This window comes from Ctenopharyngodon idella, chromosome 15 (assembly GCF_019924925.1).
Source record: "Ctenopharyngodon idella isolate HZGC_01 chromosome 15, HZGC01, whole genome shotgun sequence".
In the NCBI taxonomy this organism is placed as follows: domain Eukaryota; kingdom Metazoa; phylum Chordata; class Actinopteri; order Cypriniformes; family Xenocyprididae; genus Ctenopharyngodon; species Ctenopharyngodon idella.
Genome location: NC_067234.1, coordinates 8,573,088 through 8,645,176, shown reverse-complemented (window position 1 = coordinate 8,645,176; position 72,089 = coordinate 8,573,088). Strand labels below are relative to the sequence as shown.

Below are 72,089 nucleotides of genomic sequence, written 5' to 3'. Positions count from 1 at the left end.
AGCAGGGGGTGACAGAGTCCAACCCTTGAACAGCACAAAACAAGTGCAGGTCATTACAAACTTCAGAGCCCCGCACATGAAATGTGCACAGAAAATACATCTTGTGGCCATGAATTAAGATTTTATTCCCTCGTTTTAGTTAAATTGTGGCCACAAATTAAGATTTTGTTTCCTTGCTTTACTAAATTGTGGCTATGTAATATTTTGTTCCTTTGTTTCGGTTAAATCAAAACAAGGAAACGAATTAGTACAATGTTGCCACAGTTTAGTAAAACAAGGGAACAAATTCTTAATTTGTGGCCACAAAGTATATATTTTTGTCCGTATGTAGCAAACCACGCCACTGCAGAGGCATCCATAAAATCATCAAATACGCTGATGACTTGGTTTTAATCTCTTGCCAAACAGACACAAATAGTTTAAATTATTTTGAGTATATTGAAAGTCTTGTAAAGTGGTTTGAAAACAGTCATCTACAACTGAACATTGAGAAGACAAAGGAACTATGTTGTGGGAATAAAATGTGTGTTCCATGTGTTTTATTATGTGATATGTGAATGTATTGTCTGTTAAGATGTATCTTCTATGCCAGTGTCAAAGATGAATTTCTGTTCAGGAAATCTATACAGACAATAAAGTTAAACTAAATTAAACTAAACTAAACTAATGGACAATATTCGCCTCATAAACCTGACAAGCAGGAAACTAATCCTAACTACTGAAAATCACTAAGTGAGGACAGAGACTGACTTTGTAAGTTAACTGTTGTAATCAGACAACAGTTTTCTACCTGCCAGGCCTCCAGTTCCTGTGACAGCTCAAGTTTACGCTGAATGGCTTCCAGGAGTTGATTGTTTAAACACATCATATCTTGCTTAGTCCTCAGAAGCTCTGCTTCCATCGCTGTCTTCCTGCATGAGAGGAAACCAACACTTTCTTAAAAACTTTTTTATTTATATTATGTATATTTACTTTCTCATAAACATTTAAGTGCCAAGTAAATGTTCAATATTTACTTTGCGATGGCATCATCACGGTCCTTTATTGCCTGCTGAACTACTTCCTCGTCCATAAGCCGCAGCTTGAGTTTGGCGTTTTCTGCTATGAGACGCTCATTCTGAGAGAGGATGCCAACAAATTATGGTTAATATGTTAAATGATTTTGCAAGCTTAAACTCAATGATCAAAATGTTTTTAAAGGCATGAGAAACATTTTAAATATTTTTATTCGACTTGTTACAGCGAGTTGTTTAGAAACAGACAAGCATTCTTAAACTCTCGTTCCACATCCATAAGACCTTTTTTCATCTTCGGAAATGAAGAGATTTTTGATGAAATCCGAGTTTTTTTTTTATCCCCCATAGAAAGCAACGTAATTATCACATTCAAGATCCAGAAAAGTAGTAAAAACATTGTTAAAATAGTCAGTGTGACTACAATGGTTTAAACTTAATGTTATGAAGCAATGAGAATACTTTTTATGCACAAAAACAAAACAAAAATAACAACTTTATTCAACAATATCTTCTTTTCTGTGTCATTCTCCTACGCTGTTTACATTCAGCGCTTCCAGGTTCTAAGTACGAACGCCAGCTCAGTATTGGCCGACGCTGTACACGTGAGCAGCACGACACATGTGTGTGATGCTGATGCAGGAGCTGGCCAATAATAATGAGTCGCTGTTCTGATGAAGAACCTGGACATTGCTTATTTTGCTTTCTATGGAGGATAAAAAAAAACTCTTGGATTTCATCAAAAATATCTTCATTTGTGTTCCGAATATGAACGAAGGACTTACGGGATTGGAACGACATGAGGGTGAGTACTTAATGACAGAAATTTCATTTTTGGGTGAACTAACCCTTTAAACTAAGATTGTGCCTCATTAAATATTGATGAGCTTTTAGTTGCAGAAACTTTAATACATTGTGTTTTTTTCAGCATCTGTTAAAAATGTTGATCAATGACAACAATCATAAACAGATACTTCAACCAATTTAAATTAGTAGTGTGGTTGTCAAGTTGCATATCTTGAAAACTGCTGACCCAGGACAGACATTAATCCCAGGGCAAAGTATGAAGAGTGTAAAACATAGAACAAGATAAGACAGGATTATGTTAATGGTGGGTTTAAAGGTGAAGCGTGTCATTTAGATGGGGTGAAAGTGTTTGAAAACTATTATTTATGTAAATGATAATTTTTGCCAGAAATGACACGTTTCACCTTTAGCCATGTAAAGTGTGAAAAGCACAAATGAGAGTCAGTGAGGACTAGTTTAACATATCTTGCCATGTAATATTCTTTTTTTTCTGAAAACAAATATATTGGAGACTCACAACAAATTCACCTATTGACTGCATTTGTTAAATATCTTAATTCAGCTGAGAATCCAAGTAAGAAAAGCAGTGAATCTTTGTACAAAAATTCCTCAGGCTTTGCCAGGCCCTCCAAACAATGGACCCTTTTTTAAGAAACTGACCCCAGGTCAGTGACAGTGGTATTGGGCTGTTATTGGTTGTGGCTGAAAGCTTGAATGCATGAATAAATGTTACCTGATCCTGTAGCTCCTGTATCCAGATGACATTCTCACAAGGATCGCTCACTGGTTCCACAATGGGCTTCCTCATCTCCTGCGGCACAAATGATAGAGGAGGGTTCAGCACTGCACGGTGGTTAGCCTGGGAGAATTTGTGAAGTGTTGTCTTTGTGAGGCCTTGATGGCAGGGTGTATCTCTACAGGATCAGTATCATGTAACGTACATAAACGGCCCTCTGTTCCATCTGTCCCTCTTTTTCTCTCTCTCCATTTCTACCTCTGGCTACATTTGTGGCTTCATTGATGCCCACTGAACACACCCCAATCTGGACAACAAAACTCTGACGCAATTCCCACTTCAATGCACATACCAACACTCAACCAATGTCAGCTGGCCCAAACTAACAATATAATGCATCAATAGCATAGTGGAAAGTTTTGCCCATTAATAAAATAGCACATTTCAGCAATTACTGATGCAAACTGACAATAAAAAATATATATTCTGATCCCCCCTCCATTTGTAATGGGCAAATCTAACAAAAACAGGTCCAGGTGACATTTGACCTCCAAATAATAAAAAAAAGAAAGAAAGAAAGAAATGTTTTGCATAAAGCAAATGGAGTCTGTTTTATATTACCATAACATTTCTAGCATTATTTTCATAAACTAGTTCATTTTCTGTCTATTTTCTGTAATGCATCTGAATATTTGAGTTTGAGTAATTCTCTTTATACTGATGCTAAATCAATTATTAAATAGATCAATAATAATAATAGATCAGTAATACATTTTTAGTAAAAAAAAAAAAAAAAAAAAAAACTGTAATAGAATACTATTCTATTCTAATCTATATTTATTCTTATCATCAAAGCATCTGATCACATTTTTGCTTGCTTTTCTTGCCATAACATACACAGTTAGAGCAACCAGAAAAAAACAAATGTTAAAAAGTTGAGTCAAACTGCCTAAGAACTTCTGAAGACATATGACAGAAATAAAGTCAAACTGGTTACTAATAAGTGAAGCTGGTAATGCTGTTTTTTTCGGAGTTGATTAATCAGATCTCGAGAGATGTAACGTCTTCTTTTATCTTCAACTGATTTCATTTAAGGCTGAGGCTGGAAGCTGTAGATTCTGCTCTTGTTGTTCCTCTTTCCTTCACTGATTTTGCTTTTCATGATCAGCTATCTTACTCAGTCATCACTCAATTAATCACTTATTTATCTCATTAACTCCAACACGTTTCAGTGTTACATTTAACACCCTGTAGTGTGCACACTGAGCAGTGTTCATTTCATCTGGGCTAACCCATGTGGGGCCTACATGGAAAACTGGCTGGGCCCCATTTAGATAGCCCAGGTGACACCCATTTGGACCCCACATTAGTGTGCTGGCTGGGAATTGTAGGGTCGTTAAAAACAAACATCCCCTCTGGACCACTTTTGCCCACTACTATATCCATGTGAATGTGAATTATTGTTACTGAAATGTGAGACAGTACGAGATGTCAAAATACTCCAGGGAAGACGATATGTTATATGCAGCACATCGCATGTCAGTTTCTGTTACGCTTGTGTCACTGTGTGTTCCATATGAAACAACTTTACCTGTAGTGTGTCACTCTGTGCTATCCATTGTGCTGCATGTTTCAATTGTCCCAGCATGCTCTGCAGGCTGTCATCTGAGTTCTGTTCAATCTCTGATCTGTAGGCTACAGGTCGAAGAAATTCCAGGATGTAGTGCACCTCCTGAGAGACCTGTTGGGCAAGGGTAGATAGATGCTCTGGTTGTGCCCAAATATCAAATTAATAGGCATAAATGTTACATATCTAGGTACATATCTTATGTGTATTAAGCATTGTTCTAAAAGCAGGTGAGCTGTCTTGCTGTCTACTGCCTACAAAAGAATCTTCCTTCTAATGCAGCATCTTGATCGAGAACCTCACAAGAGACTGGGGATTTCGAATGCTTTACATATAGGCAGCAACTGAAATGTGCTGAACCGATTCTTTTCCGGTGTGTGAGCAGCTTTAGAGGCAGACAATACAGACTACATGGAATAGTTTTTACCCTGTTGGACTAATTATGTGAAATAGTGACGGCAAAATCTAATTAAATGTAGCCAAAAGATGACCATAGAAATGGTGACCTGTTACACTATCCCTTGTACGTGTATTAATTTTAACCCAGCCCACGCAAAATTCACAATCAGGCATTATCAGGTTACAGTGAGTTCAGTGTATCACCTGTTCTTTGTCCAGGCTCCATTTTGCGGTGTCCAGATTGTTTTCAAGCTCAGACAGTAAAGATGTGTCGTTGTGACTTTTCTTCTGGAGGGCCACTTCCTCCTGGAGCTCCTCTACCTGAGACTGCAGCTCATGTGCCCAGGAACGAACCCCATCCACTTCTCGCCAGGCCTCTGCCAGCTGAGACAGAGAAAAAAATGTATTATTACTCTTGTAGGTTATGTACAAATGTGTGCACATTATTTTGAGAAAGAGCCAATATGTGACCCTGAATTCTGCATTTTTTTACATTTATGAGGGCATATATTTTTTTTCCTAAATGTATAAAACAAAATAAAACAAACATTTTGCCTCAAGCCCTGTTTGATTTCTGGTGCACACACAGACATCTTATACTAACACAATGGCAGAACATCAGCATTCGAGAATGTTTGTCATCTCTGGATCATGTGACTACACTTTTACCTATCATTTTGCCTAACAAGAACTGTACTGAAATTTTAAGACAGAAATCCTGAACCACCAGATTACAGTTCCACATAATCTAAAGGCCAACATTTTCCTGCCTTATTAGTTAGCATTAAGCATTCTGCTCAATTGAGCAACCAAACCTGTTGTATGTGTGTGTGACTCTGTTGTTCCTGTAAATCCAGGCGTTTGTGTAGTGAGGACACACTGTCTTTGAGTTCCTCATTCTCGTGACAAGTCATCTTCAAGCGCTGTTCAAGTGTTTGCTCCCGTTGCGTGAGCCGTGCTACCTGAACACACACACACACACACACACACACACACACACAATTACCACAACTTTCCCGCTACATTATTCTATCTACACTTTAAAGTCAGCAAATTCTATAATTGTTCACACTACAGATGCTGTCACTTTATCATGTGGAAAGCACTCTTTGAACGTCGCTCAGCCAATCAAATTTGAGGTCCAGAATGAACTGTTATATAATATTTAATAAACAAGCATGCATGGAAAGCTGCAGAATCAGTGTTGGACTATTATTTGAGTATATTTTCATCATATATAACACCATACAGATATCTGAGTGTGCAAGTATGGAATTGTTTCTCACCTGTTCTCTAAGAGCATTGATGATTTCTTCATCCTGGGGTCTGGCATGCCCCCTTTCTCTCATTTCCTGTTTTAGTCTTTGAAGCTCGCTGGTCATGGTTCGCTCCACTTCCATACCCTAAAAATACACAACACAGCTCACTTATCAAAAACCACTGTGTGTCTGAACCGCAAAACTCTTTTTCAGCTTCCAAATACATGCAGTGTGTTCACAAATCGAATGGGCTGATATTCCAGAGAGTCACAATTAAGAAGAGAAAGCAACTATAACAAAAAGACGTGTTTTTCCACTAAGGAATGTGTCCCATTTTCATAATGAAAAGGAGTTAAGTTCGCTTGATAAGAGCTAAACAAAAGCCTGCACTGGGTGTTCGGAGGCCTGCGGTGACAAACCTGAATCAGCAGATAACTGGACAGCTGTCAGCGTTCATCACACACGCTCAGAACCAGATCAAAGAGCCACATGACAGATGCAGCTTGGCATCTTGGTCTTGGCAGTGGCATCATCATCATCCTAGATAGTCACTGTGAGTGTGTATGGGGGCAGGGAATGACCCCACGCTCAACAGCATATGGAGGGGTGGCAAGAGGTCCTGGTTCAATGAGACTCAACTACCAACCACCACAAGGTTAGTGGTCCCTTGAGCTAAAGGCTATTCAGGACGGGAGATAAAGCTAATGTGCTATTATGTTAACTAGTGCAAGTCTAGCCCCTGTAGCATTCAATAGCGATCCTGCCAGCTGATGTCCCAAGCCATGGCATTCTTGGCATATATATATTTTACATGTCACAAATGCTGTCAAAAGAGTGAATTTGCTTTAAGAACAAACAAACAAACAAAAAAAAAGAGTGAATTTGCTTCAAGAACAAACAAACAAAAAACAAAAAAACCTAAATGTTGCACACAACTCTGGAAGCAACTTTATATACATTGTTAAATTCTGTGCATGAATTTGGAGGCTTCCAACTTATAGGAGCAGTAAGCAATTTCTGGTAAAAACTGTTGATATTTGAAATCACCAAATACCCCTACCCTAAACGATCACACCCCTATCTTGATGCCTCCGTCCCCACATTCACGTACATGCTATGCAACACAAGCAACAACTATGGCTAAATCTGCTGCCGCCGAGGGTATGATGCAATCAATAAGTGAAAGCAATTTGTGTTACTATGATAATTCAGGCTGAATGACTAATTGGTATCTAGCTCCTCTACTCCTTTGATGGCAAAGTCATCCCAGCTTTCATGAACAGCTCCATAAAAAAACACAATAGTCCAAGTAACTAATATATTAGAAATGTGACTAGATTAAGGGGATATAGTGATCACTAAAAGGGGAACCAAAAGAAAAAACATATATTGCAAGCATGTTTTCTCACTTTTCAGACACAGTTTGGGAGTCGATGGTTAAAACGGGCAGTGGAAGAGGTTTAGACAATCCGGGCTTATAATAATAATGCAAATGAACAAACAGTGAAGATGACACAAAAGTATATTCAAGCAAAAGACTGCATATCTTCGTTCTGTGAAACACAGGTTGTGAAAACCAATGACACTCACGTATTGAGAAGAAATAAAGTAACCTCGGCGTCTGTTTCCAGGCCTTCCCGCTCCTTAAGGTCTCTCCAACAATGGAAAGCTTCTCCAATATTAATGCGGGTCCTAACTCTTGCCTGATTGTAACCCTTCTTTTTAAAGTTATATTCCCTTGGCCTTTTCCTCTTTTGTATTTTCTCTGCCATCTCCCTCGTTCTGCTAATGTCTGTCTTGTGCACTGAGCTCTCTCTCCTCCCCCATCATGACTGTACAGGTGCTGGTCATATAATTAGAATATCATCAAAAAGTTGATTTATTTCACTAATTCCATTCAAAAAGTGAAACTTGTATATTATATTCATTCATTACACACAGACTGATATATTTCAAATGTTTATTTCTTTTAATTTTGATGATTATAACTGACAACTAAGGAAAATCCCAAATTCAGTATCTCAGAAAATTAGAATATTGTGAAAAGGTTCAATATTGAAGACACCTGGTGCCACACTCTAATCAGCTAATTAACTCAAAACACCTGCAAAGGCCTTTTAATAGTCTCTGAGTCTAGTTCTGTAGGCTACACAATCATGGGGAAGACTGCTGACTTGACAGTTGTCCAAAAGACGACCATTGGCACCTTGCACAAGGAGGGCAAGACACAAAAGGTCATTGCAAAAGAGGCTGGCTGTTCACAGAGCTCTGTGTCCAAGCACATTAATAGAGAGGCGAAGGGAAGGAAAAGATGTGGTAGAAAAAAGTGTACAAGCAATAGGGATAACCGCACCCTGGAGAGGATTGTGAAACAAAACCCATTCAAAAATGTGGGGGAGATTCACAAAGAGTGGACTGCAGCTGGAGTCAGTGATTCAAGAACCACTACGCACAGACGTATGCAAGAAATGGGTTTCAGCTGTCCCATTCCTTGTGTCAAGCCACTCTTGAACAACAGACAGCGTCAGAAGCGTCTCGCCTGGGCTAAAGACAAAAAGGACTGGACTGCTGCTGAGTGGTCCAAAGTTATGTTCTCTGATGAAAGTAAATTTTGCATTTCCTTTGGAAATCAGGGTCCCAGAGTCTGGAGGAAGAAAGGAGAGGCACACAATCCACGTTGCTTGAGGTCCAGTGTAAAGTTTCCACAGTCAGTGATGGTTTGGGGTGCCATGTCATCTGCTGGTGTTGGTCCACTGTGTTTTCTGAGGTCCAAGGTCAATGCAGCCTTATACCAGGAAGTTTTAGAGCACTTTATGCTTCCTGCTGCTGACCAACTTTATGGAGATGCAGATTTCATTTTCCAACAGGACTTGGCACCTGCACACAGTGCCAAAGCTACCAGTACCTGGTTTAAGGACCATGGTATCCCTGTTCTTAATTGGCCAGCAAACTCGCCTGACCTTAACCCCATAGAAAATCTATGGGGTATTGTGAAGAGGAAGATGCGATATGCCAGACCCAACAATGCAGAAGAGCTGAAGGCCATTATCAGAGCAACCTGGGCTCTTATAACACCTGAGCAGTGCCACAGACTGATCGACTCCATGCCACGCTGCATTGCTGCAGTAATTCAGGCAAAAGGAGCCCCAACAAAGTATTGAGTGCTGTACATGCTCATACTTTTCATGTTTATACTTTTCAGTTGGCCAAGATTTCTAAAAATCCTTTCTTTGTATTGGTCTTAAGTAATATTCTAATTTTCTGAGATACTGAATTTGGGATTTTCCTTAGTTGTCAGTTATAATCATCAAAATTAAAAGAAATAAACATTTGAAATATATCAGTTTGTGTGTAATGAATGAATATAATATACAAGTTTCACTTTTTGAATGGAATTAGTGAAATAAATCAACTTTTTGATGATATTCTAATTATATGACCAGCACCTGTATATGCCCCTTACTGCTGATTGGCTACAAGTGTGTTTTGGTGCTCGGTCCGTTTCAACTTTTCAAGTGTTTTTTCAAAAATTGCTTACTGCACCTTTAAGACTTATTTATTAGAGAAGAATATTTGTTTCTTAACCTTGTCAGAACGTTGCACATAACCAATTTATTTCCATTGATGGTGTTTCTATGGTGGGATGCATCACTATTGCTGTTGCTCATATAGGTATTAAACTTGTGTAGCGAATCTGTACAGGTATTTAATTAATTTATGGGTGAAATATATGAATATAATAAATCATAAAGCTTTATGATTAATTATAATACATATACCGACCCGAGAGGGAATTATACATATATTGTGAATTAATTACAACGAATTATAATCAATTACATATATGATTAGTTCTGACTTGATAATAATTTAGAGAAACTAGTTTGTCCAGCAAACCGTTAGCTCTTCATAGCCGATTATAAAAGGAAGGTTTTTCTCTGGCCACGAGAAAGACTTCCTATTCTAGCATCAATGCGTAAAGCAAGGATACTGGATCGAAACGTTAAAGTGACCTGGGTTTGTTGCATGAGCAAAAAAAACAATCGAGCATGAATATAATGTATTTAATATATGAAACTACGGATACAGAGACTATACTACTAAACATACACAAACAATACACATATATAGAAAGCGAAAGTAAAGTCAAGAAAACAGAGGTGATCAAAGGAATGGCAACTTACTAACAGTTAAAACCTTTGAGAGCCAGCAAGGAAACTCAGCTTACACATCGAGCTTAAAACGCTTTGGAAAGAATGGTTCTATACTTGCATAGGTTCAGGTGCTGTGGTCGTTTCGTGTTTCTGCGGGAGTTTCGGTGCGTGCGGCTGAAGCGATTGGTCCTTTTCCGAGAAGGTGTTCTTCGGCGGGATTTTCAAACAAGGGTTTAACTTAAGAGTAAGATAACCGGAAAAGAAAGAAAACGAGTCCGTCTCCTAGGCGATGAAGAGTGAAGACTTAGGGCGACGGATGAAGAGGGTTTGACAAAGAAACTTGTTGCCAAAAGATGGTCGTCCCGAAGAGAGGGGGCGCGTGATGGAAGCGCGGTCGCCGAGACGTCCGGGAGAGACGGGTGTTAAATGGCGAAAGACAATCGAGAGACCATGAGAGATGCGTGTCGTTGTGTTTTAAGGACAACAGGCCAGAACGCCTCCTGGGATACATCAGCCAATGATGAGGGTGCGATTTTGGCGGGCAAACTCTTTCTTTGTCTCCATTTATGACCTAATTTGCATGGTTTACGAAGTGTCCGATCTGAGTACATTTTCTTCAAAGTACCATTAAAAATAGAAGAATGCATTTTACAGTCATGTGACATACATTTTCAATTAGAGCATAACGAAAGCTTTACAATGAGACCAAACTTGTCAGATGGCAAAGACATAAAAGGTGAGATACAGTTTATACTTGAGTTTTATCGTTTAGAAGAAAACTAATACAACTACAGTCGTAGCTAAGCTTATATACTAGGGATAAATACATGCACCTTTAAATACAGCGACGGGTACATATTGGCACAGTCATATTTGGAGGATAACTGTACATTCACAATCTCCATGCGTGTTTGTGAGTGTCTGTATGTGTGTGTGTATTGGGGTTGTGGCCAGTGTCTGTGACCATATGACCTTTAGTCCCACCAGGGTGACTCTTTGAAGTCTCTGGGGCTGGTGAGAATGTGTTCTGTTTTTCTTTACTGGGGTAACAAAGGTGCCAATGGGGCAATTGGTCCCGGACTTGCCGGAGCCGATTCGTGATTTACATGCACAGTTCAGGAGGCTAAAAGCATTCTGAAATGTCCAAACTTGATTGACTCTGCCGGATCTATCCAGACGCTACAATCCCCCTTTCGGCCAACGAAGTTCCTGTGCGGACTTCGTTGGACGGTAACAAGGTTCGATGGCACATGGATCCGGATGGTCAAGCAGCAGGTGTTTCCTACTGGTTCTCTGTCCATCTCGATGAGGCTGGGCATTTTCTTTGCCTTGAAACTTCCTCTCCTCTGTCTCCTTTTGAAGCCTTGAGGAAGGGCAGATAGGCACTTGTCCATGGACTCTTGCATCCCTTTGGTCCCTTCGGATAGGATGGAGGCCAGGCCCAGGGTGAGTGCGTACTTGATTGCTATGGAGAGGCAGAGGGCTGTGTCAGCAGCTCTCCAAGCCTGGGCTATAGGTGAGCTGGTCAGGACGGGCAGTCGGGAGAGTGCTTGGAGGGCTGTATCAACGAGAGTAATGTCAATTAGCTGGGACCCCCCTTTTCTCAATCATCAGTTCCAGTTCTGGATCTAAGGTGTGGTTGTGATTTCCGGAGGAGGATGAGATTTCCAGTTCTGACGGGTCCTCTTTGCTTGAGAGACGGTACACTGCCAGATTGTTGAGGTGAAGGATGGAACCCAGGGGTACCTGGATCCACATACTTTGATTGGGCAGGCTGACACGAGTGGCCGTGTCGTGCTGATTGTAGGTTAGGGCGTCGATGCGAGTGGGGGTGTGGACGAGCAGTCGAGCGCCCACAATCTTGGCTTGTGTTCCGATGACTGGGGTGTGAGGCTTGGCCTCGGCGGGGCAGCGTGTGTCGCTGATCACTGGCTGCAACCGGCAGATTCCTTCAGTGTGTTCTCTGAGGGAAGGCTTGTTAGAGCCGAAGCAGTGAATGTCTTTGGTCAAAATGCACCTGCTCAAATGGGGAGCCAGATACAGCTGTGGGTCGCTGTAGTGGTAGACTACCACATCTGAGGTATGTATCTTGGGGTGGATGTTACCTTGCCACCACCTGACATTGACCTTGTCTTTGGGTCTGTAGATGTTATCTGGTTCACCGATGGGTGGATTGAGAAGGACAGCCACCTCATTCTGCTCGGGGTTGGCGCGCAGTAGGATGGCAGCACCCAGAGAGTCAGCGAGGTGGGCTGGAACAGTCTTGGTGGGTCTGCCAGTAGCAAAGTCCAGCATAGTTTGTACAGGGTACTGAGGAATCCTATTTACAGCCACGCTCTCCATAGAGAAGCTAACTTCTCGCAGCAGGTCTGTTATCAGAGCTATGACCAGCTGACTTTGGGCAAAGTCATTTTGGAAGACTGTAAACAGTTGCTTCATTGAGTTCACCGTTTGGATCAGCAGGAAACTGTGAGTACAGAGAACCACCACAATACCTTCCCAGGATTTGCTGATGGTTTGCAGGGTTTGACGCTGCTTTGCAAGTTGTTTTCTCAGCTGTGGGCGGAGCTCGTCGAGGTGCTGGTGAGTGGAGTAGGCTGTAATGATGCTGGGGTCTCCTGGTTGGTACAGGTGCACCGGCAGCGTCACCTGCCGCGCCGTCATTAGTTCAGTGGGGGACACCCGAGTTGACTCCGGTGTGGTGTCCATGGTGGCTATGAACCCCAGAGGAAGTTTTACATTCCAGTCTTTCTGGTTGACTGACCATGAGAATGTGACTCCTCTGCGTTGCAGTGGGGTTCTGGGATTTGTGTTTGCAGTTTGGACTTGACAGCAAACCTGACATCCTCTGACATCCTCTGCCGCATCCTGCTGCATGCTGGGCCAGTACGCCACTTGTTTTAATGTCTCATTAGTGGTTCTGGTGCCATGGTGTCTGGCACATGGTGTGTCGTGGGCGTATATCAGTTCACCCCCCTTTTGGCCTTGTGGCATTACAAGCTTTGGCGCCGTGAGGTCGTCAAGGACGTGTTTTAGGATGTTTAGTCCCACACGCAGCATGTGGTTAATCCCATGCAGCCGTTTGTGGCTAGGGGTCGCCGTGGGACCAGATGCCGTGATCGGGAGGTTGGAGGGGTTTGAGTGGTGGTTTAAAATAGTTCGTAAGGAAGTGTTGGTAATTTTGGTTGTCAGTGGCAGTGGCCGTAAGGCGGGAAATGTTGCAGGAACAGAACGCTGGCTGCGGGTTGCTGCTGCCACACTAAGGGTGGGTGACTGGGGTGGGGGTGACCGTAGATTGTTATGCAGCGTGCCAGTCTTGGCACGGGCAGTAGTTTGGTCGTTTGCGCCTTTGCCACGCCCTGGTTGTTTTGAATGTCTGTTCACCTTTTCCCAGTAAACGATCATGTCATGTGTTTGGGTGATGTCATCACGTGTTTGGAACAGGTGTTGATGTTTCACCGACATGTTGTATTCAGTCCTGAAATTAGTTTGTTTCCAGCCTGGAAGATGGCATGTGAAACTAGGTCTGGCATTGCATGAGTCTGTGCAAATGAGGAGTTCTTTGATGTTATGGGCTGAGGCAACTTGAAGGGTTATGAGAGTAGCTGCTACTTCAACATACTGACGTGACTGGGGACCCCACCTGAAGTTCTGTGGTTGGCAGGGTTGTTTGTTTAACCATCGCACCCCTGCACCTGCCTGTAGGATGCCCTCATGGCTGTAGGAATGTCCATCGACGTAGGCCGTGGCACGCATACCTTGGCACGCATTCTCTTCGAAGTACTTGTGACAGGTTGGTTGTTGTTGTTGGGGTACTTCTACCTCAAATGTCAAAGCTGGTGCGTCATCGGAGCAGTTTTGGCAAGCAGCCAAGCCGTCACCCAGTGCAGACTTGTGGTTTTGGGCATATCGTGCCTCAACGTTGCGCCCCTGGAGGGCCATCAGCCACGTGGCGATGCGTGAGTTGGTGACTACGCCATCTCGGATGCGTTGGCTGTTGAGGAAGGTGACAGGTTGGTGGCAGGTCTCTATGATAACCTTTTGCGCTCCGATGTAGTTGGAGAATCTTTGGATGGCCCATACAGTACAGAGCAAAGCCTTTTCACAGTCTGAGTATTTACACTCTGGTGACAGCAGTGTCTTGCTGGCATATGCTACAACTCTTTTGTCTTGGTCATAGCGTTGGTAAAGGCCAGCACTCAGGCAGTCCTTGGAGAATCCAGCTTCCAAGTAGAACTCCTTCTGTGGATCCGGGTAAGCCAGACATGGAGCTGTACACAAATGTCGTTTCAGTTCGTTCATGGCATTTGTTTGGGTTGCTGTCCAAACAAATGGGCAGTCCTTTTTCAGCAGAGCAGTTAAAGGTCTTGCAATGTCTGAGTAGTTCTCTATGAACTGCCGTGAGTAGTTGCACACACCTAGAAAACTGCGTAGCCCTGAGACATTAGTGGGAGGCTTGATGTTTTGAATAGCTTGGATGCGGCTGGACTGCGGTTCAATGCCCTGGGAACCGATGAGTAGACCCACGTAATCGACCTTGGTCCGGCACCATTGTCCTTTGTGGAGGGCAATCTTGGCACCGGCAGTGGCTAGCTGGTTCAGAACATGGTCTATTTCTATCAGGTGGTCAGCCACAGTTGTGCTTTTCATGAGAACATCATCTACGTAGATAAGGTTCCCTCTCATTCTTGCATCCGGACATGCTTTGTTCAGGAAGATGTTGAATTCAGCTGGTGAGTTGGCATAGCCGAATGGGCACCGTGTGAAAGTGTACTGTCGGTTGCCGAAGGTGAAAGCCAGCTTGTGTTGATCATCTGGATGTACAGGTATAGTCCAGAATCCTGAGGCCACATCAAGCGTAGAGAAGATAGTGGCTCCTCTAATTCTGGGTAGTTCCTGCTCCAGCTGTGTCATGGGCCATCGTGACAGTGGCACTTGCTGGTTCAATTTCCTGTAGTCAATGGTGGGTCGCCACTTGCCATTTGGTTTGAGAACGGGCCAGATGGGGGCTGAGTAGGTGCTGTTGCATGGGCGGATGACACCTTTTTCTTCCATGGAACGAATAATCTCCTGCACTGGTTCATGTGAGGCGAGGGGAATTTTGTACTGTCTGACGAAGGTGGGAGGAGCACTTGGGTGTGTTGGAATGCGCACCGTGTGAAGGTTAGTGAGGCCACAGTCTAAAGAGTCTTTTGCAAATGACGCTTTGAATTTGTACAAGACCTGTCTGAGTTTTTGACGGTCTGCATCATTCTGTAGGGCATCTGCATCTTTCAGAATTTGTTGGACTTGAGACTCAAACCCTGGGAATGGCTCCTCCGTTGTGGTGTCATCTGTCAAGTTGGCTGTCAGAGGTGCAATGCTTTCATGCGTATCACAGGCAGGCTGGTTAGAGACTGTGTATACCGCAAGGTGTTGGTCCTCCATCAGCTCCGTTCTGCACACCTGTTCTGTGGGTACCGGCATGACGGAAGTGATGGAGATGGTCTTGAAGGGTGCTGTGAACACTGTGTTGTCTGAGCTCCCTTCTGGGATCATTGCAGCTGGTATTGACCCAATGACTGGTAACATGAGTTCAAAATCATGGAAGTCATGACTCACTAGCCATCCAAGCCGGTAGGCCTTGGGAATTCTGAGGTCGGTAGCCGTGCAGTTGTTGAATAAAATATGGACTACACGGGATGATACTTCAGTGAGGGGGGTGGCTTCCAGAGTGAGTCCAAGTTCCACGCCTTCGGGTGAAAGTTGGAAGAAAGCCAGCTTGTTGTTTAGGGTTTGACCACGTCTCATGTTGAGCCGAACAGCGACCCCTTTGGTGTAAGCGGGTACTACAACTTCCTGTTCGTTGACCAGGAAGCAGACCTCTGGAATGGTCTGGCCAGACATGAGGTTTTCAGTGTTGACGGGAACAACAGGGGACTGTAAAGTCATTGGAGCCCACACTACCCCATTAATAATGTCCACATGAGCTTTGAGGCGGATCAGGAGGTCTGCTCCAATGTGGACGTCATGCGTTAGGTCCCGAAGGACCAGGAAGTAATGGGTTAGAAGGCGGCCGTTCCATTTCAAGTTCAGAGCGCAGATGCCCTTGGCTGTTGTCATGGTTGACAGGCGACAGTCTAAAGGGAAACGTGTGCGCTTGTTGGCAAATGGGAGGTCCGGTGTGTTTTCAGTGAGAGCCTCGAACAGGGTGTGGCTGATCGCTGAGTTGTCTGCCCACAGTGCGAGAACAACGTCTGTCGTTGTTAAACCATTCAGCTGCAGGTCTGCTATGACCTTGGGGCAGAAGGAGTCAGAGTCTGTGGGGAGTTGCAGGGTGCAGAGTGGCGAACTTGAACTTTGCCCTGAGACGGGGTTCCCGCGGCTAGCTGCAAGATTTCCCGTGACCTCTGTGACCTGACAGTCTGGCTCAGGTGACCTGGGTGACTGGAAGGGCAACGGTTCTCGTACTTGAGCCCAAATTTTCAGCTGTCTGAAGTCCAATAAGGGCTCAAAGCGATCTAGCAAGTCTTTGCCAATGAGCAAGGGAAACGTGTCCATTGGTGAAATGTATACGGGGTGTACCAAGCTCATTGGCCCGATGGTTAGATGAATGGGAGCTATTTGTTCAAGTTGGACCTCATTTTGGCTGTACGACTGCACATTTAGCTCACATCTTTGTGGTTTGAGAGTTCGATTTTGTCTCTTGGCTTTATCTCTGAGTATTTCCAAGAGGTTAGTTGACATCAAAGTGAGATCTGCTCCGGTGTCTACGAGCGCTTCAATTCTCACATCATTTTCCACAGTGATGGCTATGTACAGCTTTCGGGCCACCCCCTTTTCGATAAGGTTCCCCAGGAGTCTTGGTACCGGGGCTTGGGTGCTGACCGGTAAGCAAGTGGGGCTGGGGTCATGTGGTTCGTTAGGGAGGCAGACAACCAGAACAGCACTTTCTGGTAACTTGGAGTCTTGGTCATCGGTGTGATGATGTGAGTTGGTTGGCTCTGGATGTGCAGTTGTCAGCTGAGGTGGCTGGGTGACGCGGTCACTTAGTGATGCGTTAACTGATTCTGTGGTTAGTGGCTGGTCAGCAGTGATTTGGGTGTGAGGTTCTGTCGGAGGTTTGTCAGGGCAGACGGTGGGGGTAGGTTTCCGTCCTAGTCATAAGGAGTCTGGCTTGTCTTTCTTGTCTTCCTTGCGGTGCTTTTCCTGAATCAGCTCTTTTAGGGCCTTCAGGATCTCTGCAGACTCAGACATAGCTGCACTGTTCTGCTCCTGTGAACGCTCGGACTTGGGCTTGTTCGGTGCACGTCGAGAGGCATTCTGTCTTTGGCGGTCGGGGCTTGAAGTTCTGGCCGATGAAGATCTGCCATTTCTGGGTCGCCGGCTGGCCTCCCATGTGGCACTGCCCTTTGGGTTGCTGGGTAACCGGGACTTGTCCCAGACTCTTTCAGAACGCCCAGTCTGGTGCTTGGGACGGACACCCTCGTAGTGAGGCTGCCCTCTGTTGGCCGGGAACTGTCTTGACTCTCTGTTAAACGGTCTGTCACTGTGGTGCGTGTGTGCGCCCTCTAGGGTCAGTTCTGGACAGTGATCAGAGACCGGGTAAATGGTTGGATTTTTAACAGTCTTTTCAGATGCAGCCTTTTGCTTAGAATAAGCCTTGTGGGCTAAATCTCGCAGCTGTTGAGTGGACATACTCCGTGGGCAGGCCAAGACTCCCAGATGATGACTCACCGCAGGATGCAGATTTCGGAGAAACAAAGTCTTAAAGTTGAAATCTTCCTCCATTCCTGGCTCGTTACGTGCTCCGAAGTAGGCCCTTCGTATTCTGTTGTAGTACGCTTGTGGGGTTTCCAGTCGGCCCTGTTTAAGGTCCATGGCTGCGAGGAGCCCTTGGTCCGATTCAGGGTCAGAAAACTCTTTGATCAGAGCCTGTCGCAGCTGCTGGTAGTCTGATTTGACAGCTTCTGGCTGCCGATCTAGAAAGCTGCGCACATCACGGCTAGACGTGATTCGGAGTAGGTACAACCTGTCCCATGCATTCACGTTGGCCACATTTTGCAGCAGAAAGTCAATGTCCTGCAAATACGCGTGTACGTCAACGCCCCCTGCTGGGTTTGGGGTGAAAGTGGGGATATTCTTTGCTAGCTTGTCCAGATCTTTGGGAGCCATGCCGTGGCTAGTGGCACGGGTTTTCTGGAGAGGCTCCCACCCTTTTACTGTTGAAAAAGGTTCTTGGCCGCTCGCGGGTGGCATCTTGGGCAGTGGACTTTCAACCCCCTTTTGAACTAGGGATTGTTGACTGGGCCTACTGGCCAGGAGAAACTCCGTGGAGTGTGCTTCCCCTCCCAAGTCACCTTGCAGTCTATAAGAATGTTTCAGTTCTCTGTGAACAGTGTCCAATTCATCTCTTAAATAGTCTCTTTGTTGTTTCAAAGCAAGGATCTCACTTCGGGCCTGTTTAAGATGATTTTCGCAGGCCCGGGCCTTAGCGTCCCTTTCTTTCAGTTCGATCTCTGCTCTTGCTAGGAGAGTTTCACCTTGTTGGAGTTTTCCAGTTAGTTCCTCCCTGGATTCCTTTTCCAACTGCTCTTTACGCTCCGCCTCCAAGTGGAGCTCTGCAAGGGCTTTTTGGAGTCTCTCTACCTCCTCTTGCAGCTCGGGGTCGGATTCATCCGCTGTCCCACGCTGGTCCTGGGTCTCGAGGAGTAGATGATCGAGGTGATGTTGAGTCTGGGCCTGATTTCTTCTGGCCTCCCCGGCCTGAAGCTTGAGCGCCGCTGCTTCCTGCTCCAGGAGAGCGTTGCTCCTTTCGCTAAGCCTCACCTGGGCAATGAGGTTGTGGGCAAGGCCGCCAATGAGCTTGGCCCATTCTTTGTGGTTGTAGCTCTGCGTCGGATCGTGGGCCATTAGTCGATTTAGGTCCCCGTCCAACTGCTCACGGCTCAGGTGCTGGAGGTCACCGGCGGCGTTGGGCAGGAATGCATTGGTCATGACGCCCAACCAGGTCTCGAGATGATCCCAGTGGGTGTCAGGGCTGGATGCTCGCGACATAGTGGCTTTACTGTTGACGAGAGAAAGACAGCACAAAAGAACCAATGCAAGCTCGCGCAGGACTGGCGCGTTACGTAATACGTAATTAGCTAAACTTTGTGTGTGATTCCAGTTAACTGGTGCAGACAGTTAGTGGAATATAGGCCAGACACTTATTGTCGATGGCCAGGAACGACCACGTGGGTTAATTTGTGTCGGCGAGTGCTGGATTTAAATAAAGATCTTGACAGGCGGAGGCTCTATGAGTCTACTAATGACTTTGGCTGCTCGGCCGTCTATCTATTATTCAGCTTCCGTGATGGCTCTCACAGGCTCTGCCTTTACGTGAAATAAAAGAGACAAACAGTAGAAAAACAGAACAGAACAGGATGGCTGCAATTTATGAGAAATAGAACAGTAAACAAATAGGAAGGAATGAAAATAGAATAGCAATAAAATACCACAAGAAGGGCTAGAGGGGAGAAGTGAAACTTCAGCTTATTACCACAGTAAGGGTTTATGACGGGGCCTGAGGAGGGCGCTGTCGCGTCATAAAACCTAGAAGGATGGTATGGCTTAAGAGCAAAAGGGGTTTTGCCAACACTTCTGATTGGAGAATATCAAATATTCTGTGGCTTTCACTGAGCGAATGGACTGTATGTCCTTAATCTCGGCCTGGGGTGATTTGTGATTGCTCAGACAAGAACTCAGTGGCGGGGGCAACCTCTCCTAGACGTTCCAACACTTGGCTGCCGTGTTCCTCGGCACCCTGTGCCTTTTGCACTGCGATGCAACCTCTCAAACAGGGACTTTCAGCACAATTGCGTGTTCGGGCAAGGTGTTTGCGCCAACGGCCAGATTGGCGGCCAAAATTGTATTTTTCCCAACCCCAGAGTCTGACCCCGCAGGCAGTTACTCAAAGGGCGGTTCTGTCATGCAGAAACAGGGAAATTAAACAAAATTGCCTTTGTTGCCAACCTGGACTCGTTGCCTCCTTGCACCTGACACACCCAACCTGCTGATGTCCCTGCGTGTTGCCCGCGGTACGAGGTCAGAAGTGACCGAGGTTCACCCACAGCCAGTGAGAGATCCGCCAGGCTAGTTTACTCTGCTCACTGGAACTCACTGGAACAACCGTCAACTCACCACCGATCGCTAGAGGGCTCTATTTGCAAATACACAAGTGGTCACGCAAACACAGCTTACTTGTAAATTTAAATCTTAATTTAAATCTTGTTTAAACTGAATTTAAATAATCAAGTGTGTAGGACGAAAGAATAGGGGTCTAGAATGACAGTCAGAATGAATTAGCTGAAAGCAGAAAAGAAAAAAAAAATAAGGCAAAGAAAAAAACAATTCAGAGGCACTTGATTCAAATTTGAATTAAACTCTGTTCAATTGAATTTAAATAAGTGCGTAGAATAACAGAATGGGAAAAAGAAAGGAGAAGGTCTTCCCTATTGGAGAATTCCCTAAAGGGAACTGCTTCTTGAGCAAAATGCCAACTGATTGACACTACTTAATTTTAAATCTCAATTAAATGTTGTTTAATTAAATTTAAAAATAAGTGTATAAAATAAGGGAAGCTTGGGTGTGAGAATGCTGTTACCAGCAAATCACAAACAGGACACAGACCTAAGAGTGGATAAAAATAAAAAGGTAAGTAATAACAAGAAAGGAATTTCCAAAGTAAAAACTCAAGAGAGAAAGAGAGTATAATGAAAGAAAATCAAGTAGAATAATAAAATAACATAGAGCAGAGAAAATCTGTGAACACAGGAACAGCAGGAAAGGGGACAAATACTCAGAGACGGGAACTAACTTATGTGGGAGTGTCCACCAGGGGGAGCACTTTCAGAAAGTGAATTCTCTTGTTGGAAGGGAAACTTAATTTAAATTAAAAATTTAAACGTATTTAAATCAAATTTAAATCGGTAAACCACATTCCAAACACGATTGAAAAGCATAACCATCAACAAACATTTATAGCGGCAAGCTAGATTAAAGTAGCCAAAAGGAATTTGGAAACACTTCAGTTCAACGTATGGAGAGCAGAGCTAACCCAGAACGTCCACACGATGGCGTTAGTGAGTCCACACAACAATGAAGTAGGGAGGGGTGCCGCACACCTGAACAGATTGCCTTCTGGCGTCTGGTCAGAGGTACTGCATCCACCTACTTTAATTCGTGATATTTTAAATTAGCGCGTCTGTGGGGTTCTGATTCCCTTACGGCTGATTTAACTGCACTATCACGGTTACAAACTTTAGAATCTCGGCGGATTCTTTGGTGCCAGGTTACTGGACACTAATATACAACTTTTAACCACGGGTACACAACTTTGGAATCTCGGCGGATTCTTTGGTGCCAGGTTACTGGACACTAATATGCCCCTTTAATACGGGTACACAATTTTGGGGATTAGTGGACCCCTGTTTGTGCAAACTTAGTGCACACGAATATGTAACTTTGCAGGATTTCTTCGCTGCTGTTACGAGTCACGCTGGATCAGGTCGTGGCTGGCTCCCAATTTTTACACATCAATCGGATTTCAGATAAACTGTTTTCAGATTAGATTTGCAAGAGGTAACGTGATTGGTTAGCTATGCCAATGACGTTACCCAGGGAGCGAGACGCTATTTTGAATTATTGGACGACACAGTAATTCAAATTTAATAGCGCTACAATTATGAGGCCTTCAGAAAGAGTCTGTGAGAAACTCGTCACAGCTCCTTTTCAAAAAAACTACGCTGAATACGATTCAATTCGTTTATTCAAGCGGAAATTAATATTAACTGTATATTGCAAAAAGATTGTCGCCTTTTGCAGATACGAGTTTGAAATATTAATTGGACTGCAGTTTACTTTACGGTCAACAATTGACTACAGTGTTTTTAGGCACAAATAGCTTGTTAACGTTTTTTCAGAATGAGGGACGCGTTGTCGGCTCACTCAATAAGGCGCGCATATACACATTAAATCACACAAAATTATTCTAGGTTGCTCATACACAAAACCAAGTTTAAAACGTTGCCCGCATTCTCCACCAAATAATCTGTAGCGAATCTGTACAGGTATTTAATTAATTTATGGGTGAAATATATGAATATAATAAATCATAAAGCTTTATGATTAATTATAATACATATACCGACCCGAGAGGGAATTATACATATATTGTGAATTAATTACAACGAATTATAATCAATTACATATATGATTAGTTCTGACTTGATAATAATTTAGAGAAACTAGTTTGTCCAGCAAACCGTTAGCTCTTCATAGCCGATTATAAAAGGAAGGTTTTTCTCTGGCCACGAGAAAGACTTCCTATTCTAGCATCAATGCGTAAAGCAAGGATACTGGATCGAAACGTTAAAGTGACCTGGGTTTGTTGCATGAGCAAAAAAAACAATCGAGCATGAATATAATGTATTTAATATATGAAACTACGGATACAGAGACTATACTACTAAACATACACAAACAATACACATATATAGAAAGCGAAAGTAAAGTCAAGAAAACAGAGGTGATCAAAGGAATGGCAACTTACTAACAGTTAAAACCTTTGAGAGCCAGCAAGGAAACTCAGCTTACACATCGAGCTTAAAACGCTTTGGAAAGAATGGTTCTATACTTGCATAGGTTCAGGTGCTGTGGTCGTTTCGTGTTTCTGCGGGAGTTTCGGTGCGTGCGGCTGAAGCGATTGGTCCTTTTCCGAGAAGGTGTTCTTCGGCGGGATTTTCAAACAAGGGTTTAACTTAAGAGTAAGATAACCGGAAAAGAAAGAAAACGAGTCCGTCTCCTAGGCGATGAAGAGTGAAGACTTAGGGCGACGGATGAAGAGGGTTTGACAAAGAAACTTGTTGCCAAAAGATGGTCGTCCCGAAGAGAGGGGGCGCGTGATGGAAGCGCGGTCGCCGAGACGTCCGGGAGAGACGGGTGTTAAATGGCGAAAGACAATCGAGAGACCATGAGAGATGCGTGTCGTTGTGTTTTAAGGACAACAGGCCAGAACGCCTCCTGGGATACATCAGCCAATGATGAGGGTGCGATTTTGGCGGGCAAACTCTTTCTTTGTCTCCATTTATGACCTAATTTGCATGGTTTACGAAGTGTCCGATCTGAGTACATTTTCTTCAAAGTACCATTAAAAATAGAAGAATGCATTTTACAGTCATGTGACATACATTTTCAATTAGAGCATAACGAAAGCTTTACAATGAGACCAAACTTGTCAGATGGCAAAGACATAAAAGGTGAGATACAGTTTATACTTGAGTTTTATCGTTTAGAAGAAAACTAATACAACTACAGTCGTAGCTAAGCTTATATACTAGGGATAAATACATGCACCTTTAAATACAGCGACGGGTACATATTGGCACAGTCATATTTGGAGGATAACTGTACATTCACAATCTCCATGCGTGTTTGTGAGTGTCTGTATGTGTGTGTGTATTGGGGTTGTGGCCAGTGTCTGTGACCATATGACCTTTAGTCCCACCAGGGTGACTCTTTGAAGTCTCTGGGGCTGGTGAGAATGTGTTCTGTTTTTCTTTACTGGGGTAACAAAGGTGCCAATGGGGCAATTGGTCCCGGACTTGCCGGAGCCGATTCGTGATTTACATGCACAGTTCAGGAGGCTAAAAATTAAGTTTGGATCTGAAATGTCCAAACTTGATTGACTCTGCCGGATCTATCCAGACGCTACACTTGAATGATACTTCAAATCATGCAGTTTGTTGAGGGTAGGTGTAGCACTACCTCACAGTCAGTGACTGGAGAACAGCACAAGTGTAAATGATTTACAAGTCACGCAATTAAACTGTGACTGATTTGCTGAATCAGAGTCGTGTGACCTCAACAACTCTACACTTCCAGTAAACATTTATTTAAAGGTGAATACAAAGTGTGCAGAGGAAATATACATTACTTTAGGGTTTATATTCATACAAATATCCCTGTTTATTGTCCCATAAGTAACAACAACACAGTTCAGACTGATACTCCTGAATGGATGTTAGATTTATTAAAACTGTCAGAAGACCCACCACCTGAGAGAAACCTAGCAGGATGCAAGCGTATTTGTAGCATCCCGATAGGTTTACTCCCTCCAACAGGAAGGCACAGCTTTCCTGGAAAAACAAATGCTTGTTTTGAGCTTTCTCTGTAAACAACTGGGGGAGGCCAATTTCCTCGAAATTACCCCGTATTCTCCTGATAGACTCTCTTAGTGCCTCTGTACTGTTTATTCATATTATTATTGCCTGTTTAAATTAATATTATATCACTTCTGTTTATTCATATTATTCATAAAACTGTAAAAATCTTCATAATCTGTAAATATAATTATTATAACTAAACCTAACTGTGTCTTTATACTTTTATATTTTATTCTTAAATTTCATTACTATGTCTCTTGTTGTATTTGTATTTGTGCACTGGAAGCTTCAGTACCAACACAAATTCCTGGCAATAAAGCTCTTTCTGATTCTGATTGTGTACAGACTGTTAGGCACTAAGAGTATGTAATAAACAGTAACACCAGGCTGTAAGGAATACTTACAAATACACACATTTAACCTAAACTAATCCAAACCCTCACATAAATGGTTTTTTATTTAGTATGTTCATTAAGCATATTAAATTGGTGGGGACACTGGTCCACACAGACAGACACACAAGTTTACTTTTGTCTCAAAAAGTATAGCTTAAATACTTACCATTCCATTCAAGGCCTGGACAAAGGGCTGTTTACCATAACTGACAAAAGCTCATCTGCAACCAAACCAAGTTGTTTATCTATAACTCCACTCTAGACACCGTCCGAGAGCAGTTAAAAAAAGAGCTTAGACATGGTGGAAGCCGCAGTGGAATGAGTAAGACATACTTCCTCTTGCTTCAGAGCAGGACAGGATACATACAGTAAACATCAGTATTTCCTGAACTTTGACTTCTTGGAAAAAAAATAGTCAAAGACAGTCTCTACGTCTACTTGAGTCAGCTGACGTGTGGAGAATGAGAGGGTGTGGGACCACCCAGTGGAACAGTATGAGTTAGCCATTACTCTAATCCAAACGGACAACAATACAGGACTACACACATAAGAGAACACAGCCCGAGTGTTTTGGCATGTCTGTCATACAAAACTGTGATTAAATGTCATGAACAGCTTTTTAAATGAGCTCATGAGTTTAAACTGGGAATTAAGTTTAAACCTTGACCTTGAGCATAACAAGTCTATAAGATTAGATACCAGCCCAATGTGAGAGCAACGTGTGTGAATGAATCAACAGGAGCAGGTGCATCTAAATTTAGGTTTTCCGTCACATAAAAGAAGTCATAGAAAACAGTAAATAGTAAAACTACTGTTATCCGTACATTAATTGTTCTAATTCCAATATTTCATTATAATCAAATTATATTTTAATACATTAAGTTGGTTTGTGTTGGTTTTTTAGACACACGTTCTTCTTGTTTTGACTTTTTGGACAAGTCCTATTACGTACTTTCTCTCTCTCTCTCTCTTTTACCAAAAATCGTTGTATTACAGTAATATTTTACTGTAATAATGTAAAACATTACTGTTTTTTTACGGTAATGAGAATAACCATTATGAATAATGTGAATTATTTAAAATTTCAAAAGAAAATTATTATAAAAAATAACATCATAGTGGGAAAAAATACTAAATGTCCTAAAATATGTTTCATTTTCTTTATGCAAAATACAATTATTCTATTTTTGTTCAAAGCGCATTAACTAATGTTATCAGGTACAATTTTTTAATTGAAAATGTATTATTATATGTCGAAATTATTATATGTCATTGTTCATTGTTCGTTCATGTTTACTTGTGTAGTTAACAACTGAACCTTGTTGTGTTACCCATAGATTTACTAAGCATATATTGTAGCTTAGGACTGTGTGGATGGCCCATTCTTCCATTTCATATCTGCTACACTGAGGGAAGAAACAGTGTGATGTCATCTTTATCTGAGCGAGAGACAGTATCTGTTGCATTACTGGCCTTCTAATCATTTTATTCTTTTATGACCCCTGCATATGTGTATGTATTACATGTGTGGTTAGGTTTTGAAGTCTGGCTAATAAAGGGCACATTCAATATTTAATGCACCTGCCTTTAATGATTATATCATGAAAACTGGCTTGTCACTATGATCACTACATATATGAGTGAGGCAAAAGGTTACAATGACATTGTGCAATTATTGATGAACAAAATTTTTTTAATATTTTAGGAAAATGTGAGTGAGTGAGTGAGTGTGTGTGGTGGTTGCTTTCTGGTCAAATGCTGCACTACTTCAGGTGTCATTTCATCCCCGTAGTTCCAATGATACACCAAGGATTAATACTCAGGGTTCAGATTACTACTCAAAATATGAGCAATAGTAAAAGTGATGCTTGAAAAGAAGGGTAAAAGTTGGGTGATGTAAGGGATGATGTACAGTATAGTAGGTGTCACTGACCCTCTGCAGCTGTTCTCTGAGTCTCTGGCTCTGTTCGCTGTGCTCATGCTTCAGTCTGCTCTTCTCTCTTTCAGCCTCACTTAGAGTCTGGTTCAGTCTCTCCACCTGCGCCTGCAGCTCCTGCACGTCTCGCTCCAGCTCGGACACCTGACTCTCCCACTGTGCCTGACAGTCATCCAGCTTCACCCGTAGCTCGTACTTGCCCTGCTGCAGCTCCTGAGGACACAATCACATCTTCACAGTGTTTGATTTCAGACCAATCTGAGATATCCCACTAAAGTTATAAAAAACTTTACATTAATAGTGGATCCTACAGCAAAACACCAACTATGCCCAGGACATTTGCTTTTAGTAGTAGTAAACTTACAATGACAGTCACCATGTATTTCCACCATTTTACCCTCATGTCGTTCCAAACCTGTATGACTTTCTTTCTTCTGTGTAACACAAAAGAAGATATGGTAACACTTTACAATAAGGTTCATTTGTTAACATTAGTTGATGTATTAACTAATATGAACTAATCATGAGCAACACATTTGTTACTGTATTTGTTAATCTTTGTTAACATTATTTAATAAAAAATACAGCAGTTCACTTTTTGTTCAGGTTCATTAACTAATGTTAACAAAATATAACTCTTGATTTTGATAATGTATTAGTAAATGTTGAAATTAACATTAACAAAGATTAATAAATGCTGTAGAAGTGCAGTTCATTAGTAGTTCATGTTAGCTAATGAAGTTAACTAATGTTAACTAATGAACCTGTAAAGTGTAACCGAAGATATTTTTAAAAACATCTCAGTGCTTTCTGTCCATACAATGAAAGCCTTTGGGATCAAAACCCCAGCATTTTTTTTTAATTTCTTGTTTTGATTTCCCCATATGATAAAGTCATACGGGTATGGAATGGTTAGTAAATGATAATAGAATTTTAATTTCAGGGTGAACTATCCCTTTAAGGTAGCAGATTTCATATTCAAAGTCATATAACTTTGACTGAATCTGATTTGCAGTCATTAAATGTGACAACACACATGGAATCTGATGTGGCCTAACTCTCATTTCTTAGTTAAATTTACTTTCTGTTGCATGAAATTTTGAACATCTGCCTAAAATACATATTTATATATTCATACACTGGCCTCAAAAGTATTCGAAAACTAAAAAAAAAATGTCTGATTGTATAGATAAACTATCAAAGTAAGTGCCCTTTGCCTTAAAGAAAGTACACTGTTCAAAGAAAAAAAAAGAAAGAAAAAAAAAAAAAGAAAACTGTTCAAAGAAAACATTTCAGAAAAAGTGTTAAGTTTGAAGTGATAAAACAATAGATATGGAGCTGAAGACACTCAGCTAGGAGACCTGTGTGAACCTGAGGGAAACTGAATTCATACAGTTCCTAAAAATGATCATGACACCAGTTGCTTAAAGGCACTGCAAAAATGGCTCAGAGAAGTAAAGTTAGTTCTAAGGAAAGCTCTAACATCATCAGATTACACTATATTATTACGTTTTATATAAAACAGCAACCTTTAGAAGACAACAGTGTCGCCAAAAAAAAAAAAAAAAGACAAAAGACGGAAATTATGACGACTCTCTATAAATACACAGTGTGGTTATTAAGCTGCAGAGAAATGGAAACGACCATGGGAGGAACTTGTCTCGAGTCTCACCTCCAGCTGCTGCATGTATTTGTCATGAAGTGCGTCTCTCTCTTCTTTCAGCTGTCTGTTCTCCATGAGCAGAGCATTTCCCACCTGAGCAGCTAGAAGAACGTCATCCTCCTTCTGCCGAAGAGCTGCGAACAACTCCTCACTGTCCTTATACACCGGCAGATCGTCATCATTACTGAATTCATATGAGTAGAAATCTTCCTCCACTTCCATTTTATGTATATTATGTATCAGCACTTCTCCCCGACTCATGGCATCCGTATTATAAGTGAAAACGCTCCATGCGTTTGTGCTTCTGTATGTGAGAGTGGGTGAGAGTCCTGCGGTTGTCACTCATGCGTTTTTCTTTTCTTTTTTTTTTTTTTTTTATTTGAAGGCGGATGATGGAAAGGAACTGTGGGTTGGGCTTGTGAGTTAGTTTCAGGTAACTCGCGACTTTATTCTTTTTCTTTTTTTAACAGATGTATTACAATACATTTTTAGATCATACTAAATAATATAGTAAGTACTTTTTGAGAACACATTACATGCAGGCCTACAGCATGCAAATAGACCTTAGATAGTTTAGATGGCTTATTTAATTTTACGCGAAAAAACGAGATTAGCGTATGGGGTTATAATTGTTGTAACATTTACACGTAGGTGAATTGCACGTATTTACAAATAGAACATTTATTCACAAATAGCTAAAATCAGAAGCACAAATAAATGCAATACATTCCACAAAACGGATTTACATATGAATAAATGAAATTACAATATTTATTGCAAATAAAAATGTTTCACAAATGCTCTTGAACCAAAGGGGGAAGTCCAAAAGGGGACGCGACTTATAATAATATATTAATAAGTTTTATTTATATAGCGCCTTTCCAGGGCTCAAGGACGCTTTACAATTATCAAGGAAGAGATAATACAAGTAGACAATGATGAAAACAATAATGGACAGGGAAGCATACAGAAGAATAGAGTCAAATACAGAAATACAAAACAGGACTTAAGAGACATAACATTCAGAGAAATGTTAGTAATAATGCAGAGCAATCAATTCATCAAATCAGAGGTATAACATTCAGAAAACAGGTGAATTTTGAGTAATGATTTAAATTCAGAGATATTATTAACACAACAGAGTGAGCGGGGGAGAGAATTCCAGAGTTTGGGTGCGATAGTACTGAATGATCTGCCCCCCATTGAAGAGAGGCGATGCCGAGAAGGCCAGAGTCAGAGGAACGTAGTGAGCGAGTCGTGGTGTAGGGGATGAGCATATTACACAAAGATAAGAGGGAGCCAAGCCATGCAAAGATTCAAAGACTTCCACCAAACTAATTAAAACAAGATACAATACAATACAATACATCTTTATTGTCAACCATGGTGTTGTGTTTAACGTCATGCAACTTTTTATTTCTTACATTCTAACATTATTTTACAATGCCTCCATAAAACACAAGATAAGTAGCTTAACCAAATTAAAACATCTCAAGAATACATATGGTTTTTAGTTCAACTATTCCTGTATATGGCCCCTCATCTTGCTGGGGCCAAAAATTATTTTGAAATGAGAAAGGTATATTTTTAGATTTGTTTAAGGATTTTTTTCATAATCCTTGAATGAAATGAGTTAAATGCCTTACTGTCCAAGACGAAGGGCTCAAACATTATACTCAACTTTACTTTGAAGTACCCCACTGGACTACTTAATGGTGAACTACAGCCATGGCCAAAAGTATTAGCAGTGGGAAAAAAAAAAAAAAAAAAAAATTGCTTCACAAATTTCACTGCTTCAGTTGCTGTGGTGTTGATTCACATTGTTTCTAGATTATTGTGCTAGTGATCAGACACATTTTAAATAAATGCAAAAAGATACATTTCACAAAAAAAACTTTTTTTTGGCCCTGGCACAAAATCAGAAGCTAACATAATTTCATTATTCATATCATCAACACATGGGAAAGTGTGAACGAGTGCTCTTACAACTGTGCCACAAAACACTGCAATGAATGAAAAACAAAACGTCCTGCAAAAGCAACTTCTCCCAGTGATCCAGGAGCAATGTAGTGATGATCTATGCATTTTCCAGCATGATGGTGCACCATGTCACAAGGCAAGAGTGATAATGAAGTGGTTCTGAGATCATTACATTCAACTTTTGGATCCGTGGCCATCTTAATCCCTCAGAGGACCTGGAGCCTGGACCATGAAGCCGGATTACCTGGCTAGCCAGGTAAATTTCAGATTAGTTTGCGCCAATCATGGGTTTTAGGTACCATGAAAGCGACTTTGGCCAATCAAATGTGAGCAAAGTGACACTGACTCATCCAACACAATAAAATCACTCCCCTAGTTTCTCTTCCTCCAAATTAAAGGTCACTATATAGTATAATAAAAAAAAATAAAAAATAAAAAAAAAATTGTCTGGCTTTAATGATAATTACTTAGAATTATTTTATGATTTATATAACTTTTGTTTAACTTTTATATAACAATTGTATAATCTATATTATTAATAATCCATTACACACAAGCAATTTTAGTTGAACAGTTATTATTAAGCATTTAGTTTAAATGAATATATACAGACCTTATGTATTATAAATAAGCTATAGAAACAATAGATAACTCTTTAAAAATGACTAGATGTGACTTTACATGTTTGAGTCTCTATCGCTATATATCAAATATATAAACTAACTTCACAAGTTTCACTTGCACTGATAGAGCAAGATAATTTCTTTTATTTGTCCTCTTTCATGGACGAGTATCTTCTTTTGTGTAAATGCGTTTAAATTCTTCATATTCTTCAATCTCTTAACCTTCAGCAAAAGAGTTTTGAATTGCGCTGGCTCTCTCGTGAGAAGTAAATCACAGTTTCTCTCTGTTGCAAGGCATGTGATTGGCTGTTCGCTACTGATGTCACACATTCATGTGCACACGCTCCACAAACTCAAGATCAAATCCTGAGTTGACAGAGAAAGTTGATGATCAGCATTATGGTACCAACAAAGCCAGATTGGAGTGGTTTGGTTTTGTCAACTTGAAACTAATCCTATAACCCTGAGTTTGTTCAACTACCATCATGGTACAGGCCCCTGGTCAATCCTCAAAAGGCAAGTGGACAAGCAGAAGCCCACAAATTGTGATCAACTCCGAGCACTAATCAGGCAAGAATGGATTGCCATCAGTCAGGATTTGACCTAGAAGCTGATATCCAGCATACCAGAGTGAATTGTAGAGATTATGAAAAAGGCGGCTGTACACTCTAAATATTGACTCTTTGCATATATTGAATGTTTCAATAAAAGCCTTTAAAACTTATGAAATACTTATCTTTTTTTTTTTGCAGTATACCATAGAAACAGAAAAAAAAAATGTGTGCCCTTCCAGTGTGCCCCTAAATAAAGAATAAAGAATATACCCTATATATTCTTTCTTTCTTTCTAATTAAATTGTCTTTGACCACACCAGCAAAACCAAATACACAATAATAAATGGAAAATTAATACAGTAGTCTACAGTAGTCTGATGTTTAACGTCATGCAACTTTTTATTTCTTACATTCTAACATTATTTTACAATGCCTCCATAAAACACAAGATAAGTAGCTTAACCAAATTAAAACATCTCAAGAATGTATATGGTTTTTAGTTCAACTATTCCTGTATATGGCCCCTCATCTTGCTGGGACCAAAAATTATTTTGAAAAATTTGGATTTAATTTTATTTATTTGTGAATCTATTTATTAATACTGCAACAATAATAACCTTAAATGAGAAAGGTATATTTTTAGATTTGTTTAAGGATTTTTAGATAACTCTTTAATAGATAACTAATGAGGCAAGAATGGATTGCCATCAGTCAGGATTTGACCCAGAAGCTGATATCCAGCATACCACAGTGAATTGTAGAGATTATGAAAAAGGCGGCACTCTCAATATTGACTCTTTGCATATATTGAATGTTTCAATAAAAGCCTTTAAAACTTATGAAATACTTTTTTTTTTTTTTTTTTTTGCAGTATACCATAGAAACAGAGAAAAAAATAAGATCTACAAAATACTGAAGCAGCAAACTTTGCGAAACACAAAATCATTGCCAATAATTTTGGCCACAGCTGTACAATAAAATAGTAGTAAATAGGAAAAGATATGGAGGAAAGCAGTGAGGATCAACAAGCTTATATAGCCTTTCAATGTGATCAACATAATACAGTAGTCATCATTTGAAGTGGATCAAAACTTTCTTCTTAGGCCAACTTAGTTCTTAGGACAACTTTGATGAACTTTTGATCCACCTCAAATGTTGACTACTGTATAACAAAAGTAACACCCAGAAAATATTGCACCTTTTATTTTGACTTTAATGTGATCAACACCTCAGTGGTTAGTAATTGTTAGAACCTTTGGTCAAAAATGTGAACTAAATATTACATAAAAATACACTGCTGTTTGCCCCCTTTTGAAGACAAAATGCCAAAAATGGATAATGACATGAAGGGCTTAGATTAAGCTAGGATCAGACCTTAGTTTAATTAGAGCATTTAAGTAGCTTTTATAAATGTGCCTTAGAAAAAAAAAACATTACTGGTATACATATTGAGACAAAACAATGGCACTGACATATTTTAAGATATGTCAGTGCAAGCTACTTTCAGTTAAAACAGCTCAAACATTTAAGTCTGGGACTAGTTGTCTGTGAAACCAGGGGAAATTGTTCAAAATCCCAAGAGACGATGACCTGTAATATAATTTGAGGTGTAAAGGTCACTGCGCATTATAAATGTGACAGCATCTTTTTGAAAAAACTGTAAGAGTCTGTTATTATTATTATAAGCATTTATGGCATGTTTCACTTTTTATTATTGCATATTTCTAAAATAGTGAGGTCTTAAATAGTGAGGGTTTTTTTAACCATGTTTTGTTTGGCATTTGTACCTAGATGAATTCGTTATACGTCTTCTTTTCAGTGGAAGCTAACAACTGAAGTTGGTCATCTTCAGCAGCCACCCTCATTTAATAGCATTTATGTCTAAAATCTGATTGGAATCTTCAAGTATATTCAATCTCTCCAGAACATTTGAAAAGTACCTTTTCTGATTTCTGAAGTTTCCCCAGATCTTTCACTTCAAATCAACATTGTTTTCACATCATTTAGTAAATCATTACTGACAGTGATAATCAATATCACTTTCCATTTTGTTCCAATTGCTACATGTCTGTGTTAAACCACTTGACTTTTTCAGTTTACAGACTAGTTTTTCACTTATGTCCGATTTCATCAGTCAGCTGGAGCAAGTAGACTGTTTTTACAGTCTATCTGGTGGTCAGGATCATACTGAACTGCCATTTGCATCAAAACTCGTATTAAAGTGATATTTGCTATTGGGTAGAAAGTCTCTTTGTGTTGAAAGTCTCCCATTACTTGGCTAACCTTTATCAACATATCTGGCCTTGTATGTCTTAGACCCATTTACTCCACACTGCATGTTTCTCCTTTGGTAGTGTGGTTAAAGGAAATCTGTCCGTTACCTCTTTTATGGCCTATGCTCACATCTGAGACTAATTTGAACGCAGCTTCCGTGAAAGTTTGTACGTTACACATTCTGTAACATTGGTTAGAATCTAGTCATCTCCCTCTGTCTGAGAAATTCCTTTTTCACATTTTCCATTCAATTTGTTTTTGTAATGTTTGTTATGCATAACACAGAAACAAGTACCCTTATTTTCTAGTCACCAGTGCATAGTAAGGGGTATGCTTTATATTCAACTATTGTAGCATCTGTTGAGTGTTACTGGAGCAATCATTACAGCCACTGTGCACAACCTTTGCTCTCTAGGAGCCATCTTTCCATTTTAAACATGGTTCTCCAATTTCTCTAAGAAGTCCAATTCTGAAAATGGTTCTGAGGTCTCGTGCCTAATCCAGTTCTTGCTTAGCAGTAACAGAAACTCCTAACACACTTTATAGTCCTATAAGGGTCAGTGACAAACTCCTCAGTATCATTCACAGTGTCACCCTAAGCTTTCAAATAAATACTGCTCTGGGTCCAGCTAAACCTCCATGAGTCACAAAAGTCACAAAACTATTTTTTTTTTTTCTGTTTCAAATTTTTTTATTTAAAACATTCTGCCAGACATGATGCCTATTGTGCAATACTGAAACATAAAATGACATTTTCCCATTCAGTCCCCATTGAATTAATGAAACACTCTTTTTCTTATCAGCTGCAGCCAATGCTGATAATGCTCACTACACTCTTATAAATGAAGGTTTAAAAAATTGGGTTTTTTCAGCGATGCCATAGAAGGACCATATTTGGTTCCCCAAAGAACCTTTCAGTGACCAGTTCTTAAAAGAACCATTTTGTGCATTGGAAAGATTCCATGGATGTTAAAAGTTCTTTATGGAACCATCAATGCCAATGAAGAACCTTTATCTTTAAGAGTGTACTGATGTAACTCATGTCTAAACTAAAACAAATATATTTCCAAAAAGAAAAAAAAAAAGGTATGACCACATTCTACATTATTGGACTGGCATTTTTTATTCAATAACTTTTTTTCCAAACATGTACACAGAAATGATACAGTATCAATGATACAGCATATATATATATATATATATATATATATATATATATATATATATAATGTGTGTGTGTGTGTGTGTGTGTGTTATATAATGATATTCTCTAAAAAGTCAAGGGCATGGGACATGGCTGCTGTGCGCTTAAAGAGAGAAAGGTAGGTTTCTGCTGCATTATTTTAAGTCCACACAAAGGGTTCAGGATCTGCTAGACAAACAGTGGAAGGTACAAGGGTTATAGAAGATCTCCAGTGCATTTCAGTCAAGCATGTTGGGAGAAAGAACATGTGGGAGCTGCCTACATAGTGGAGAACACCAAACAGTTACTGAACTTCACAATACTGTACTTTTCCCCATTCTGAAAGGGAAAGAGTGTGTGAAGAAAACTACTGGAGTTACACAGTACCTAAACTTGTTTTATGAGGTTATTTGACACAGAAACAAGACAGATGCTCTGGGTTGAGTCCTGATGGAGCTTGTTATAAAAAATTTTTTTATTATGCTTTTTAATGTTTTTTGATAGATGACACATACAACACATTACTGCTACAGAAATGAAATGACACGCTGTTCTCCCTCCCAACAGAACTTCACTAACATGAAATAGGATGTGGGGTTATGAAGTATTCATGGGGGCAAAATTTCAAAATAAAGGCCCTATGTAGAAACACACCTTTGGGTAAAAGTGCTGATCAGGTTTTATGCCTCTGGTTCTCATAATAATATGGTCACAGGAGCTGAAATTCTACATCAGCACTCTTCCTTTGGGATGCATTGTATACATATGCCCATTCTTTGGTACAATTCAGCTCCATTATCATAGAGCAACATCCAATTCAAACTATCCGGCTCTACATGAACTAATACATTAATGACAAGGGTGTGGGGGCATGGGGGGGGGGGGGGGGGGGGGGTATCTTTTGGGGAGCATCATCTCAAGAATGACATCCATTAATACATCCATAAAAACATTCCTATTTCTGTTTGAAAGTCAAGGCATCGCCAATGTACAACTCAGTGATTTCTTCCCTATATAACTACAGGTATGATGAGTACTGTAAAAGTGTGTGCGTGTCCTCAAGGAAGAAACTGTTTGTTTGAAAGAGAGATGAGAAGAATGTGAGAGTGGATTTAGAGGGATGGTGTGGACTTCAGACCACAGCAGCTGCAGTGTGATCAATGGAAAACCTCTACATCATACCCAGCTGCATCAGAGAGTTGGCATATGCCATCGGCTTGACATTTGGATGAGGCTGAGGAAAAGGAAAAAATTTTTATAGACTGCATTACAGCAATACATTTTTTTTCCTAATTATATGAGGTTGCCACATTACAATAAAAAAGTTACAGGCATGATACACCTAAGGAAAATTCTTGGTCAAAACTAGATATTTTGAACAAACTAGTGAAAAAAAAGTTCAATTTAAACAACACTTTTCTGAAATAATTATATAAATTCTATTCATATTTAAGTAATTTTACAGTGACTGCAATAAATGCCATGTAGGGCAGTTCTGGAAAAACATTTTCCTCTTGTTGCATCTCTACCCATAATCTTGTGATGTCCCATTTGTAACTTGCTTTGGATAAAAATGAATGAACGTAAATAAAAAAAAATGTAATTCCACTGACCACAGCAATAAACTGGTGGAATTCTGGCTTGAGGTCTGATCCCCTGAGATGAATGTAAGCTCCTTTATTTCCCATCTGGTCACTAAGAGCAAAAAGGAAGCACATAGAAAAAAAAAAAGTCATGAAGATACACAATTTGTAACTGATGGAATATAAGTCTGTAGTAAGGGGTTCAAACGTTCAATTCTGACTTGATTACGACATGTTTGCACACCAAATGTTTGCTTTCAATAAGGTTGCATTAACTGAAAATTTTCTAATATTAACATCCACATCAGGAGATCCTTATACAAGTACTAAATACAGGTGTAAACTTATTTTATGATCCGATCACTCAAAAAACATTTGGATCAAGTCTGGGGTCATTTACATTTGGCCACTTCATGCACTTTTATGAGGAGTCACATCAGATTCTAGACACATGTGTAAATGCATTTGTTTGTTCAGGTCATATATGGACAATTTACTTCTAAAAATAACATGAAGGACATTTGGGAGCCCCATCTAGCGGAGATGATTATTTATTTTCATCAAGTGAGCACAAACTTAGCGCAAAAAAATAACTGAAACTGAAATTGGAAACACAATGATCCAAAGAGAAAGTTTTAAGCACTATATTCTCTTATGAGTGCTGATTCTGCTCTGTGATTTTAGCCATCTGCTGTTTTTAGTGAGCCACATCAAGTGAATCAAAATTACACATATCGCTTTAAGTCAATATCATAATTTTCATAGCTGGTTGATCACTAGGTGCTGCTATGGGGCAAATTTTGCAACTGCATATACAATAAAGTGATGAAGTGATGAAACCGCAAAAAAAGGATATTAAACTGATAAATATATACACTTATAAAGGTTAGTTCAACCAAAAATGAAGGAAATGGGCAATATACATGTATGTCAGTGTAGAATCTATGTGTGGAAAGATTGATGAACTGTGTCCTCTACAGAAATGAGTGACAATGCATAGAAAATAACATACAGAAAAAATATAATACATGCTGTTAGCTGTTTTTCCCCCATCTTTTGCGGATTATTGCACTTGAACAGTCAAATACAAACAAAAATATGTCAAAATGCCTGTCTTGGTGAATACTCCAGTAAACAGACTTGGCTATGTCTTAAAGGGAACCTATAATGCCCCTTTTACAAGATGAAATATAAGTCGTCTCTGGTGTCCCCAGAATGTGTCTGTGAAGTTTCAGCTCAAAATACCCCACAGATTATTTATTATAGCATGTCAAATTTGCCCCTATTTGGGTGTGAGCAAAAACACTCAATTTTTGTGTCCCTTCAAATGCAAATGAGCAGCTGCTCCTGGCCTGATTTCCAGACGAGGGCAGAGCTTTAACAGCTTGCGCTTCCAATGCTCAACAACAACAAAGCTGGAGAATCTCATGCAGCCAAAATGACGATTGTCAGTAACGGTGTTCAGCCTTACATTGTGCAAACCGGAGTCGGACACTGATGGAGAGACTCAGGAAAAAGTTACAACTTTTAGAATGCAACTGGACGTTTCTGAATGGTTAGTGGATACATTTATGTAATTGCTGTGGAGTTGATTCAACTACCATGTGCCATCAGGTTAATCTTTTGTGCAAATCTAGCATTGAATTGACCCTCGTTTGTGAAGCAGTCTGGCATAAAATGACGGCATGGTCATACAACAACACTTCCTCTTCTCTAAAGCACACCAACATGGCCCCACCCCCTTTGTTGCTAATTATTTTGGGGTTTGTGATGTCACCAACCCGGGAAGAAGCTCGTTGTAGTCCCTACCAGCTGTTTGTTGTAGTCCTTAAAAAGCAATTTCTGTAAAAGAAAACATCTCCCTTTGCATTGAACTTTGAGCGCCGTAACTTTGCAGTTGCATGTTGTTTATGCTCAAACAGCAACATTACACACTAACTAAAGTTAAAAAGTGAAATCATAATCAAGGACCCCTTTAAGTGAGCATAAAGAGTTCAGAAAGTATTTGGATATGTCAATTTATTGGATCCCTGCTGCCTGTGTCCTTAATGCAGTGAAGTGCATTTTTTTTTTTTTTTTTTTTTACATTTTATTATTATTCAATTTCTGTATTATTTCTTGCTTGTATTATTAATCAACAAATTGGAGGACAAGATGCATCATGATGCATCAAGAATTCAATATTGAATTATTACCTTCTGAATCATTGATTCGCGAGGCAAGTGAAGATTTATATCTTAAATATTTGTGTACAATCAACCAATCTTTCTACCAAGAACCAATTGAATCCTGTACCTGAGTGGATTTTTGAAGTTTATATATCATGGTGGTATTTGTTAAACCGTCCTTAACCACAGATTTTAATTAAAGAAAGACTCATATCATTACGGTACTACATTAATGAGATGAATCCAGAAGTAATCGGCAAAGACAGCGGTCTATTCCCATGATTCCTCACTCATTCACTGCGCCATCAAGCTATGCCTTTGTTGTTCTGAATAAGTGACCTTTAAAGGCACAGTATGTAAGTTTGGCCGCTAGAGGTTGCTTATTCAAAACAATAACAAAGGCATAGCTTGGTGACATTGTGAATGTGGTATCATGGGAGTCGTCCTCACCTCCACAAATGATGAAAAACAATCCGACGGGACGGGACATTTTTCTAGAGGTTTTTGGATATTTTAATCCAAAAATCTTACATATTGTGCCATTAATATGTCTTCTTTGTGAAAATCACAGCGCACTAATAAGGGCAAAAACACACAATAAGAACAGAGAGGTTATCGTACCAGTAGTTTGGCGCTGAGAACACGGTTATGCACTTCCCTGAGTGAGTAACCTCATAACCCTCGGCTTTCACCTCATGACTGCGCACTATGTACTGCAGTTTGTTCTGCTCCAGGAAGCGCTCTGTAACATCAGGCCCAAACTGACAGCTCACACCCCGCTTACTGATGGACCGTCCGTTCTGGAAGAGAACACACATCAGTCAGACACAGAAAAGGTGAATGCTGTGACCTAAAACATTTGCTTAGCTGAAGGAGAGGAACAGGAACTAACCTGTGGCTGAGGATCTGACCACAGGAGATCACACATTGGACCTGTGCAACAGAGAGTTACAAATTACAACGTGAGTTTTACACTTCCCAATAAAAATGTGAGTGATGCTTGGTCATGCAACACTTGATACCATTTTGCTTTTTTGTGTGTGTGTGGTTGGCCAGGCCTTCTAAGCAGTCTTAGTGCAGTGTTATGTGGTTGCTAGGGTGCTCTGGGTGGTTGCTAGGGCATCACTATGTGGTTGTTAAAGTATTTGGGTGGTTGTTGGAACCTAGCAGTTATAGGGTGAAATTTACATATTATGACAGTTTTTCAGTTAGCATGTTATTACCAGGTGAGCAATTAAACAACTTTATACTATGGCGCTGTTGAATGCTTGATTTGTTCCATATCACTTCAAGTTATTTTAGTTATTTCAAAAGGTCCTTACAGCCTTCAACAGCAAAAGAACCAAAACCCACAAAGACATCGATCAAGCATGCAATGCTGCCATTAAACAACCTAATCTAATGTGAGAACTATTTACTCCTAATAACCATTAACAACTCCTTTACTACTGGTTTATATACACTATACATTACTTATATGGTTAATAAGTTGTTAACAAAGCATAAAAACATTATCTAACTATTTTATGAGCAAACTAAACAATAATAATTGTGTTAATTACAGTGACAATGAATGAAAAACTCAATTTGTAAATAGGCTATTAATATATTAACAATGTTAAGACTACAATACATAAACTATGAATTAACTATAAACTAACAGTTTACAAATGATTTGTAAGAACTTCCAGAATAAAATCTTAAAGTCCACCAGAATAAAATCTTAAATCTGATCAAGTAATAGCACAACTCTCCCCAAGCCACATGATTTGTGGAATCATTGAGGTCACAAACAGTGCAGGACCACATAAGCTTTGACATTAACAATATTATCTTGTGATATCAGACATGTCTTACCAGAGTCTGGAGGCTGCCTGTTCCTGTCAATCTTTCTAATGTCATCTAAGGTCACACCATCCTCACTAAACAGTCCTCCATGCATCACCTGAAACACAATTTAACTCGTACTCAAATTCAAAGACAAAAATACAAAGTGGTATAAATCCGACAGCAGAAAATACTGAATCTGATATCCAACTTGTTTCTTACCAGTACTTTGTTATTGATGCACTGGGCGAGAGGAAGCCACTGGAAAACTTCACTGAAAAGCTGGAACATCTGGGCAGTGTACTTTGCTTTCACTTCACCCTCAAACCCATACATCTGATTCATGTTATCTGTCTCATGGTTACCTTCACAAAACAAAATGATAACGTTTATCTCTTACACACAAACATCTGAAATGTTTTTGGGAATTCTGCTGGTACAATACAAGGAAGCTTTGGTGTGTCCTCACCCCTAAGCAGGTGGAAGTGTTCTGGATAGAGCAGCTTGAAGCCAAAAAGTGTGAGAATGACTTCTACAGAGAAAGAGCCACGGTCCACAAAGTCACCATTGAACAGCTGAGATCCTAAAGTCAAGGCTAACGTGTATAACACATCAGCTCAATTCAACATTACTGTGCAATGTTGCTAAAAAAATAACATTGCAAAGTCTGGCTATACTATATTACTTGGAGGAACAATTGTTTATATTATTAATAATAATAACAAACTATAGAACATTGGTGCCTTTCATCATCTTGCTGTTGCCGGGGTTTTATATAAGAATCAAGTCACTCGAGGCCATGTGTCACTGTTCTGCCACAAGCTGCCTTATACTAGGTAAAAGCATAAATCATAAAATCATAAAACTTTGCAAAGGCTAAGCTTGTACTGTGTAGCTTATTCATTTAAATCAAATTAATATAATATTAATTTTCATGAGAACAGCTCTCTCACAATTAAGATTACAAACCCAAAAGGAAAAGGATACATAAGGATTAGTTGGAGATGGTAAGCTGTTCAACTCAAAGATATTTAGAAGATCATAGTACTGGCCATGTGTGTCCCCACAAATAGTTATTTTCTCTGTCTAAACAACAAGAGAAATGAACAGTGAGAAAAAGAAAATTATTTCAACATCAAAGGAAATTACTATAAGGATGACAAAAACAAACAATCTTGTAAAAACAAAAAAAGGCCAGAAACTGAATTTAAACTTGTTTAGTGACAGAAGTCTCTGTAAACAGAAAACTAATACAATTCTCTTACCTCTTTTAATGAAATTTCAACAAGACTTGGAAGTTTGGATAAAACTTCTTTAACTTGAACCAGGATCTGAAAGACAGACATTTTGATTATGATCATGGGTCAGTAATGTGATTGTTTTGTAGGATCTATTGATTTATTCAAAAATACAATAAAAATTCAATAACTTACACACATCTTCCATGATTAACATGATAGGGCTGCTCAATATTGGTTCAATTGATAATCATGTTTGTCATTTGAGAAATTTCTTTTTACATTTTATCAGAATTACTGCACTATATCATTAGAGATTTTACCTAATTTAGTTTCCTGATTTATTATATTTATCATATAAATTAACACATTCTCTACATTACAAAAACTGGTTAAACAAGAGCTAAAACAAAAGCTAAAATAGTGAAATTCCTAATATTAATTCCAAATTTTGCAAATGTTTTTTTCTGTTAAAACAACAAAAAAGACTCCATATTGGTTACAAAAGTTACAAAACCACAATCATAAAACAACATAGTAAAGATCAATGGAGTACCCCCAAAGTATACGTATCCCTTTATTTTTGTTCACATTTTGACTTTAGCAATCTTTGTCGCATTTTAAAAACAGGAAAAAGCACTTCTTGTGTTTTTTTCCCCAAAGTTTGCCTATTTCTCAAGAAGTATTAAAGATATCTTAAAGCTGCTGTCCGTACCTTTTTTTGTGTTCAAAATTTACAAAAATTATATAATGAGTGAATACATCATGAATCCATTATCCTGAATCACTACAATACCTATAATAAGTGTTTATATTCTGGCTATTTTAGACTGGGTCAGGTCGGCACTGCTGCGGAATAGAGAGAGAAGTAGACAGAAGTAGCTCTCAGAAGTAGTTCGTCCGCAAGACGCATGCAGTTCTGTTTATCAACCGCTAGAGCACCAAAAGTTACAGACTGCAGCTTTAATATCCTTTTAGATTTCTTAAAGGTGCAGTATGTAATATTTACAGCTAGTGGTTGAAATGGGTACTGCAGTCCAAATTCAAAATATTGGAGAGGGTTGTTTCTCCCGCCCCCTCCTCATCAGACTCGACACTCACGTGGGCTGCCAGTTTGAGGACACGCAACAGGTGTGAGCGCAATTGACAATGGAAGGCAGTGAGCCTTACACTGTAAGTTTATTACACTGTAAGTTGATTTATCCACATTTTAATATGCCTCTGGGCTTTTTAGATGGATGCCTAGACTTTTTAGTCTGACCCTTATCAGTTTGTAGTAGTAAACAAAGAGATGTCATATTGATCACAAGTTCAGTATGGAGTACTGCATAGCTCAGTACTAGGACTGTTGCTGTTCACTTTGTACATGCTACCCTTGGGAGATATCATTAGGAAGCACGGCATTAGTTTTCACTGTTATGCTGATGATACTCAGCTCTATATTTCTTCGCACCCTGACAAATCTTACCAATTCACAAAATTAACGCAATGCAGGAAGTATGACCATATTAGCCCAGTTCTGTCAATACTGCTTTGGCTCCCTAGTAAAGATCATATAAATTTTAAAATCTTGCTAATTACTTACAAAGCACTAAATGGTTTAGCTTCCCAGTGCTTGAGCGAGCTCTTAACACATTATAGTCCTTCACGTCTATTGCGATCTCAAAATTCTGGCCAGTTGATAATCACTAGAATATCAAAATCAACCACAGGCAGTAGATCCTTTTCCTTTTTAGCATCTAATCTTTGGAACAGTCTTCCTAGCATTGTTCGGAAAGCAGGCACACTCTGTCAGTTTAAATCTAGACTAAAAACACATCTCTTTAACCTGGCATACACATAACACATTATCTATTTCTATAATTAAAATAATGTAAATTGTTAGGCTGCATAAATTAGGTCAGCCGGAACCGGGAACACTTCCCATAACACCTGATGTACTCGCTACATCATAAGAAGAATGGTGTCTATGCTAATATTAGTCTCTCTCTGTTTATCCCGAGGTTTACCGTAGTCTGCCAGATCCAGACCGTATCCAGATGAGAGGAAGGACCTGCTTCTAGACATGACGACAACGCAGCCCTGAAGTGTCAACTAAACTATCGAAGGCCTCCTTCCCTTTTCCCTTCCCTATGTATAGATAAAACATTATCAAAATGATTCCAGTTCGCATGGATCCGCGTAAAAATGACTGGTAATTCTGTATTATGTGGGCCAGACAAGTAATTTGGCAATGTCATTGCCAAATTGGCAATGACCGTCATGGAGATAATGAAAATATCTGAAGACTGTTATGAAAATGAATGTTACAAATAAAAATATGACATGAAAACTTGTCTATGAAATCATGAACATGTGATTAGAACACTGTTAGATTATGATTATGATGCAGCAATGTTATTAACAAAGAAGCATCTAAAAAGAGTAGCTGGCTGAGGTGAAGAGTGACTTTTTGCCAATAAGCTGAAGCCCGTTCTGTGACACAACCTATGATATTACTCAGATAACTTAGACACATTACATAGACGTAACATTACAACTGGTATCTGCACAAAAGGATGCAAATGCTAGTGAACTTTAAGTTATGTGCTATAGCGAGAGAGAGAGTGAGAGAGAGCTCCCGCCGTGGTGCACTTTCATGACCGTGCGCTGAAACACGCTGAATTTACTATAGATTTCTAGAATGTTCTCATTATAATGCTATGTTTATGGCAGATTTGTGCTATATTTTCATCTACATTATTAAGTGATTCCATAAATCGCCTGTGCGTTTTCGAATTATACGAATTAGCCTATGCCATTGAACAAATATGACCAAAAAAGCACTGCTGCATTATTATAACATCAGTATTGTTATTTATTTATTTATTTTATTTTAAAGAAACATCTATAAGCAATATGATCGTCTCAGAAAACTCAGATATCGGACATTGCATTTGAGCATGAAACTAAACACTGATATGCAGCGCATTCAGCATGTTAGGCTAATAAATGTTGATATCCCAACGCATCCTATAGATTAATCAGATGTAGCTATTACAACTTTCATCTGCAAAAAGTTTGTGAATGCAAACGTGAGTTTGACCAAAAGTGTAACTCCTATTGCTCTTTAAAAACACAGCCAATGAAACGAAAGCACAACAAATTCATAATCTGTTAGGTTACATTAGTGTCACTATTGTAATTTTTTTATTTATTCTAATATTTCAGCAATATTTTGGATTCAATTTGCACTTTCTGATCAACTAAAATGTTATTTTACGATATGAAAATCACTGACATTTCGATCATCTTTTACATGATCGATTGTCGCTGTCATGGTCAAGTACTCGATCGCTGTTGCACATCCCTAGTTTGTTTCCTGGCTTCCGTGGCTACAATACTCTGTGTTTTTCGCCAACTGGCAACATGGGTTGTCAACAGAGGTGGGTAGAGTATCCAAAAACTGTACTCAAGTACAAGTACTTATAGAAATATTTACTCAAAGTAAAAGTGAAGTAATAATCTTAATAGTTACTTGAGTAAGAGTAAAAAAGTATCCAATGAAAAAAGTCAATGAGAAAAATCAGTGGCGTGATTGTAAATGATCATAATTAGATATCTTTGCAACAAACACAGAAGAGACGAGCATTATTTCTGGCATCTGTAACCTGAATATCATTGCATGTCCTTTGCTTTGTGTAATAATAACGTATACAGTTACATTTGAAAGAAGAGAGAAAACTCTTTACATGTGCTTGCGCTCATAACCTCTGAACACAATGATCAAATGCACATTGACGGATCTTCTTCCGTCTGTTCTCCAAAATGTAAACAAATGTATATTTATAGTGAGAATGAGAAACCGCTTCAGACGATTCAGTGCGTGCAGGGAACTAAACAAATAATTCAAACTGATTCACGAACCAATTTAGAGAGTTTTGCCAACTTGTTTGATCAAGTCTTTGAACAGAATCGACTCAAAATAGTGATTCATTTGTGAATAGGGATTTGTTCATGAAAAAAAGAGACTTGCGTGCTAAACTATGCATTTCTTAACATGTACAGTATTGCATTAAAATAAAGTAATGAGAGGAATGTCGCCCAACATAGCGAAGTAAAAGTACAGATTTTTTCATTAGAAATGTACTCAAGCAAAAGTAAAAGTACCCACATTTAAATCTACTCTAAAAAGAACAAATTTTCCAAAAAAACACTCACGTAAATGTAACGAAGTAAATCTACTTCGTTACTACCCACCTCTGGCTGTCAAAATACTATAGGGTAAATTGGCAGTGGGCAGGATAACAAAGACCAAAACAAAAACAGACATTCTGACACGTAACGCACATTTCAAAGTAGAATAACTGGCTATAGCATTGTTTTCCAGAGAAACAAGTATGTGAACTTAGCATTTTTTCCTAAATATCTGCAAACATAAAGGAATTTTTATGCTTTAGTACAGTCAAAAAATTACATACAGCACCTTTAAACTTTTCTTTTGGTATCTTAATTTTTAATGCTCTATATGGTTCACTTCCAGAGATATAAGGATTTCAGTGTGGCTCCATGAGTAAATTGGTAAATTCTACACATTTTTTAGTGGTCAAAATCATACGTGGGTGAATTTGCATTCAGCTGAATTTTTTTTCTTTTAAAAGGAGGAATGTGAAGAACAAATTATATTGAAAGTAGAAAAGCAACCGAGAGCAATATATGTCTTCATCAGATGTCCTATTCCTGCAGTTCCCGGATGTGCAATGGTGAATATTCTGCTGAATTTGTGGAATACAAATGTAAAGTATAAATGTAAAGTTAAATAAAATGGACTGAAAATTGCCTGTCGAATACTATAGGTTGTATTTTTAAATAGACTGAATATTTTGGAAGTGAAGTCTGGAAGGCGAATATGGATTATTGAATTTAATAATAAAAATGTGTGTAAAATGTTTTGAATTGAAATATTCACAGCTTAAATAAACAACCATTTTGAATTTAAGACCCTAAAAATACAATGCATTAAAATGCAAGCACTGTTAATGTAATGGATTTTTTTTTTTTTTTTTTTTTTTCCAATTAGTTCAATTCAATATGTTTTTTTAATTTACTTCCATAAAAGACCTACCAATCTCTGTGTAAAAAAAAAAAAAAAAAAAAAAAAGATGCTGCCATCTTTCTAAAGTCATTTTTATCCCCCTGTAATTTAGATCAAAATCTCTGCAGAAATGAACTGAAATGAGTAATCCACTATTTTGTAGAGAAGGGTGAAAATTTTACCCTCCTCTACAAAATAGTGGATTATTCAGTAAATATTAATCCATGACATTTAATATTTTGGCTTTCATCACTATTTATATTTGTTTTTATTCAGAAAAATATTAACAAAATAAAAAAACTTGAGCTGGGGAAGTTCCCAAAATTTGATTGATTTGACACAGACTGACCCTATTTGCTTATTAATTAATCATCATTAATATCATATTTTTGTTTTTACCACTATTGATTTTCTATTTTATACTTTTTAACTTTTCTTTTTTTAATGTTATTGTTATAATCTATTTGTGGGTCTATTTTATTTGTTATTTTAATTTTAGTTTCAATTACTTGATCTTTCCTGTAAACCACTTTGAACTGCATTGATTTGTTCGGAAAAGTGCTATATAAATAAAATTTGATGGATTAATTGATGTGAGTACTGAATTGAGATCTCTTTCAAGCCTTAATGTGCTTGAACGGTTTAATAATGCAGTAGGTTTAAAAACCTATGTTATAGGTTTATCATGTCTACCGGTATAGAGGGTATGTAACGATGTCACACGATGCAACGACGTCACTTTTCTGCTCCCTCAGCTGGACTGAGTGGTAAAAGAACCTGCTGCATGACTGAATTTAACAGAGGAAATTGCGAAAAGCCGAGTAAAACAAACGATTAGCTACACTAGGTTGGGCTCGAAAGTGTTCCTTATAACATGTAAAAAAAACCTAATCCATAGATATTGACATGCAGCCAGGAATCGTGTTTCCTGACATTTATATGTGCCTGATTTCGACGCCGGGGAAATACAGAAAGCAAATCTGCCCGTGACCGCTTTATACAACTACAATATAGGTAGGTCTAAATCGGAGTGATCACTTGTATCAATGTTATATATATATCGTCATATCGTCTAGCCCTAAAACTTGTATAGTTTTTGTCAGTGTTTATTTAAAAATACCCAATTATGCAGAATATAAGATGGTAAATATTTAATTGATGAGTTGTCAACACAATATATAACAATACAACAAACAGGGTATGATTTTAGCCCAAAATACCCTCTATATAGCCCAACCTCAAGTAAGTCCTGCACGTGGGCAGGTACCCGCGGTTCCCGACAGGTGACCCGCCAAATTTTATGAAACAAGTGGATTAATATTTACGTGTCGGGTGCGGTGCGAGTCAGATGCGCACGGGCGGACTGCGGGTCCAATAGCCAAGACTATTCCAACTCAATTCGGTGCATATGAAAGCTGCTTTCAAATGGTCCCGTGCTTATTTGTGTTCACGCTGTTTGTTTGTCTACCTCATGTAGGAGATTTAATGCAGGTGTGGGTCGGGTCGCGGTTTTCATGTCAAACAGGTCGGGTCGGGTCGGGTACGGGCTAAAATTACTGTTTCTGTCGGATATCGGGTCGGGTGTGCTGTTAATAACTGCGGGTACGGGGCAGGTGCGGGTTTATCAAACGGGGCCCGTGCAGGACTCTGTAATAGATGAATAGATGTTTCTATATTTGTGTATATGTGTGTACTTGAAGACCATTCACCTGGTAAGCAAACTTTCTGTGCAATTTCTTCTGGTCTTTGAACCAGTCCATCAACTCTTTCATGAACTTCAGTGTAACCTTCCCATCTTCAAGTTTAGGTCCAGTATAGTCATCCTCGATTGCTGGTGGTAGAGTATAAAACAAGATTTAAATTACAGGACTTCTAAATTGTTAAAAATCAATAAGAAATTATATTCTGAAACCTATTTAGTCCTAAAAGAATTTTTCAGTTAACTGTTCATTTCTGCAACAGGTCAATGAAAAGAGTGTCCATCAACTAATTACTCAATACCACAGCACTTTTTTGCTACCTTGTCAAAACAGAACATTGACCCTGTTATTAGAATTTTCGTTAGGCCACCTTATTTAATATAATGTACCTCAGTTAAATAAGTTTTTCCATGAGAATAATGGTATTTTTCCCCAGAAGATATTTGTATGACTGACACTCACTTTTGTGACACAATTAGATACTGAGTAATATTAATTAACAAAAACCTCAGTCCTTACTAAAGGACTGAGGTTGATTCTTTGTAATTATGCATAATTTACTGTTATTACTATAGTAAGTGCATGTGATGTGTAACAAGGACAATGTAAAATAAAGTGGCACCAAAAAATGTAATAAACCTCCTTCAAGCACTTACTCATGTTCTCGATGTCTAAGGAGTCGACTACTGAACGTTTGAGCTCGTCGCTGGCGATAGCCCGTTCAAAGGCCTTCTGTTTGACAATCTTATTGCATTCCTGGTACTTCATCTTGGCATCTTTGTCATTGGGACGAACTCTAACTACCTGTTTGCAATGAAAATGACACAAAAACTTTTATTTAAAAAAAAAATTAAGTTATTGCACTTTTGTGTGCGGAGCTGAATGATGTTTTAAGGCTAGAAATTATTAAGGCTAGAAATATTTCAAGGCTGTTAGGGAATTTTTCCCCAAGGCACTACTCGAAGGTATAAGGACAGAATTCCACAAATATGTACATACACAACCCAGGTCACTTCTGACAGATTCACTTCCTTCAATTTAAAGTAGACAAAAGTTACTAGTTCTTTGGGTTATTTACTTTTTAAACTTCTTAAAGTACCAGAAGAGTAAAACAAAGAAGTGTTGTCTGAAAGCTTTGTACTCTCACACAGACATATATACACTCACTGGCCACTTTATTAGGTGCACCTGTTCAACTACTCATTAATGCAAATATCTAATCAGCCAACCACATGGCAGCAACTCAATGCATTTAGGCATGTAGGGGCTGTTTACACAAACAACGTTTTTAACTAAAAACTGAAAACTTTTTATGCAGTTTGGCCATTCATTTACACAACAGCGTTTTGGAGGCCTGAAAATGCAAACCTTTGTAAACGTTTTTGAAAATGATACCCTTATCATCTCTGTGTAAACAACAATAACGTGGATCTGTAAAAACGCTGACGGCATGCACATGCGTATTACATGTTTAGTCTATAGGCATGCGCGTTTGGCACCAGTGCTCTGTAAAAGAATGCGTATCTGCGTAGGCGCGTAGTCTTTCTTTACAAAGTGACATCGGCAACTACTGACCTGGCATGCATAATACAGCGTTTTTAGTCGTTTTTGCAGATCAGTGTGAACGGGGATCATTTTTGACAGCATTGTCATGTCATCTATACAAAGAAAAAAAAACTTCCTTTTTTTTTTCATTGTTGTCATGTAAACATACCCGTAGACATGGTAAAGATGATCTGCTGAAGTTCAAACTGAGAATCAAAATAGGGAAGAAGGGTGATTTCAGTGACTTTGAACATGCCATGGTTGTTGGTGCCAAACAGGCTGGTCTGAATATTTCAGAAACTGCTGATCTACTGGGATTTTCACACACAACCACTTCTAGGGTTTACAGAGAATGGTCTGAAAAAGAGAAAATATCCAGTGAGCAGCAGTTCTGTGGGCGAAAATGCCTTGTTGATGCCAGAGGTCAGAAGAGAATGAATAGACTGGCTCCAGCTGATAGAAAGGCAACAGTAACTCAAATAACAACTCGTTACAATCAAGGTCTGCAGAAGAGCATCTCTAAACACACAACATGTCGAACCTTGGGCTACAGCAGAAGACACACTGGTGCCACTCCTGTCAGCTAAGAACAATTCTCACTGGCTCAGCAAAATTGGACAATAGAAAATTGGAAAATGTTGTCTGGTCTGATGAGTCGATTTCTGCAGCGACATTCAGAATTTCAGTGTAAACAACATGAAAGCATCCTGCCTTGTATCAATGGTTCAGGCTGCTGGTGGTGTAATGGTGTGGTGGATATTTTCTTGGCAAACTTTGTGCCTCTTAGGACCAATTGAGCACCGTTTAAATGCCACAGCCTACCTGAGTATTGTTGCTGACCATGTCTATCCCTTTATGACCACAGTGTACCCATCTTCTGATGGCTACTTCCAGCAGGAAATGGTCAATGTTCACTATACTCAATGGCCTCCACAGTCACCAGATCTCAATCCAATAGAGCACCTTTGGGATGTGTGGAATGGGAGATTCGCATCATGGATGTGCAGCTGACAAAATCTGCAACAATTGCCTGATGCTTTCACATCAATATAGACCAGAATCTCTGAGGAATGTTTCCAGCACCTTGTTAAATCTGAAGAATTAAGGCAGTTCTGAAGGCAAAAGTGGGTCCAAGGCATACCTAATAAAGTGGCCGGTGAGTTTATATAACTTTAATAATTTTGTATATGAAACATTAAGTCAACGAGACATACGTTCAGAACAGAGAAGTTTTCTTCCCAACACTAACCTAGCACATAATAATCATGAGCTAATATTGAGCTATCACATCCACCCAAGAGCAAACCAGCTCTAAAAAGACTGTCATTATTCAGCTCAAGTCAGTTTAGCAGTGATTCAGTTCAGTTCAATAACAGTGCTGATGTTAAAAAATTCATCAATTATTAAATGAATTCAATTCATATATAAAAAGCTCCAGCTCAAATGTTTTCAAGTATTGTTCTCATCCAACACAGTGTCAGTAAGAATAAGATAATATATTCTCAACGGTGATCAATGTATTTCATTTTTATTATAAAGAAAAAAATTGTATTAAAGTAACAAGAATATAACGAGTTTTACCGTTTCGTAATCTTTGAGCGCAGCTTTAAACTTGCCCAGAGCCATGTTGGAGGTGGCTCGCCGATAATAGCCCTTGATGTAGTTCTTGTCCAGCTCCAGGGCTCGGGTGGCATCCGCCAGCGCATAGCCATAGCACTCTGTGCGCAGGTACGCCAGACTCCTGTTACTGTAGTAGACAGCATTAGTCGGGTTTAGCTCCAGTGCTTCTGTGTAATACTTGATGGCGTTCTCATAGTCCTTTTCTGAAATAAGAGAATTAGACAATTAATGCCCCCATGACACAAAAAGGTATCATCCTCTCTATTGAGACATACACTACTGTTCAAAAGTTTGGGATCACAGGGCTCCAGACTGTGCCTAAAACGGTCGCATTTGCAACTAAAAATATAAATTTGCGAGGGATATTTTTGCTGAGGTCGCCATTGGCTACCATACAAATTCACACGTTATGACTGTAAAATTTGCATGTTATTTGCGTGTTCCGTAACCAGTAGCCTATCACATCATTTGCTGTGTTGACGTAATTAAATGAGATGCTGCGTTTGAATGTTTCACTGAGTTAGAGTGTCGAAATATGAACAGGTAAGGAAAAATTCACACCAAACAGACCCCAGAGAACTAGAGCTGATGAAAGCCGACTGTGTTGTTGCCTCGCGTCTTTGCAAAACAGTATTCCCACTGTATTTCAAAGTAATCAAAGTCAAGCAGTATGTATTTCAATTGCCCCTGTTTGTTATTTGGTTACAAAAAACCAAATGTAATATATTTATATATTATTTCCATATACTTACAGGTGCTGGTCATATAATTAGAATATCATCAAAAAGTTGATTTATTTCACTAATTCCATTCAAAAAGTGAAACTTGTATATTATATTCATTCATTACACACAGACTGATATATTTCAAATGTTTATTTCTTTTAATTTTGATGATTATAACTGACAACTAAGGAAAATCCCAAATTCAGTATCTCAGAAAATTAGAATATTACTTAAGACCAATACAAAGAAAGGATTTTTAGAATTCTTGGCCAACTGAAAAGTATGAACATGAAAAGTATGAGCATGTACAGCACTCAATACTTAGTTGGGGCTCCTTTTGCCTGAATTACTGCAGCAATGCGGCGTGGCATGGAGTTGATCAGTCTGTGGCACTGCTCAGGTGTTATAAGAGCCCAGGTTGCTCTGATAGTGGCCTTCAGCTCTTCTGCATTGTTGGGTCTGGCATATCGCATCTTCCTCTTCACAATACCCTATAGATTTTCTATGGGGTTAAGGTCAGGCGAGTTTGCTGGCCAATTAAGAACAGGGATACCATGGTCCTTAAACCAGGTACTGGTAGCTTTGGCACTGTGTGCAGGTGCCAAGTCCTGTTGGAAAATGAAATCTGCATCTCCATAAAGTTGGTCAGCAGCAGGAAGCATGAAGTGCTCTAAAATTTCCTGGTATATGGCTGCGTTGACCTTGGACCTCAGAAAACACAGTGGACCAACACCAGCAGATGACATGGCAGCCCAAACCATCACTGACTGTGGAAACTTTACACTGGACCTCAAGCAACGTGGATTGTGTGCCTCTCCTCTCTTCCTCCAGACTCTGGGACCCTGATTTCCAAAGGAAATGCAAAATTTACTTTCATCAGAGAACATAACTTTGGACCACTCAGCAGCAGTCCAGTCCTTTTTGTCTTTAGCCCAGGCGAGACGCTTCTGACGCTGTCTGTTGTTCAAGAGTGGCTTGACACAAGGAATGCGACAGCTGAAACCCATGTCTTGCATACGTCTGTGCGTAGTGGTTCTTGAAGCACTGACTCCAGCTGCAGTCCACTCTTTGTGAATCTCCCCCACATTTTTGAATGGGTTTTGTTTCACAATCCTCTCCAGGGTGCGGTTATCCCTACTGCTTGTACACTTTTTTCTACCACATCTTTTCCTTCCCTTCGCCTCTCTATTAATGTGCTTGGACACAGAGCTCTGTGAACAGTCAGGCTGGCTTTTGTAATGACCTTTTGTGTCTTGCCCTCCTTGTGCAAGGTGTCAATGGTCGTCTTTTGGACAACTGTCAAGTCAGCAGTCTTCCCCATGATTGTGTAGCCTACAGAACTAGACTGAGAGACCATTTAAAGGCCTTTGCAGGTGTTTTGAGTTAATTAGCTGATTAGAGTGTGGCACCAGGTGTCTTCAATATTGAACCTTTTCACAATATTCTAATTTTCTGAGATACTGAATTTGGGATTTTCCTTAGTTGTCAGTTATAATCATCAAAATTAAAAGAAATAAACATTTGAAATATATCAGTCTGTGTGTAATGAATGAATATAATATACAAGTTTCACTTTTTGAATGGAATTAGTGAAATAAATCAACTTTTTTTTGATGATTCTTATTATATGACCAGCACCTGTATATTTATCTTCATTTGATTCAAAGTAAACTGTTGTAGCTTCAGGAAGGAAGAACTAAGAACATTATTTGACACATATTATTCAATATAAAGATTTTACTAGCATCAGGGTTATTATAGTTAACTAAAACCATTAAAAAAACATTTTTTATTGCTTGAAATAAATGTTAATATTAAAATAAAAATATATACAAACTAAACAGACATGTTTAAAAACAACAAAAAATAAAACAAAAACAAAAATTAAAACGGAAAATATAAAAATCTAATCGGATTCAAAATATTAACAAAAACTATAAAAGTATTAAATGAAAATAGTGACATTAATTTCCCAGAAAAGTCACAAAATGAAAAAGCTGAAACTGTAAAGGGGAGACATATAAACACAACAGGATGACTAAAAGTAAGTGATTTAAAATTTTAAGTTCATTGTTGTGTGGCTCTTAAAAAAATTATTTGGTGCCTGTTTTTTCCCCCCTATTGGAGCCAATGGCTCCTTAATGAAATTTTTTGTCTGGAGCACTGGATCAGTAAGAATTTTTAATGTTTTTCAAAGAAGTCTCTTATGCTCACCCAGGCTGCATTTATTTAATCCAAAACACAGTAAAACAGTAATATTGTGAAATATTATTACAATTTAAAATAATTATTTTCTGTTTGAATATATTTTAAAATGTAATTTATTCCTGTGATGCAAAGCTGAATTTTCAGCATCACATGATCCTTCAGAATTCATTCAAATATGCAGATTTGCTGCTCATGAAACACTTATTTTTATTATCAATGTTGAAAACAGTTGTGTACAATTATTTTCAGGATTCTTTGATGAATAGAAAGTTCAAAAGAACAGCATTTTCTGAAATAGAAAGTTTATAAATTATTTAGTTTATAATATATAAATTATTTACATGCGTGTAGGTTAGGTGTTTCTTACAGCATCTCAGTGCTTATCTGTGTAAGCACTCGATGAAGAGCATCACAGATATCTATTTACAACATGATTTTGAAGCGTTGATCATTGTAGCCAATCACAGACATATCTGTGATTGGCTATCATATAATGTTTGTGAACACAATGGCCAATCAGAGGTGTTTAAGAATCTGCTCAACAGTGCTTAAAATACTAGCAGGAAATGCTGGTATCGTAACATTTTTAAAATTTCAGTACCGACTTGGTACTGAAGTCAGTACTTTTGACAACCCTAATTCATTGGATTGATTTTAATATATTTAAAATACTTTAAGTGTGCACCTAGCACTAGGAAAATGCAATTATCAGATCAGGACTCGGTATCAGCAGATAATAAATATTCAATGACTTGGATTTGATAGGGGACATAAGAAAAAAAAAAACAATTTTTTTTTTTTTTTGTGCCCCCCAAATGTTACATGGCATGGGATTTTGGCTTGACATTTGTTTTTATAATAAATGCCACTACAGCCTAATTTGTGTTTTATTTTATAGGCTAGTTATATATAATTTATAGCTACTCATTTTTCATTGTTGTTCTGTTCTGAATACTATTAAATTTAAAGGATTCGTTGTGGAGTTAGGGGAAAATAGCCTAGGCCATAGTGTTTATAATGTTTGTAAACATTCTGTTTTATGTACCTGTATTTAATATACATATAAGTTAATGTAATTGTTTGCAATTACGAGGTTAACAGGTGTTTTTGGAGTAAGATCAATTTCTCTTTCATGAAATTACTTCCTCCTCTTTGCCGGGTTATGTTTCTCCATGTCGTAAACTCTACGGGCAAGGTTTCTAAATCGTGAATTTTAAGGGCCGTGATATTCAAATGACGACTGTTTTAAGATGCCACGTTTATCAACATACGATCATTCGCATAATGGGATTGGCAGCATACGGATGTTTGATGAATCACACGTTAACCCTGTTGTAAGATGATTTCTGTGCTCATTTCTACCCATTGTCTCTATTTTAACAAGAAATACTGCTTTAATTAAAAAATAATATTTAAAAAAAGATGTTTTTTCATTATTTTAAATGGGAAAAAATTAACACAATTATTGCATAAATATTAATTAGAACCATTACATTCTCTTAAAATAAAAATGTGTTATATATATTGTTTACCTTTATAAAGGCAGGGCTCAACGCTAAGGATTTTTTCTACTGGCCTGGTTGGGCCAGTAGTTTAAATTTTTACTTGCCCTGCCAAAATTTTCACTGGCCCCACAATAATTTTTTTTGTAAAGTGAGGGACATACTCTATAATGTCAAGTCGTTAAATCAACAATTGCGATATCATAGACGATATATAACGCACATTGCACACCCTACAGCACTGGCCCAATCGGGCAAGTGACAGTTCCGTCAACTGTCCCAAGCATCATTCACACTGGCCCTGGGCCATCGGGCAGTCCTTATTGTCGAGCCCTGAATGGGCATTTTTCCCTAATCTTATTAAATGTATGCTTCATCTTTCACTTTAAATTCTTAAAATTTGAAAATACAGTTAGAATAATAAGACACTATAGGGCTGTTACCAATAAAATTAAATCATTTACACTGAAAAATTACAACTGCATTAAATAATGTTAGGTAGTAGGTGGCAGCAAGTGACAATCTTAATGAGTCAGTCATTGAGTCATTCATTCAAACGATTCGTTCAAATGACTGATTCATTCAAGAATGAGGCAGTTGTTTATGGATGGGTCATTGAATCTTTGACTCAACCGATTCATTCAAAATCATTCAGTAATGAAAACACGGCTGAGTGTTGCTGTGAGATGCACTGTGGTTCTACTGTGATCTTTGAAATTATTTTCATTGCTGAACAGAACAAAATCGAGTCAGATCAGTCTCAAAAATAAAACATTTACAAAACAAAATTCATAAATGCACAGCACAATTCACATTTACAAAATCCGATTCGTAAATTCAAAACACAATTCATAAATATACAAGTAAAGGCATAAATATTTCCCCAAATGCTCACACAAATGCACCTCACCTAAATACATTTAAAATTTTTACACAACAAGTTTTTGAATTAATTACAATCACACATTTATGAATGATGTTACACATTTATGGATCGTTGAATCTGCATTTGCAAATCGTCACACGTGTGTGGACTGCTTTGAATTTGTGTGTGGTATTTTTGAGACCTTCCTGGCAAGTTAAGATTCATAAATATCTTTTTTGGAGGAATGTTCTGTTTCTGTTTGCCAATCGCGGTGAGCTTTTAATCCACCAATCAAAACACTCCTTACCAAACAGACTCAAGAAGCCCAACGCTCCGCTTGTACTGTGCATTGTTACATGATCGGGTCCTTTCTGTAAAGATTTCATAGAGAGAGATTTCAGCATGGAGGATGAAAATCAGACTCAACGAGTAAGTAAAGTCGTTTTTTTTGTCTGATGGCATTTTTTTATGATTAACGGTTGTTTCAGTTAATTAAGTGTACAGTTTGCAGTTAGTTCATGCCAGTTTTCTTATAACTTTAATAATCACAGGATGAAAGGGCGATAAACAATCAACAAAACAACGGTTTTGAGTAATTTAAACTATCGAGTAATTTAATTTTAAATATGGTTTGTAGTCAGTGGATTCTAAAGTTAACATCGCGACCAGCTAGGGATGCCACGGATTATCTGCTATTATATTTGTAAAAGTACCGGTGCGGTGCATATATGTTTAACATATCAGATTATTGTGCAAATGAAGAAATTAATGTGCTAATACACTGCAAAATAACAAGCAGGTAGAACAGATCGTCATCACTCTGCCTATTGCTTTTGTAACATAAACCACTCAAAGCTGAAAGAAATTATGTCCAAATAGAGCTAGACAGATGTAGAGATTGCATTTTTAATGAAATAACTGGTGCACCGGTACTTTTAAGACATAATAGCAGATAATCCGTGGCATCACTAGCTGGTCGCGATGATAACCTTAGAACTCATTGACTACTAACCATATTTAAAATTAACTTACTCGATAGTTTATCATCGAAATCACTGTTTTAATGATTGTTTATCGCCCATTCATCCTGTGATTACAAGTGTTCCTATAAACACCAGTTATAATATAATAAAGCTGGCGTGGACTAACAACTTTGTAACACTTCAAACTGCACACTTCATAAACTAAAACAACCTTTAATCATCATAAGAAAATGCCATCAGATAAAAAAAAAAAAAAAACAACTTTACTGACTCATTGAGTCTGGTTTTTATCCTCCAAGCTGAAATCTCTCCGCTGTTTATTCAGATTGATCTGAATAAACAGGGTATGTGCAACTTTGTGTATAAGACAGCAGGCTAACCGGTGTGATGTTTCAGTAAAGTGACTTGGTTTCATTAATGTGTGTGCTTTATTAACATCAGAGCTTTTGACTGAACACACAAGCAAAATGTGACTACTCATCAAACACTGACAGACTGTCTTGCTTCAATTCCTTTAACACTGCAACTCAGATCTTTTCATGCACTTGGTCGCCACCTAATGGATAAGGGACATATTACTAATAACAACATTAAACCAGGTAGCTGTATTTTGTGCGAACGATACAAATCATAATGTGATTTTGTAGAAATTGTAATCAGGTGCTAAAAAAAAAAAAAAAAAAAAAAAAAAGTAGCCTACCCATTAAAATGTCTTTACAGAAAGGACCCGATCATGTAACAATGCACAGTACAAGCGCGGTGTTGGGCTTCTTGAGTCTGTTCAGTAAGGAGCATTTTGATTGGTGGATTAAAAGCTTACTGTCATTGGCTAAACAGAACATTCCTCCAAAAAAGATAATTATGAATCTTAAGCTGCCAGGAAGGTCTCAAAAATACCACAAACAAATTCATAGCAGTCCACGCACGTGTGACGATTTGCAAATGCAGTTTCAACAATCCATAAATACATTCATAATTGTGTGAAGAACTTGATATATACATATTTGTGTAAACATTTAAATTTATTTAGGTAAGATGCATTTGTGTGAGCATTTGGGGAAATATTTATGCTTTTACTCGTGTATTTAGGGCCCAAGCACCGACGGTGTGAGGACCCTATTGTAATTGCATGCATTTTTACAGCAGTACTATGTTAACTGAGCTTCTTTGTGTATGCTGCGCTCAATTGTTTTGTTTTCTCTTCGAGAGGCTACGCAAACCTCAAAAGCACAACCTTGTTACTGTCAGTATATTATAGAGCGTACATTATGTATTATTATCCACTATCAATCGCCACTTACACTAAATAAAATCATAATCATTATCGCGTTTTGGTGTTTCCCTAGTAATTTTTTTATTTATTTTTTTGTTATTGACATTTTAATCAGGCTACTTGTGCAGTCGGGCAAGTAAAATTCTCTTTCAATTGCCCCTTCAAAAAAATCCAAAAAATCCCAGACAAGCGTTAATGTCGAGCCCTGATCGACATTACTCTGTGTATCATTGTGATTTGTACAGAGGCTCTGTAGATTCTCACTAAACAGACAATGAGTGAGAGAGAGATCAACTAAGGAAAGAACAAAACATTCTACTGAAGTGTCTAACATCAGAACAACAATCAACATAAGACATGGCCTAGTTAAAGTTTGCAAAGTAACACTCTAAAGATCAGGTCTAAAACATAAATTCTTTAAACATTGTCGTTAGTTAGTTTTTTTACACGTATTTATTGGGGTGACTTCAAACATAAAGACAGTAAAGTCAATCTTAACAGTAAAAGAATAAAGGTTAAGGCATTAGAGATATCAAAACTAGAGAGATTTACACCTAAATTCAATTAAAAACACTACATTTGGAACTGCAATCTATAATTTCAATGTTTAGTGTCATAAAGCAATCCTGAGATGTGTATGGGGGTACAAATATGAAAAAATAAAGGATTAAATAAATGAGGAAATAATATATAAAGTTGTGTAATTAATAAATGAATAGAATAAAAGAATTAGGAATAAATTGTGTGAAAATGAAACATTTATTCCACTGGGTCGTGTTTTAATTTTATTACATTTTAAAATACTAGGAACACCCACAGTTGAACTAATGTTTAATGTTCTTCGTAAACATGCAGAAGATTTTACTAAAAAAAAATCTATTGAACAACATGATACTGATTTTTTCCGGATTAAATTACATGAAGAGTGCAGACATAAAATGCAAATAAATTACTGTACATCGATGAATGACAGATCTGACTCTATTGGCTAACGAGAGTGTCAAACAGGTGCAATTATTATCATATTTAATTGCTGTTATCAGAGCATTTATTGTACAGTGTAGTGATGACAGTGAAACAGCATTATTACACCATCAACATATAGCCTGACAGTTCATAGCAGTACTCAACGAAACATCTATTACCTCATCTTTCCTCGTCATCGATATATGTTGAGTAAATAAATCATAAGTACGATTAATGAACAATTCAGTCTGATGAGTGAGTGATTCATGTGTCTGCCTGATTCATCATGTGTTCCTCATGCTCATCTCACACACATTTCCCAACTATGAAACTCATCAGTCCTCATTAAACCACAAACTCATCCAAAACAGCCCTATCCAGTCAATATCAATCCAGTCTCTTATTTACAGTGGGTACCTGATATGCTTTTACCTTTAAAATAGTTATTCGCCTTCTCCTTGAGTTTCTCTGCACTGGAATTCCGCTCTTCTTCCGCCATCTTCTCACTGCCGTATTCCGTCATGCTGCCGTGAGTACACGAAGAGCTGTCGCAAACACTTGCAATAGGGTCGTAAAGCGCTGTTCGCCTAACCTAGAAGTCTCCAGACCAACATGAGCTTGATATCAACAAAATGAACTTGTGCAAGTTATTGCAAGATTTTGCGAATTACTTTGTCCACTTTTAAAAATCAAAAAAAAAAAAAAAAAAAAAAAAAAAAAAGATACAATAAGTAAAAATAGCTCAAATAAAATAAGTAAAATACATTATAAATTAGAAAAGAAGGGGTAATTAAATGCATTAAGTAAAAGGATAATACACATCGAAATTTAAAACATTTCTTTTGATCTCAGCAAAGAATATAAAGGTGAATTGGTTAGCCATGTAGGCTAGTGTACAGTATGTGTCGATAGTAGACGTTTTGACTATGCCTGTAGGGGGCACAACAGCTTTATTTTACAGGTTTGAGTGGGTCATGTGTCTTATGTTTCATATTATTTACTTTGTTATTTCAAATAATTTATAAACATTTTACCTTGCGTTAAATTTAACCTTTTTTTCTCACAGAAAAAAAAAAAATGTTTTCAAATGTTTTTAAAAGACGTTTTCTGGGTAAAATTTTACTTTTATTCAGGTAAAACTGAAAATGAGTACTTATACTTTTGCTGGAGTATTTAAATTGGGTATCTGTATTTTAATTGTGTAGCCTACTTCATCCACCACTGGTGGATATTTATAAAACATATTTTATACGTTCTTCTTGAAGAATCATATCATTTAGGGTCTTTATTATATTTAATGGGTCTGTATATTGTTTGATAATGTTATTGTTTTTGAGTGTTTTATGATATTTTATCAAGTATTTGCATCCTTTTGAGTTTTATTGTGAGATGTTTTATTTGCTATTACTATTTATTCTCTCTAAAAACAATATATGATCCATTCAAATGAACAACAAAAAAAGATTTAAAAAGATTTTGCACCACTTTTACATTTGATTTTTAAAACTTTTTACCCTTTCCATCAAGGTTAAAAACAAACCTGCAACAAAAGAATAACAAAAATTAAAAAGGGAACGACAAAATTAGATTTCCAGACTCCAAGCACACAAACTCTTTATAAAACAAGGAATTTATTTAAAATCTATCTAACTAACTAAACTAAACCAAGTACATAGCAACATAACAGACTTTGGGAGGGAGTAAGGCCAAAATAAATATCAAAACAATTCTAAGTGAAATAACAGGCTTCCCTTCCTAACTATCAAACACAGGAGAAAACAAACAAAGAAAATGGCACCCAATTTCCCTTCCATGTACCAACTGCAGCAATAACTGAAATAATATGAGGAGAAATGTACCAACAGAATTCACACTAAATGAGTGCCAACAGTGCTTCAACATTACCTAGGTCAAGTCAAGTCAAGTTTAATTGTATAGTGCTTTCCATAATACACATAGTTTCAAAGCAGCTTTATGGAATGTCATACTGTTCTGTCTATAATGCTTTAACTGCCTTAAGGCTAGAGGATTATATGTATGGTATAAATAAGTGGTTCAAAAGAAAAAACACAGAGATAGGGCATCATTTGGGTATTGGTGTATTTTATTGCTTTCCAAATAATGTAAAAAAATGGGGGGGGGGGGGGGGGGGGGGGGGGGCTGCATAACCACTGCATAAAAAAAAAAAAAGAAAGTGTTCCTTCTCCAATTCTATTTTCTTATTGATGAGGAGAGGTGGAAATTAGTCTACCATTTTTCTAGCTGTCAGCCCAGACGTGTATCAGAACATCAGTGACTACCAGCTAAATGAAACCACAGTGCTAATAAGGCTATGGATAAGTTTATCACACATGCCAAAATGATTTGTGGGAACTATACATTGTCAGCTGTGTCACTTACCCCTAAAAAGCCTAAAACACGAAAGTATGACATCTTCAATTTTAGGTGAAACTTTTACCTGGAGACAATTTCGCACAACAGAGAGTTAGTCTCTGCATATCTGACATGGCAAGTGCCGTAGCCTGTTCAGTAACTGTGAGGGTTAACGGTCTGGTCACTCATGTCTAGCATTTAGCTCCTTTAGCCAAGTAGACCCACTGAATGATTCATTGCACATCTCTTGCATCAAAGCAATTGTCTGAGACTCTGAAGTCAGTTTTAAAACTGACATTGAAAATGGTCAATTTCATTAAAGCATGGTCATTGAATGCACGCTTGTTTTGTCAGAAAATAGGATCTAAACATCAGCAGCTTTTATTTCACACTGCAGGTGTGCTGGTTCTGCAGAAGTTGTTTTTTTTTTTTTTTTTTTTTGCCTTTGCCTTCAAAAGTGAAGACATTTATTTTTGATGCAAAGTCTGATCTTGCACATTACCTTAATGATATTTGGTTAGCGCAGTTGTCATACTTTGCAGACATTTTCAACAGGTTGAATTTGTTGAACACATTGATGCAGGGAGAGATGCCAACATCTTGTCTTTCAGACAAAGTCAGTGCATTCATGGGCATATCTGTGATCAATAAAAATGTTGACATTTCCCAGCTTTCACTGTTGCAGGCATAATTAACAACAGAGATAAACATCTCTCCTTTGATTAATAAAGTCGTTCACCATGTTGATGGACTGAAACAACAACTCACTGTTGTTTCAGTGAGGTTTTCAGTTCATTTGCTTAGGTTAGAGACCCCTTCAGTTGCCCAAGAAAAGACTTATCAATCTACATGGAGGACCAGTTAGTTGAATTAAAGAGTGTCACACTAGATTGTAACACCTCTTTAGTTCTTTCGCTCTGCCTTTCTGTAGGTTGTCTGTGTTGAGTGAATATCCTCAGCTGAAGCTGCTGTAAAATATCTTCCCTTTGCCTCAACTTATCTCTGCGAGGTTCAGTTTTCATATTTGAATGCCATGAAAACAATAGTACTGAAGTCGTCTTCAGGTGGAAGCTGACATCAGGCTTGCGCTGTCCAACATTGAACCGTTTTTGCGCTTTTTTGTAAAAAGCTATATGATTGGAGAGGCTCCGAATTTAGATCTACCTATTGTATTTATTTTGTGTAGCAGATTTATCAGTGCTACAGTGTCTTGGGCAAATGCCTGATCATTCAAATGTAATTAACAAAACATAAGTAGCACCTGTCATTTTTAATAACTAAACATTTAGATTTTTTTTTTTTTTTTTTAAATAGACAGACGTGGGTAAATTATTCACAATAAGATCACATGCATTTTACAAACTTTTAGAGATTTTGTGATTATTGTAGATCAAAGATGGGCTGTTGGGAATAAAGTTAGACACAGAACATGGTTTAGACTAGAGGATATGATGGAGACACGTTTCTTTGTTCTGTGGAACACAAACAAAGACAGTTGGTAACCAAAATGTTTCTGGTCCCCATTGACTTCCATAGTATTTTTTTTTTCCTATATGGAAGTCAGTGGAGACCAGCGACTGTCTGGTTACCAACATTCTTCAAAATATCTAACAAAGAAATTCATACAGGTTTGGAACAACTTGAGGGTGAGTAAATGATGTCAGAATTTGTTTTATTTTTGGGTGAATTATCCCTTTAATTAATGCATAATGGTCTGAGGCTTCCGAAACACTGGTGTTAGACTGGTGATACATTAATGGAGTCAGAGACACAGAGAATCAACAGCTCTGACAATGCGGAAAGTAATAGCAGATTTGAGAACCGATTCAGGAAAAGGAAAGTCAAAGCTAAATATGATGAGCCAGAAATAGCCTGCTAGTCTGTGAATCAGAAACAGATACATTGTTAATACCAGAAGTGCTAACCGTGACCATGGTAATGAGTCGGAAAATTCACATGCAAGGCAGAAATTATTGAACAACATCGCAAATCTGATGCACACACTATCATCTCTGAATGTTTGCTTATCCATGAGTACAACAACTCCTGCAGCAATTTATGAAACTGGATGGACAGACCTTTTTTTTTTTCTTCTTCTTTTTCAGTAAAAGACATCTCAGGATGCATAGACCCATGGGTCTTTCACAGACTGATTCATAGTGGCTGACTCTTATAAGTATGTCTCTTTTTTCTGATAATAATCATAGTCTCCTTGTGACACAGACAGTGCATCATTCCTGGACTTGAATAATATCATGATTCAGTGTCAAATGTCTTGGTCAGTTATGTGTGAAACTCACGAACATATCTTTGAGATGGCCATTCGTGCAGACATAGGAAGTTGATTACGAGAATGTTTTCCCAACCCATCTGGTCGTCTGACTCACAAAGGCCACCCCACCGTGAAAAAACAGGCACCAGATGAATCAGCAGCCATGTAAAACAGCTCCAGGAAGAGTGAAGGTACAAGTGTATGTGAACTTTCACTCCCCGTGTTTAGGAAATTAATCTGTGTGATAATCTTAAATCCTAACTTTCACTTATGTGTGGAGAGGACACACATCCTGTTATGCAGATCCTTTTGAACACTGTACCTTATTTTAAAATGTTTGCGTTGTAATTTATGGAAATCTAAAAAAAAGTATTTACTTTGCTCTAGTCACATTCAGGCACTTTTTAATTATAACCTTTTTATTTGCAGGAATAAGGATGGATAACAGTTAGACACTGCTCGGTGAAGGGCAGACAGTTAGCTTACACAAAAAGATACTATCAACTAGAAGTAAATTTTGCTATCGTCAGACTGATTTCTGTCAGGAAACTGAAGACCCGAAGGGGAGCTGGAACAGAGAGGTTACAGAATGCTTTTTAAACATCACTATGCTTATTACCTGTGACCTTGGGCCTGTGGCTGAATCACAACCGTGCTGATATTCTGAAGAACAGAACTCTTACTGCTGTGATAATGTTTAAATTACGACATACATGATGGGGACATGAAAATGTACTGCATACTAGTATAGATTATTATAAAAGATTTAAATCATATTAATATTGTTGTATTATAATATTGATATAATATTAATATTATATTAAAGAATTTTTACCCCTACTGAGGTAAAACCAAAAAGTGGGAGAAATTTAGTGGGTGGACAGATGGGGGAATAAAAAGGCTTATGGGATGGACAGTGAAGCAGCCCCATGGGTGGACTAATGACTGGTATGGGGATTTTAAAGTCCTGAGAAAGTTTAAACTCATGTAGGGAATTGTAAATCCATGACTACCGAGAGAAGGAGGGAGGAAGGGAGGAAGGGAGGAAGGGAGGACGGGAGGGAGGGAGGGAGGGAGGGAGAGAGAGAGAGAGAGAGAGAGAGAGAGAGAGAGAGAGAGAGAGAGAGAGAGAGAGATGGAAAAACGAATGCCAGACATTCTGGAACATAAACAACAGTGTTGTTAGAAAGCACAAATGGACCCTTTTTCAAGGACTGTGATGACGCATTTTAACGGTCATCAGCATTGTAAATCTTGCAAAGTTTTTTATATTTTCTTTTTTTTTTTTTTTTTTTTACTGTATGTACATTTATATGACTATACTTAGTATTGTATTACCTTTTTATCACATTACAAAAAAAAACTTGTTAATACTGCTGTGAGGGTGTTTCTCATATAGTGGCTGTGTGAGTGACGGTAAAGTGATGGTAAAGAGTTCTGACTGCCAGTTTCAATCTCTTTTGAAAGTTGTGAAAACAGTGTTATTGAGTTTTTCTTTTGCTATTTTAGAAAATAGGGACAGAAAAAATTTATTTAATGTATTCTCTCATTCACCACCATAGAATTTTACCCAACTATGACGACTTCTGTTTCGAGAAACCCGGACGTGTGAAATTGGTCTATAGAATGAAAGTGTACTTAAAAGAATATTTCACCAACAAAGAATAAAATTTGGCCATAATTTATATCACCATTTCAAACCTATATGTATATGACTTTCCTCTGTGGAACACAAAAATGTTTAGGGGAATGTTCACTATGTTCACATTCTTGCATGGCCAAAGGCTGAAAAAAAAAACCACCCTAAAAGTAGTTAATAGCCTATAATTGCAGTTATACACAGATAAAAAGCAGTTACATACTCAAAAAAATCATCGCTATATGCTTTTATTGTGTGTAAAAGCAGCATCAACACTTTAAAATTTCCCCTTTTGTCTTCCTTGAATGAAAAAAGTAAGTTTTCAAAAGAAATTAGGGTAATTAAATGATAACTGAATACAGTTTTGCTTATCTGATGGATCCCTGCATTGAACAAGCTGTGGCTGAAATGAAAGATCTCAGTGAAAAGAAAAAAACAACACTGTAAAGGGATGCACACATATCTTGGGAAAAGAATATCACAGAAATATGGGGAGGGAGTTTTCACTTGCCATGTATGCAACCATCTAGCAATGCCCTTGCAACCTCAACACTCTAACCCCTGGTTTCACAGACAAGGCTTAAGACTAGTCCCAGACTAAAATGTATGTTTGAGTTGTTTTAACTGAAAGCAACTTGCACTGACATATCTTAAAATATGTCACTGCCATTGTTTTGTCTCAAGATGCACACCAGTAAAGTTTTTTTTCTAAGGCACTTTTATAAAAGCTACTTAAAAGTCCAGGTCTAATCTTGGCTTAATCTAAGCCCTGTCTGTGAAACCAGGCCTTAAATACACAAAAGACACCTTACCAACTGCATAGTACCCTGGAAATTACCCACAATACCCTAGCATTCTGGCAGAGTGTGTTTAAGGACAGCACCACATATTCTTTAGAAAAGGTAAAATCTAGAATTTGTATACTTGTGCACCTCAAGAATCAATCAATCTTTTTTTAATAAATTCCTTTCTTTCTCTATCACTATTCCTCTCTCTGGAATTAATTAGGGGCTGAATGAGTTTTATCTGCAGGAGGTCTGTCAGGGGCATTTATTACAACCACATGTTTTTGGAGGGAGTGGGTGGAGTTCAAATACACTTAAAGCAGAAACTAACGATAAGCCAAAGTGTCAGTAAAGTACATGTCAGTTATTCCAGATTTTATGGTTTAGTAACTAACACATTTCACAGGTATTTCTGCCCTCTTATCTGCCCTCTCCCACTCATCAGTTGGTGTGAATGGGTTGAAAGAGAGTCCTAACATGCATCATTGTGGTTTAAAACAACAACCAGTGAGAATACCACAAGAATCTTCTGAAGATATGTATGTTTTCGATACAGCATAGTCAATGTGGGGTCACTTTAAGTGTTTTTATTTGCAGAGAAAGAAAACCACACAATAAAACAATGCAAACATCCCCTTTCATTTTCAAATACATTTAAATGTGGAGCCCCTAAAGGGACATGGTGATGGAAGAGAGATTTGTGGGGAAATCTGAGACAAATCATTTGTGAGAGAACACAAAAACATTAAAAGATAACTGATCCTCCCATCTGTCCCTTTAGAGGGTCCGTAGCTCCTCACCTGACCCACAACAAAAATAAAATATGTATGCAATATGGGATACAGTATTTAGAAACTACTTTTGACTGTCTCTGATGATTGTGTCAGTGTAACTGAAGGTGTTTTAACATAGTTCATTTTAAAGAACCAACCCCAGTTCACTTAGGGGGCTTCCACACTGGGCTGGTTTGCCGCGGTCCAAGCCCAGGCACGATTGTTCCCTGTGCCTCCCGCAGCGTTGGTCTGGTTTCACACTCAAATTGATTCTGTGGCTGGGGTCTGCGGGTTTCAGTACACAAATTTAAACAATCCAAAAAAAATAAATAAATAATAAAATTAAAGAATGCCTGACTACGCCACTTTGGGAATTTCACCCAAAGAATCTCAGAACACTCTGCACAGGTCCCCCACCCAGTGGCAAGCAAAACGTTGAGACACAGGTATCAAACAAATCTTTTATTAAAGTAGCATAAAATCAATAAAATAGAAACATCAACTCTCAAAGACTTGCACAATCATTAGTCACTCAAACTGTCATGAAGCTGCAGCCTAAATTACAGGGGGAGACTCTCCATTAATAAATGGCTCTTAATCTACATGTCACACTCAGATTGTCACAGAGTCACAACCAGCACCATCGTCACCAGACATTCACGCTCCTCCCACTCATTCACAATCCCCTGAGTTCTGATCACCTGCACCTGCAACTCATCACCAGACACCCTTAAAAGACGATCACTCCCTTCACACAGTGTCTGGTCTCATCAGACTTATATGGACTCCTTACCTGTGACTTACCTGCGTCTTCCTGTGGCTTCCTCCTTTCGTCTCCTGTCTTCAGTCTCCAACCCAGCTCTGGATATCCGTTCCTACGAAAGAGACTATGATTACACTCAGCTAAGTGACTGTTTCAAAGTGCTTGTTCATCTACTTACCTGCCATCAACCATCCCTGTGTTTGTGCCTCTGTGTAAATAAACTTCTGTGTTTAACTTACCCATCTGCCTCTGTCTGTGTCCTGACAGAAGACCAGACCTCATGCAGAGCACCTCGGACACAGGCGGGAATCGATTGATTCCTCCTTTGCCCATTTCATAGAAGTTTTCGGACAGAGCACTGCCAAGTTTTTTTTATTTTATTTTTTTTTTTTATTCAACCTATGTCAACGTGAGTCTGAGTATGTATGCCCTTCGTTTTCGTACCCTGGCAGCTGCCAGCGGTTGGAATGAAACTGCTTCAATAACTGCTTTTTGCCAGGGCTTGAATAACAATGTCAAACAACATATGGTCGTGTACGATGATACTATGGGCTTGGAAAATCTGATTCGGAAAACCATCCGGGTTGCCCAACGCTTCTCTGCATGTCAGCTCAACTCACCCGCTGTCAATCCTCTGCCTGCCACACCACCTGTCCTGTACGACCACCACGCCCAGCGGTGAGTACTATCCAGCTACCAGCTCGCATTGCACCTCTTACAAGAACGCCTGTACATCTCCTTAACTCTCATGTCTGTGTTTCAGCGCAAGCCCTCATTGACTCTGTCTCTGCAGGAAACTTCATCAGCAACCAGATTCTCCAGAAACGAAATGTACGTCGCAAGCGATGCCAACAGGACTTCCGTATCCACACCATACAAGGAAAACTGCTGGGTCGTGGTCATGTTCGTCATTTCTCCCCCACACTAACACTCCACATCGACTGTCTGCATTCGGAGGAGATCACATTCATGGTGCTGGAAGGTTCCACCGTGGACATCATCCTGGGACGCCCATGGCTCAATCAACATCAACCTTGCATCCAATGGAGCACTGGTGAGATCCTCAAGTGGAGTAACGAATGTTTTTCCAAGTGTTTATCTTCTCCAAGAAAATCTTCCTTGACGCTATCACCTTCTTCTTCCACTTCCAACATTTTGCCTATCCTCTCCACCTCTGTTGAAAGTCCTGAAACAGGACGGAGGCTTGAGGATGTGCATTGATTACCGCCACCTGAACTCCCAAACTGTCAAGTTTAATTATCCCCTTCCTCTGGTCCCCGCGGCCATGGAGCAGTTACGTGGAGCTCGCATCTTCTCCAAGCTGGACCTGCGGAGTGCGTACAGTCTAATTTGGATATGCCGGGGGACAAGTGGAAGACTGCCTTCATTACCCCATCCGGCCACTACGAATACCGGGTTATGCTGTATGGCCTGTCCAACTCTCCCTCGGTGTTCCAGAATTACATGAACGAAGTGTGCTGAGAGTTCCTCAACCGATTCGTGGTGGTCTACATCGATGACATCTGCATCTACTCCCGGAACCTGGCAGAACGTCGCCAACACATCTCCCAGGTCCTGGAATAGCTCCGCCAACACCATCTCTATCTAAAGCTGGAGAAGTGTGAGTTCCACACCACCTCCGTGCACTTCCTAGGATACATCATTAATCAACACGGTATCCAGATAGACCAGAGGAAGGTGGAATCCATCCGCAACTGGCCTTTACCCACCACCGTCACGGAGCTACAACGATTCCTGGGGTTTGCAAATTTCCACCGTCGCTTCATCCACAACTACAGTCTCCTCAGTGCACCCTTCACCTTGCTCCTCAAAGGCCGACCCCGAGCCAATCCTCCCTCCAGCCATGATCCTCAGCCCCATTCAGTGGTCCATCAACCAACGTATTACTGAAGCTAACCACCTGGAACCAGCTCCGCCGGGAGGTCCTGAGGGGCTCCTCTACGTACCACCAGTCCACCGTCAGCCCCTCATGGACTTAGCTCACACATCTCCGGGCTCTGGACACCCAGGCAGGGCACGTACCCACTCGCTACTGCAACAACACTACTGGTGGCCCTCCATGTCTCAGGATATCTCCTGCTACATCAAGGGTTGCTCGGTCTGCGCAGTTGCTGACACTCCTAGGAGATTACCGGAAGGTAAACTGGTACCACTGCCTATACCACGAAGACCATGGACACATCTGGGCATAGACTTTATGACTGACCTGCCGGCCTCTAACGGCTTCACCTGCGTGTTTGTAGTGGTAGATAGATTCTCCAAAGCCTGTAAACTCATACCCCTCAAGGGTCCTCCCACTGCATTCGAAGCCGCCAAAGCCTTGTTCCATAATGTCTTCCAACATTTCGGCATCCCCGAAGACATTGTCTCTGACCGGGGTCCTCAGTTCATTTCAAGAGTGTGGCAAGCCTTCTTTAGACTCCTAGGAGTGTCCATCAGCCTGTTCTCCGAAAACCATTCACAGACCAACGGCCAGACTGAGCAGAAGATCCGGGAGATCGGGAGGTACCTGAGAGTCTACTGCCACCGGAACCAAGACAGCTGGAGCCAATACCTCCCCTGGGTGGAATATGCCCAGAATTCCCTTCGGCAGACCATCACTGGGCTCACCCCTTTCCAGTGTGTTCTGGGCTACAAACCTCCTCTCTTCCCTTGGTCGGGTGAGCCCTCGGAGGTTCCAGCTGTCAACCACTGGTTCCAGTAGAGCGAGAGAGTGTGGGACTCAGCACACGTCCATCTCCAGCAGGCAGTCCGGAGACACAAACGACATGCGGATGCTAGAAGAGGCCTGACTCCTCAATACCAACCTGGCCAGAAGGTTTGGCTCTCCACGAGGGACATCCGTCTCCGGCTGCCCTGCCGCAAGCTGAGTCCCCGGTACATAGGTCCATTCACCATACAGAGGCAGCTCAACAAAGTCACCTACCGATTCAACCTCCCATCACAGTATCGTATCTCACCATCATTTCACGTATCCCCATTAAAACCTCACACTGATCCTATCCCTTCTCCCTCCACAGATTCTGGTGATGATGCGGTACCTCTTCCCAAAATCACTGAGGAGGAAACCATCTACCGGGTGTGGGAGATCCTCGACTCCAGACGACAGGGTCCCCAACTTGAGTACCTTGTGGACTGGGAGGACTACGGCCCAGAGGAACGCTCCTGGGTGAACCGTCACGACATCCTCGACCCCTCTCTCCTAATGCAATTCCACGCAGACCACCCGGATCGTCCTGTCTTCAGTCTCCAACCCTGCTCTGGATATCCGTTCCTACGAAAGAGACTATGATTACACTCAGCTAAGTGACTGCCTCAAAGTGCTTGTTCATCTACTTACCTGCCATCAACCATCCCTGTGTTCGTGCCTCTGTGTAAATAAACTTCTGTGTTTAACTTA

The 72,089-nt window shown here is 39.1% G+C and overlaps 2 protein-coding genes across 2 annotated transcripts in view; both read right to left on the bottom strand.

Moving 5' to 3' along the window:
* si:ch211-235m3.5 (BICD family-like cargo adapter 1) overlaps window positions 1-29,182 on the bottom strand; it is a 31,733-nt gene extending 2,551 nt beyond the window's left edge. The window contains exons 1-9 of the mRNA XM_051862129.1: window positions 28,182-29,182; window positions 26,507-26,722; window positions 5,869-5,985; window positions 5,398-5,544; window positions 4,787-4,966; window positions 4,148-4,297; window positions 2,554-2,631; window positions 1,017-1,117; window positions 791-911 (exon numbers count right to left, since the gene is read on the bottom strand). Coding sequence (XP_051718089.1) covers window positions 791-911; window positions 1,017-1,117; window positions 2,554-2,631; window positions 4,148-4,297; window positions 4,787-4,966; window positions 5,398-5,544; window positions 5,869-5,985; window positions 26,507-26,722; window positions 28,182-28,433 — 1,362 coding nt within the window. The 5' untranslated portion in view covers window positions 28,434-29,182. The remainder of the gene's footprint in view (window positions 1-790; window positions 912-1,016; window positions 1,118-2,553; window positions 2,632-4,147; window positions 4,298-4,786; window positions 4,967-5,397; window positions 5,545-5,868; window positions 5,986-26,506; window positions 26,723-28,181) is intronic.
* A 6,055-nt stretch (window positions 29,183-35,237) lies between these two features.
* ppp5c (protein phosphatase 5, catalytic subunit) lies at window positions 35,238-60,662 on the bottom strand. Its single transcript, XM_051862133.1, has 13 exons — window positions 60,496-60,662; window positions 51,503-51,744; window positions 49,033-49,180; window positions 48,386-48,507; window positions 41,630-41,695; window positions 41,352-41,450; window positions 40,834-40,939; window positions 40,587-40,729; window positions 40,395-40,482; window positions 39,430-39,470; window positions 39,159-39,337; window positions 36,400-36,481; window positions 35,238-36,020 (listed from the first exon to the last, which is right to left on the bottom strand). The coding sequence occupies exons 1-13, from the start codon at window positions 60,584-60,586 to the stop codon at window positions 35,958-35,960; spliced, it is 1,470 nt and encodes a 489-aa protein (XP_051718093.1). The 5' UTR covers window positions 60,587-60,662; the 3' UTR covers window positions 35,238-35,957.
* Window positions 60,663-72,089: the final 11,427 nt, after the last annotated feature.

Bases quoted from the DNA above. Each gene is read 5' to 3' on its own strand.
- ppp5c (XM_051862133.1), bottom strand. From the start codon at position 60,586: ATGACGGAATACGGCAGTGAGAAGATGGCGGAAGAAGAGCGGAATTCC. The intron at 51,745-60,495 runs GTAAAAGCATAT...CTCTTATTTCAG, and splicing joins GGCGAATAACTATTTTAAAG to AAAAGGACTATGAGAACGCC. The intron at 39,338-39,429 runs GTTAGTTCCTGT...GTTCTCTTCCAG, and splicing joins GGTCAGATCCTCAGCCACAG to AACGGACGGTCCATCAGTAA.